The 57,509-nt window shown below is 37.0% G+C and overlaps 1 protein-coding gene and 1 long non-coding RNA gene across 3 annotated transcripts in view; both read left to right on the forward strand.

Annotated features, from left to right (window-relative positions):
• Positions 1 to 15,534: 15,534 nt before the first annotated feature.
• LOC140164684 (O-acyltransferase like protein-like) lies at positions 15,535 to 48,127 on the forward strand. Its single transcript, XM_072188037.1, has 21 exons — positions 15,535 to 15,706; positions 15,825 to 15,921; positions 16,192 to 16,284; positions 16,563 to 16,728; positions 17,089 to 17,168; positions 17,599 to 17,700; positions 18,479 to 18,626; positions 22,575 to 22,686; positions 35,818 to 35,969; positions 36,425 to 36,506; positions 36,697 to 36,811; positions 36,947 to 37,188; positions 38,415 to 38,588; positions 39,502 to 39,595; positions 39,860 to 39,952; positions 41,931 to 42,096; positions 43,272 to 43,351; positions 44,002 to 44,103; positions 45,488 to 45,638; positions 45,878 to 46,076; positions 47,994 to 48,127. The coding sequence occupies exons 1-21, from the start codon at positions 15,535 to 15,537 to the stop codon at positions 48,125 to 48,127; spliced, it is 2,754 nt and encodes a 917-aa protein (XP_072044138.1).
• A 5,499-nt stretch (positions 48,128 to 53,626) lies between these two features.
• The window catches only part of LOC140158837 (uncharacterized), a 17,693-nt gene continuing 13,810 nt past the window's right edge, over positions 53,627 to 57,509 (forward strand). Inside the window, exon 1 of one of the 2 annotated variants that reach the window (XR_011859828.1) lies at positions 53,627 to 53,908. This is a non-coding gene — a long non-coding RNA (uncharacterized lncRNA). Of the gene's footprint in view, positions 53,909 to 57,368; positions 57,451 to 57,509 lie in introns of those variants that run through there. The other variant, XR_011859829.1, reaches the window with a different exon arrangement.

A 57,509-nucleotide genomic window follows, 5' to 3' on the forward strand; every position in this document is an offset into this window, starting at 1 on the left:
GAGATGCTTTCTACCAAAGATAGCAATTAATGTGATGCTATCTACCGAAGATAGCAATTAATGAGATGTTATCTTCCAAAGATAGCAATTAATGTGATGTTATCTTCCAAAGATAGCAATTAATGTGATGCTATCTACTAAATATAGCAATTAATGTGATGCTATCTACGAAAGATAGCAATTAATGTGATGCTATCTACCAAAGATAGCAATTAATGTGATGCTATCTACCAAAGATAGCAATTAATGATATGCTATCTACTAAAGATAGCAATTAATGTGATGTTATCTTCCAAAATAGCACTTAATGTGATGCTCTCCACCAAAGATAGCAATTAATGTGGTGCTATCTACTAAATATAGCAATTAATGTGATGCTCTCCACCAAAGATAGCAATTAATGTGGTGCTACAACAACAACAGGGACCTTGCAACTTCAAGAGCGCACACCCTAGACATTCCACACATTCGCAACAGGATCAGCTCCCCGAGGTTCGTGCGGGTTGCAAGGAGACAATTTTATAGTAGCAGTAAGTTCCTTACCAGGAGAATTTCAACCTAACTCAATTTTTCCATGAGAGTGTACTAATCTACTGCCAGGGTTCGGACCCGCAACCTCTCGCACAATATTATAGTCGAGTCGAACGCATTCTCGATTGTGCTAACTAAGATAGGATTTGAAGTGATGATATACTAACTTGACTAAAGATAGCTAGCTGGACATCTGGAATTTCTAGCTCATTATAGCTGTTGAAAAGGCATCGTTACATTTGGTACCGTACCCTGCTTTGCTAGCAACCCCCGTTTTCTGGTTCTTTTTGGCTGCCTAGCCCAATGACTACAAAGCATAATATGAACCATGACCAATTAATGTGATGTTATCTTCCAAAAATAGCAATTAATGTGATGCTATCTATCAAAGATAGCAATTAATGTGATGCCATCTACCAAAGATAGCAATTAATGTGATGCTATCTACCCAAGATAGCAATTGATTAATGTTATCTACCAAAGATAGCAATGAATGTGATGCCATCTACCATCTACCAAAGATAGCAATTAATGTGATGCTATCTACTAAAGATATCAATTAATGTGATACATTTGGTACCGTACCCTGCTTTGCTAGCAACCCCCGTTTTCTGGTTTTCTGGTTCTTTTTGGCTGCCTAGCCCAATGACTACAAAGCATAATATGAACCATGACCTAGTTGCACATTTTGTTAACCGTGATAATCAGAGCAAATGTAATATTCTGTAGAGCGACGCGACGCTGCGCTAAGGTCATGACTCTGTCTCCAGGCTCTGTCTGCAGTCTGTTAATGTCATACCAGACTGTTGGTTGAATATTATAATTTATATCAATTCCTGGGGCACTCCTAAAATATTGCAAGCATTTGCTTGAATTGAATTTCAAAATGGCGCTTAATTAGTGAGGATTTAAAAATATCAGTATAATTAAAGTGGTCATTAACCAGTATTTTACACAAAAACACCCTTTGCGAGGACTTACCAGTGCAGCTTGTATTTAGGTCTCATCAATATGTTTTCAGATTTCCTAACAATACATAAAAAGTAGGAGTCACTGAGCCACTTTAATACAAAAGTCACGTTACGAATACTTTCCGACTTTCGGAAAAGTAACATCTCTGCATCAGTTTATTACCAGCTACTACCTTTTAATAGTGAGGATTGTATGAAAAAACTACACGTTTCCTATGAAATCGAGTTACAACACTTATACACAAGAGTGGCCCCCGGGACGGTGAACTTAAGGATACCCAGGAATGATTTCCGCCAAAGCGTGTCAGTGCTAAAAACCAGAAGTTAAAAATTCCGATTTTCTACTAAACCTGCGTAAAATGGACACCATGGATTGTAACGAAGCTATTATTTATCTTCTTCAGAATGATACCGCAACGTCTGTGCAAGGTAGACGTACTATAATAAAACTTAATGCAAATAAAAAATAATGCAAATGTATAATTGTACTGCATACCACTGCATACAGTACACGTATTGTGTACATTGGTGTAACATACATAGCTATACATGCATGTAGCCTGTGGCATGTCATGAAAGAAGATAGCAATAAATGAGATGCTATCCTCCGAAGATAGCAATTAATGCAATGCTATCTACCAAAGAGAGCAATTAATGTGATGCTATCTACCAAAGATAGCAATTAATGTGATGTTATCGTCCAAAATAGCAATTAATGTGATGTTGTCTACCAAAGATATCAATTAATGTGATGCTATCTACCAAAGATAGCAATTAATGTGATGCTATGTATCAAAGATAGCAATTAATGTGATGCTAAATTGCTAACTACCAAAGATAGCAATTAATGTAATGCTATGAACCAAAGATAGCAATTAATGTGATGCTCTCTACCAAAGATAGCAATGAATGTGATGATATCTACTAAATGTAGCAATTAATGTGATGCTATCTACCCAAGATAGCAATTAATGTGATGCTATCTACCAAAGATAGCAATTAATGTGGTGCTATCTACCCAAGATAGCAATTGATCAATACTATCTACCAAAGATAGGATTTAATGTGATGCTATCTACCAAAGTCAGCAATTAATGTAATGCTATCTACCAAAGATAGCAATTAATGTGATGCTATCTACCAAAAATAGCAAATTTAGCAATTAATGTTATGATATTTGCTAAAGATAGCAATAAATGTGTTGCTATCTACCGAAGATAGCAATTAATGAGATATTATCTACCAAAGATGGCAATTAATGAATGTGGTGCTATCTACTAAATAAAGCAATTAATGTGATGTTATTTTCCAAAAATGAGCAATTAATGAGATGCTATCTACCAAAGATAGCAATTAAAGTAATGCTATCTACCAAAGATAGCAATTAATGTTATGATATCTACCAAAGATAGCAATTAAAGTAATGCTATGAACCAAAGATAGCAATTAATGTGATGCTCTCTACCAAAGATAGCAATGAATGTGATGCTATCTACCCAAGATAGCAATGAATGTGATGCTATCTACCAAAGATAGGATTTAATGTGATGCTATCTACCAAAGTTAGCAATTAATGTAATGCTATCTACCAAAGATAGCAATTAATGTGATGCTATTTACCAAAGATAGCAATTAATGTGATGTTATCTACCAAAAATAGCAAATATAGCAATTAATGTTATGATATTTGCTAAAGATAGCAATTAATGTTATGATATCTACCAATGAAAACAATTAATGTGATGCTATCTACCATAGATAGCAATTTTGAGATGCTATCTACCGAAGATAGCAATTAATGAGATATTATCTACCAAAGATGGCAATTAATGTGGTGCTATCTACTAAATAAAGCAATTAATGTGATGTTATTTTCCACAAATGAGCAATTAATGAGATGTTATCTACCAAAGATAGCAATTAAAGTAATGCTATCTACTAAAGATAGCAATTAATATTATGATATTTGCTAAAGATAGCAATAAATGTGTTGCTATCTACCAAAGATAGCAATTAATGTGGTGCTATCTACCCAAGATAGCAATTGATTAATACTATCTACCAAAGATAGCAATGAATGTGATGCTATCTACTAAAGATAGGATTTAATATGATGCTATCTATCAAAGTTAGCAATTAATGTGATGCTATCTATCAAAGATAGCAATTAATGTGATGTTATCTAACAAAAATAGCAAATAATAGCAATTAATGTTATGATATTTGCTAAAGATAGCAATTAATGTTATGATATCTACCAAAGATAACAATTAATGTTTTGCTATCTACCAAAGATAGCAATTAATGCTATGATATCTATGACTAACAAATACAATGAATAATAACGGTCCCAAGATTGAACCTTGAGGAACACTAATACCAATTTCCTTTTAAGGAAATTGGAAGAGTAGAGTTTATATTTACTGCCTGAGATCTACCACTAAGGTAGGAGTGAAACCAATTAATTGCATTACCTTTAATACCATATAATTTAAGTTTAGAAATAGGAAGGTCATGGTTCACCGTGTCAAATGCCTTCTTTAAATCTAAGAAAATTGAACCTGTAACTTTACCATTGTTTATGTTATTGAGAATATGATCTGTTACATCTAAAAGAGCAGTGTTAGTACTGTGATTTTTCCTGAAACCTGATTGACATGGATTCAAAATATTGTTACATGTGAGATAATTATACAATTAATCATGTACAGCACGTTCCAAAATCTTTGAAATACAGGGAAGAACTGAAATGGGCCTAAAGTTACTGACATCACTTTTATTACCACCCTTGAATATAGGAGTAACCTTTGCTTTCTTCCATTCACTTGGGAAGGTAGATGTGAACATGGAAAGGTTACAAATATATGCAAGGTGGTGACAAATTACTGGTGCAGCTATCTTCAAGAGTTTAATACTGAAGTTATCAATACCTGAAGACTTATTGTTTGCAAAGTTACAAATTTGATCAAAGATGAAATCTGGAGTTATGATATCAAATTGAAAATCTTCATACATGTAATCCCCAGTATTAGACAAAACATTATTACAATCATCATTATTAAACTTATCAGCCAACGTATTACCAATAGATGTAAAATAACTATTAAACTGATTGGCTGTTTCAGCATCATTACAAGTAAAACCATCTTTAGTTTGAACATTAGTAGCAGAACATTTGAACATTATTAATTAATTAATGCTATCTACCAAAGATAGCAATTAATGTGATGCTATCTACCAAATATAGCAATTAATGTGATGCTATCTACCAAAGATAGCAATTAATGAGATGTTATCTACCAAAGATAGCAATTAATGTGATGTTATCTTCCAAAAATAGCAATTAATGTGATGCTATATACCAAAAATAGTAATAAATGTGATGCTATCTACCAAAGATAGCAATTAATGTGATGCTATCAACCAAAGATAGCAATTAATGTGATGTTATCTTCCAAAAATAGCAATTAATGTGATGCTATCTACCAAATATAGCAATTAATGTGATGCTATCTACCAAAGATAGCAATGAATGTGATGTTATCTACCAAAGATAGCAATTAATGTGATGCTATCTACCGAAGATAACAATTAATGAGATGTTATCTACCAAAGATAGCAATTAATGTGATGTTATCTTCCAAAAATAGCAATTAATGTGATGCTATATACCAAAGATAGCAATTAATGTGGTGCTATCTACCAAAGATAGCAATTGATTAATGCTATCTACCAAAGATAGCAATGAATGTGATGCTATCTACCAAAGATAGCAATGAATGTGATGCTATCTAACAAAGATAGCAATTAATGTGATGATATCTACCAAAGATAGCAATTAAAGTGATGCTATCTACCAAAGATAGCAATTGATCAATGCTATCTACCAAAGATAGCAATGAATGTGATGCTATCTATCAAAGAGAGCAATTAAAGTGATGCTATCTACCAAATATAGCAATGAATGTAATGCTATGAACCATAGATAGCAATTAGTGCGATGCTCTCTACCAAAGATAGCAATGAATGTGATGCTATCTACCAAAGATAGCAATTGATTAATGCTATCTACCAAAGATAGCAATGAATATGATGCTATCTAACAAAGATAGCAATTAATGTGATGCTATCTACCAAAGATAGCAATTAATGTGATGCTATCTACCAAAGATAGCAATTAATGTAATGCTATGAACCATGGATAGCAATTAGTGCGATGCTCTCTACCAAAGATAGCAATGAATGTGATGCTATCTACCAAAGATAGCAATTGATTAATGCTATCTACCAATGTGATGTTATCTACCAAAGATAGCAATTAATGTGATGCTATCTATCAAAGATAGCAATTAATGCGATACTATCTACCAAAGATAGCAATTAATGTGATGCTATTTACCAAAGATAGCAATGAATGTGATGCTATCTAACAAAGATAGCAATTAATGTGATGCTATCTATCAAAGATAGCAATTAATGCGATACTATCTACCAAAGATAGCAATTAATGTGATGCTATTTACCAAAGATAGCAATGAATGTGATGCTATCAAAGGTAGCAATTAATGTGATGCTATCTATCAAAGATAACAATTAATGCGATACTATCTACCAAAGATAGCAATTAATGTGATACTATCTACCAACGATAGCAATTAATGTGATGCTATCTATCAAAGGTAGCAATTAATGTGATGCTATCTATCAAAGATAGCAATTAATGTGATGCTATGTACAAAAGATGTACTGGATGTGGTGTTAGATCTACTAAAGATAGCAATTAATATAGCAATAAATATAGCAATTAATGTGATGTTATCTTCCAAAAATGAGCAATTAATGTGATGCTATCTACCAAAGATAACAATTAATGTGATGCTATCTACAAAAGAGAGCAATAAATGTGATGCTATCTACCAAAGATAACAATAAATGTGATGATATTTACCAAAGATAGCAATTAATGTGATGCTATCTACCGAAGATAGCAGTTAATGAGATGTTATCTACCAAAGATAGCAATTAATGTGGTGCTTTCTGCTAAATATAGCAATTAATGCCGTAAACATTCTTTTAATGGCGCTATGGGCACCCTTGACATAACTGGAATTTTAGACACAAACTATAAGTGCCCTCCCATAAATTTTTAGAGAAGGGAGCTCTCTATCTGTGCATGAAATTTACCCCAAGGAAAAGGAGCTCAGGTGCGCCATTAGGTGAACGTTTACGGTGTTATGATATTTGCTAAAGATAGCAATAAATGCGATGCTATCTACCAATTAAGATAGCAATTAATGTTATGATACTACCAAAGATAGCAATTAATGTGGTGCTATCTACTATAGCAATTAATGTGATGTTATCTTCCAAAAATGAGCAATTAATGTGATGCTATCTACCAAAGATAGCAATTGGTTAATGCTATCTACCAAAACTAGCAATTAATGTGATGCTATCTACCAAAAATAGTAATTAATAAAATGCTACCTACCAAAGAGAGCAATTAATGTGATTCTATCTACCAAAGAGAGCAATTAATGTGATGCTATCTACCAAAGATAGCAATTAATGTGATGTTATCTACCCAAAGATAGCAATTAATGTGATGCTATCTACCAAAGATAGCAATTAATGTGATGCTATCTACCAAAGATAGCAATTAATGTGATGCTATCTACCAAAGATAGCAATTAATGATATGCTATCTACTAAAGATAGCAATTAATGTGATGTTATCTTCCAAAATAGCACTTAATGTGATGCTCTCCACCAAAGATAGCAATTAATGTGGTGCTACAACAACAACAGGGACTTTGCAACTTCAAGAGCGCACACCCTAGACATCCCATGACCTTCGCAACAGGATCAGCTCCCCGAGGTTCGTGCGGGTTGCAAGGAGACATTTTATAGTAGCAGTAAGTTCCTTACCAGGGGAATTTCAACCTAACTCAATTTTTCCATGAGAGTGTACTAATCTACAGCCAGGGTTCGGACCCGCAACCTCTCGCACCATTATATTGTCGCGTCGAACGCATTCTCGATTGTGCAAAGATAGGATTTGAAGTGATGATATACTAACTTGACTAAAGATAGCTAGCTGGACATCTGGAATTTCTAGCTCATTATAGCTGTTGAAAAGGCATCGTTACATTTGGTACCCTGCTTTGCTAGTAACCCCCGTTTTCTGGTTCTTTTTGGCTGCCTAGCCCAATGACTACAAAGCATAATATGAACCATGACCTAGTTGCAGATTTTGTTAACCGTGATAATCAGAGCAAATGTAATATTCTGTAGAGCGACGCGACGCTGCGCTAAGGTCATGACTCTGTCTCCAGGCTCTGTCTACAGTATGTTAATGTCATATCAGACTGTTGAATATTATAATTTATATCCATTCCTGGGGCACACCTAAAATATTGCAAGCATTCGCGTGAATTGAATTTCAAAATGGCGCTTAATTAGTAAGGATTTAAAAATATCAGTATAATTAAAGTGGTCATTAACCAGTATTTTACACAAAAACACCCTTTGCGAGGACGTACCAGTGCAGCTTGTATTTAACGACTCATCAATATGTTTTCAGATTTCCTAACGACTTATCAATATGTTTTCAGATTTCCTAACAATACATAAAAAGTAGGAGTCACTGAGCCACTTTAATTCAAAAGTCCCGTTACGAATACTTTAAGACTCTGGGAAAAGTAACATCTCTGCATCAGTTTGTTCCCAGCTATTACCTTTTAATAGCGAGGATTGTATGAAAAAACTACACGTTTACGCGTTTCCTTTGAAATCGAGTTACAACACTTATACACAAGAGTGGCCCCCGGGACGGTGAACTTGAGGATACTCAGGAATGATTTCCGCCAAAGCGTGTCAGTGCTAAAAACCAGAAGTTAAAAATTCCGATTTTCTACTATTACCTGCGTAAAATGGACACCATGGATTGCAACGAAGCTATTATTTATCTTCTTCAGAATGATACGGCAATGTCTGTGCAAGGTAGACGTACTATAACCGGGACTATAACAAAACTTAATGCAAATAAAAAATAATGCAAATGTATAAATTTTACTGCATACAGTACACGTATTGTGTGCATTGGTGTAACATACATGCATGTAGCCTGTGGCATGTCATGAAAGAAGTTGGGCATATTCAGCGGCGTAGCTGGGATTTTTTCAAGGGGGAAAGCCTGTATGGGGCGGGGGCCCAAATCCACCAAATTTCCCTGCACTTGGGGGGGAGGGGCCGGGACCCAAATAGACAATTTTGCCAGGCTTATTGATAACCATCGTATGGTCTTGCATATCGTATGGATTCTCCATCTCTCTGCCTCTCTCCCCCCTCTCTCTCCTCTCCTTTTTCCTCTTTTTCCTTGCACTAGGGGGCGGGGGCGGGGGGCCCAAATAGGCAAATCTGCCCCCCGGTAGCTACGCCACTGGGCATATTGGAAGTCAAGTCAGAGGAGCCGGTTCAGGTCGAGTCTGTAAGTTTACGCCGAGTAAAAATAACATCGCGACAGGTTTTTCGAAAAACAGAAGGAGGAGGAGTAGTACATGTCTATACGATGATTTTTGGGGGTGCTAGAAAGGATAAAATTCAAATTGAGAAAAAAAATCCACCAATACGATACCGAATGGTACCTTACCCCATTGCAAATATGTATGTTATAATTTCACTGCTCAATATTGGAGTTTATTTGGTATTTGAGCTGCGGGAGATGCTTGAGACCAACACTACCTTGATGTGGCGGCCAACTTTGAGGAATTATACTTATTTATTACCAAATATTTAAAAGTCTTTGCTGAGAATTAGGAGAAATTGAGAGATAATAATCTTTCATTTACCATAAAAAAAGAACGCTTTTTACAAGCCTGATAGCAGAAAACCATGATGAAATCATGCAATTTAGCCAACTAGGGCCTATTTAGTATGGTGTCCCACTTACCCCACCCACTTGGGGTAGGTGGGACAGTGGTTCTTGAAATTATTTTTTGATACAAAAATGTATGCATATAATGCCACCAACAAGCTCAAAAATTAAAATAATACTGAAAACGTCTATTGACTATTATGACTTCTAAATTATTGGGGGGTTTTGTCACCAAAAACCAAGAAAAAAATCTGCCTCATGTATTCAGATGAAATTAATAAACATGATATTATAGTCTTACTATATTTTTGGTATAATTATGTTAATAATGCCCAAATGCTCTAATATAAATATGTATTGCTGGAAAATATGTTCTTTTAATGTAATAATATCATAAATATATGTGTCAAATTTACCCCTACCCCTTATGTGTCCCACGTACCCAAAAATGTTGGGGGTAAGTGGGACAGTTGAGTCATTACATAATTGGCCCGCCATTCTGTACTGAATTGGATATACGATTCATATAAGGGACTGTGCAATAATTATGCGCAGTAGCGTAGCTGGGAGTTTTGCCATTGGAAAAATGTACTATACATGTACATTTGCAGACTCCACTTACCATGCTTACAACCTTTTTGACCAGATTTACGCTGCAGGGTTTTGTCCAAGTTTGCGCAACTTTGCACGACTTTGTTGAACCTTCAAAACGTCATATAACTTTACAAAACGTTTGTGCAACTTAGTCAGTGTTACTCTACTTTTGTGCAACTTTGATAATGGTTTTTTTAAACAGGGTTTCATAGGTTTTTTACCCACATTTTCTTATTTTTAGTTTTTGGAGTATTTTGGACAGCTTTTACGTATATTTTCCTGTTTTTTCGCATTATTGTCCTGTAAAGTAAGCTGAGGCTTGTGGATCAATGTCTAGGCGTTGTGCCTGTGCGTAGTGCACTATAAATCACTGCGCTTTTTTTAAAATTCCTTGCATTCTCTTGCCTGGATGATGTGCCAAAAGGGTCCTTTATGAAATGAAAGGGAGCCCGTTTGCCCTATGTTTCCTCTAGAACGAACCACAACTTGTTCTTTTAAAAAGATGGAACGAATAACGATTCTTCAAAAATTCAGTATGACATACTGTTCTTTCATTGGTTCTCCGTGGTTCAGACAACAAGTTACAAATTTTCTTTAAAAATCTGAACTTCAACATTTTTATGACAAAATTAGTACAGTATATTGGTTCAGTGGTTATTGAGATAGCTTTTGATATTTCGATAAATATACGTATATATCAAATAACATGGAATTTGAAGCCTATCCTGCAAACATTTTATAGTCGAGCAGAGTGTAGCATGGGCGTTTGATTGACTTTACTGAATACTTTAATAAAAATGATTCATTTTCATTTTAGCTCTAGATGCATTTGGTAAAGTGCCAGCTGGTGTTTTGGCTGGAAATTTTGAATGGTTGGGCGACTATGACGAATGTACGTCTCTTCAAGATTTGCAATACTGCCTCATCAACTACGGACTAAAACAGCCTCAAACCAATGTATCGGTAAGCATGGTAAGAGTGAATTCATTTTCTTCGGAGAGGGTCCCAAATTTGTCAGCGATGCATTTTTATGATCCCCCGCCCCTATCTCGAGTCAATGAAATATGTGATGACCCCGACTCAGGACCGGATGCCTATAAGTTGCGCTGAAAAAAGGGGCTGTCGTGCATCCTCGGAAATCAACTTCTAATCGCTGTCTATAAGATAAGAAACAATGGGTAGAAAACAATAAGCTATGTTTAAAATGAAAAAGAAAGTCCCAAGGGGTCAACAGGGGTTAAATTTCATATCAAATTTTAAAGCTGCTCAGATTTAAGTTGTCAAAAACTACACCTATGTATTCTCGTAGTCATCTTCTTCTTCTTCGGCCGCCGTCACTACTGATGATCGGCTACCATCTGGCTGCATCTCCCTATCTCCTTCTTCCAAGCTGTTCTGTACCGAGCTAGACCTTTCCTTCTATTATTGAGTGTTAATGCACTGACACTTCCTCTGAGGATGTGACCAAGGTAAGTTAACTTTCTTGTCACCAACTCTGTCTCTTCACACCAAGTTCTTCAAGGATGCTCCTGTTTGTTCTTCCAACTGATGTTTAGCCTTCTTCTCCAGAACCATATTTCAGCCCCCGGCTTTTTGGTGGGTATGTTGCCCTGGAATTTTGAGGTGGTGGGTCTTTGGGAGCTGACGGTGTAGCGGTAAAAGCGGGTCTTTCGGAGCTTTGAACAAGTAAAATGGGGGACTTTTGGAGCTGCGAACAGTCAAATCTTTCTGGTTGAAAATCGCCTGAGTAAACCAGAAATATGAGGAATGAGCAATTTTTTTTATAGCTTTAGAGCTGAAAATATCAAAATAAATGGTCTTTCGGAGCTCTATTTTGGTCAAATATAGAGGGTCTTTCGGAGCTGCTAAATCCATAAAGGGGGTCTTTCGGGGGAGCATACCCGTATGGTCATTTGTGTTAAGTGCCGCCCCGGGATTTCAGCAGCAAGCACCCGGTTCTCATCTGCTTTGGTCACAGTCCAGCCCGTCAAGCCATATAGGAGTACACTCCACACCAGTATCTTGATCTGACAGTTTCATCTTGTTGCAAGGTTCCGATCATTCCACAGATCCTGAAGTTCAATCATCCTTCCTTTGGCCATTCCAATCCTGACTTTGATGTCTGCCGTGTAATTTGCATTGGATGTTTTCTTCAAATTAAGTTTGAGAATCATGTCTTTGCCATATCAGCCTCTTAACATTCAGTTTGCCTGATCTTCTCTTTGGTTTGGTACATGTTGGCTTCACTCGCATCTTTGCTGCTATGTGATTTGTATCACATTCAGCCACAGGGTATGTCTTTGCACATTCGATTTCCATCTTCTTTTCATCACGGTGTAGTCGATCTGATTTCTTTGACGTTCGCCAGGTAATTTCCATGTGTACAGGTTTCTTTGGTGTTTGAAACAAGTATTCATGATGTCTAGGTTGTTGGCGCAGCAGATTTTGGGCTTAGCAAGAAGTCTTCGGATATGAGATTGTTGCAAATGCCTTCCATGCCGCTTGTTTCAAGATTACAGCAACTCCATTTTCTTTCTTCCCACTCGGTCTTCCAGAGAACAAGATTTTGGTGTTTTTATCCGGTTGAAAAGATCCTTCTCTATTCCATTTAGTGTAACTGAGGCCAAGAACATATTCTATCTGCCTCTTCAAGTAGCAGCACATGAGACCGATTGGTAATGCTGCCGTCAAGCGCTATCCTTTCCGTATGGGGTAACGCCGTCATCATTGGCACTCCTCTAAGGTTCAGCAACCTCTTCTGCAGTAACATCTCGGATGGGTGCCAACACTTGTCGCACTTTTATTCAAGAAACACTTTGTTGTATTCCGACATTGTTATGGGTCTAAAATTGCCTAAGTCTCACCGAATAACGCATATGGGGACGTCTCACCTAATTACCTCCTTTTTGGTGTCAAATATCTCAACAAAAGAACCCTATAATAGTTCTGAATCCAGTTCTGAATCTCTGACCGCACCCCTCACTTCGAAAGGCGAGTGCCCCATGGGGCACGCCACACTGAGAGGGAGGCCTGATATGGGTGATAATCACCCGCCATAGATAATGTCACTAAAAGTTGTTGCTATAATTATGTTTTGGCCAACGGCGACGCCAGGAATTTTTTTCGGGGGGTGGGGTCAAAGTGAATTTCAGGGGGAATTGCCGCAAAAGGGGAAATTTACGTGATTTTGGGGGTTTGCCTCAAAAGTGGGGGGCAAATTGGGGGGGTGCAAGAAAAATATTTGGGGGGGCATTTCCCCGTAGCGCCGCCACTGGTTTTGGCAGGGCGGGTTCGAGCTAAAATCTCTAATGTTTAACTCGTAATTCGTATAATTCTACTGTCGATTCGTTTGTTATCGATGTAATTATTGAACTTCAATCGTAATATATTATAATGGTTGTCTCTTTTCCATCAATAAACAGCTCAAGTATGGCGTGTGCGTTCCTGACGTGTGTTCAGAGGATCAAATTATACAAAATGTAGACAATCTTACAAAATGTAAGTAGCCTATGTTCCTAGCTCAACTCTCAAAAGATCACGTAGGTGTGACAGGGGTCAAAAACGTGATTTCAACTCAAAATGCTACTTCTCCCACAAATGTCGTAGAACAGTAACGTCACTTGCACACATACATTTTTATTACCCAGTTTCTGTAAATCATACACAAATTTGAGGTCAAAGGTCATTAAGGGGTTACTTCCGGTGTAAAACCAAATATCTTCAAAAGTTTTTATTCCCATAGGGGAGTGATGGTATGTGCACACATGAATTATGTTTACCTAATGTATATGTGGTATTTTTTTAATTTGGGGTCAAAGGTCATGAAGGGGTCACTTCCGGTATAAAACGAAATACCTTCAAAATGCTACTTCTCCCACAAATTACGTATGACGGTGACGCAACTTGCACACATGTATTGCTATTACTCATTGTCTATAAATCATACACAGATTTGAGGTCAAAGGTCATTAAGTAGTCGCTTCCGGTATAAAACCAAATACCTTCAAAAAATTTATCAGCCAAGAAAAACATAGCACAGTGACGATATATTCACACATGAATTGATGTTCATGTGTGAATTGATATTCATTACTATCATGAATTGATAGTAATGTAGGGGTGTTCTTTGTTTGTTCAGCAAGTTAATGTAATTAAAATGTCATTTAACAAAGTGTCAAATAAAAATCAAGCAATTAGATATTTTGCAATTCTCAATTTTGGATGCGGGAGGAAAACAATAAACTCAAAATCAATTATAAGATTGTTTCACTATTTCGTCATTCTCCCTATACAGCAATACCCGAGTTACAATTTCTCAGTTTAGTGACACCCATGTATGCCGATTCACCAGTAAATTGTCAGCATTTTCCGCAACGACCTTATGATGCCGGATTTATATGTTTTACGTAAGTATGTTTTTACCTACATTACCCGCCTGGAGCCAGGACACAAGGACATAATAATGAGGATGAGGATGATGATATGTTGATGATGACAATAATAATAATAATAATAATAATAATAATAATAATAATAATAATAATAATAATATTAATAATGATAATAATAATAATAATAATAATAATAATAATAATAATAATAATAATAATAACAGATGATGATGGTGATGATGGTGAAGATGCGGAATTTGAACCATCCGATCACCTGTATATCATACATGTCTTTATTTTCAGTGCTTTCTGCCTGATTTTAGCCATACTGATGTTGTCAGGTGCAGCTCTTGACGTCTTCCAGAAATACAAGAAAAGAAAGGCGATCGACGATAGTAAATTACGGTTACCATCCCACCAATCGTATGGCAGTACAGGAGAAACAAAGGGCGTAACCATGATAACTGATTCTTCACTTGAAGGAAAGGAACCTTTGATGGATCATGAAGTCAAAAATGTTGAGCGTAGCTCTTCAACAATAACTGGTTCTAAAACAAGTACGTTAATTAATTAGTTAATTAAATATATATTTACATTATTTGTACGATTTTATTTGATTGATTGATTAATGTCAATCGATCGATCGGTCGATCGATTGATTGATTTATGACTAATTGAATAGCTAATGTGAGTTGATTGACGTGACGTGACTCAAATGACACTTGTCAGAATGGTCGACTGCAGATCCGTCGGATAACGCTTTTTCAATGGGAAATGAACTTTGCTGCTTGGATGATGTCACGATGAGGTTAGCATTTATTCCGTATTGAAAAGCGTGTTCCGGCGGATATGCACTCGACCGGCCTCTTGTACAATGGTTTGAACTCAATTTGGTGCTTAGATTAACATGATTAACATAGTATGAAGGAATCGCAACTTCTCATGTGCTTGTGAGAGAAATAGTGATCGTGTACCTGGATATACATGTATTATAGAACTTAAATGACACTTGTTTAATCGTTTAAACTCAATTTGGTGCTTAATGGATCAGAGAAGGAACCACATCTTTTCGTATGCTTCAGAAATGGCGATCGTGTACCTTTATCTATACATGTGATTATAGAACTTCAATGGTGATCCACTCTATTATAATGTATTCTTATTTGCAGGTATGCTTCAAGAAATTGTTCTGTGTTTTGCTTTCAATCGAAACATATCCAAACTTCTGGATACCACCATTGGTCAGTCTCAATCAATTGGATGTCTGCATGGTATACGTGTTATCAGCTTAACATGGGTAGCTCTTGGACATACGTTTATGTTCAATTTTCTGATTGGAATAGGTTTGTATACAAGAAGATACAATGTTTTATTTTGTATTTATTTACCCATATTTACATGAAATGGAAACGCTTGTCACAGGTTAAATTACTATACTATTTTCTATATTTACCCGCCTAGAAAACATGCCTGAGGCACTTGTGAATATACTTCCCAGTTTCTTCTTTCAAGCTGTTGGCAATGCATATTCGTCAGTGGACACGTTCTTCTTCATGAGGTATGTTTTTATTCAAAGAAAATATAAATGACGTTTAAGAACTTAATTAACTTTGACCCGTCGGACTTTTTCCGGAGGGAGACATCGAATGAGCTTTGATTTGGGGTCAAAGGTCATGTAAAATTATTATTATTATCATTATTATTATTATTATTAGTGTTATTATTATTATTATTACTATTATTATTATTATTATTATTATTATTATTATTATTATTATTATTATTATTATTATTATTATTATTATTATTATTATTATTATTATTATAGTGGATTCCTACTTTGCTATTTGACATTTACCCGGATGGCGAAATCCGACGGGAAAATTTCATGGCTTCTTTTCTACTTTCATCGAATATGGAGGTTTGTTATTTTTTTCATAATGCTACAGAATATACGCTCTTTGCGCTTTGTAAGATATGTTTGCACGGATGCGGCTTCAGACAATCTATATACCGATAAGAGGCGTAATTCTCCCCCCCCCCTCTCTCTCTCTCCCCCTCTCTGTCCCTCTCTCACTCCCTAACTCTATCTCCCCTCTTCCCCCCATTCCCTCGTTCTCTATTAAAATGATTTCATTATCAGCATGTTTCTTCTGAGTACACAGGTCACGGATTTTTGTTTGATTGTTTCATTTTCAGAATCACTCCATTGTACGCATTTGTTATCCTTTTCATTATCTACCATCATCCATACTTCGGAGATGGACCCAAGTGGTATCAAGTTCTTTACGTGGATTCTCTATGCGAAAAGTATTGGTGGCGAAATCTTCTTTACATCAACAATTACTTCCCATTTACAGATATGGTAACTTTATCATTCGATTTCCTAATAGTCATATATTATATGAATATTAGTGTGCTTTCATAATCCATTAGGCTTAGATCATAGCGCGGATATCAGAATCAGCTCACTTCCCCAGGACAGTTCTTGGATTGTGAAGTGACTGCGAATTACAGGCATATATAACTATGTTAACCGACGGCGTCCCCTCCACAGGACGGAGAACTCTCAAAGCTCATTTTATACAACTCTAAATGTTGTATACATGTTCGTTAGGCGGGGCTTTCAGTTAATTTAAACACAATTTCAGGCACGTCAAAAATGGAATCCGCAAGATATTACGCGAACGTCATGATTATGTTGATTCCTTTTGTTTCTTTTCAGTGTATAGGGTGGTCATGGTATTTGTCATGTGACATGCAATTTTTCATCATATCTCCGTTGATCCTACTGCCTTTATTCAGGTATGAATTAATTTATAATGAATATAATATAATATGCACATTATGATGACTACGACTACGACGACGACTACAAGACGACGACGATAAATGATGATGATGATGATGACGCCCTAGGGTAACGCTTGTGGTGCTTAGGGACCGTTCACAAAAACTTGTTAGGGGGGCTTGATGCATACAATTTTCGGGGCCCCTCGTTTCAGATCTCAAAAATTTCAGGGCCCCCTTTTTGACATGAAAATTATGGGTCAACCTCATAGAAAAGCATATTTTTCCCGGGAAAATTTGTGGTCATTTTTTCAGGGGCTACCTTAGAAGGGTCAAAACTTTTAAGGGCTCCCCTTTTTGCATCAGTCCTCCGTGTTTGTGAACGGTCCCTTAAGTTGATAATATTATAATGGCGATAGTTTAATGTTTTACTTCTTACACACAGGTCTCAAACCGCTGGTATACTTGTTTCCTCCGTCTTGTTCTTCGCTAGCTTGGTGGTAACAGGTTCTTTGATTGGCAAGAATCACCTGGCAACAAGTGTCATGTAAGTGTGCTAACACTATTTTGAGGTTTTTTGACAAATAATCGCATAATTAATAGTAGAGCTGTGTTTTTAAATCATAACGTAACGAAATTCTGACTTAAATAGAGCTAAATAAACCTGAGGTTTGATTTATTAACATGATTAAACACATAACACGTAAGAGGAGAAGGGTTGATTTTTAAAACCATAACATCCCTAAATTTCCTAGCAAACACAAACCGTTTTTAACGCTTTTAAACATGTTGGGTTTTGGTAAAAACGTTTAATAACATTGTCTAGTCTTATAAAGGTCATGGAAACGTTTTGAAACTTTTTGTATGAAAACACTATACAGCAACATTTTTGAAAATGTCAAAATGATATTGCAAAATATTTTTGCAAACATTCTTTTGCCAAATATTTCGTCAACACTTAAATAACATTTTGTTAGAATATTTTGCAGTAACTTTTCAATAACGTTTTTGAATGTTATAAAAACGCGTTATGCCCTTTATACACTCTTTATATATTGAACCAGACATTTGAACGTTTTCTGGCAACCTTTCCTAACCTGTTGCGAATAATGTCGAAAATGTTTTATGTTTGCTGGGTTAATCAAAATTGATAGTTCGGAACATAATTACGCAAACGTTACTGCGAAAATTTAACAAAAAGGACCTCATACAGGAAAGATTGAAAGATGGTTATAAAAACGCTGAGCGTAAGTACAGTATTTGCCACATATGTCACATCCCAAAATGTATTGCTGATGTTGATCCTTCATCTCTTTAAAACACAGATCCGCGGATCCTTTTTCTCCAAAGAACTACTTGGAACTGGTATACCTCCAACCATACTCACGAATTCCTGCTTACTTAATAGGAATAATCATGGGTTACATTATGTACAGGCAAATAAGTGAACATCACCGCATACGCCTTTCTTCCGTAAGTGAAATATCGACTTATTCTAGTTACTATTCTAGTCTTAACACGGTCAACGAACATTCTCCGTTGACAAACCTTTTCATATTGTAGCCTCAATTGATTCATTCAGCAATAAAATAGTTGAACCAACGTTGGTAAAGGTTGGCACAAAAATAGTGATATACCGTGACATATCCATGCTCCTGAATATTTTATTTTTTATTTCCCACCTTCTTTAGAATATTGTGTCTGTTGATGGGCTTTAGCATTTGCAGTAGGTGTAAGCGTCGTATATGGAACATATACTAGATATGGCGATGTAATGTTACAAAGTGAATGGAGCAACGCAGCAAATGTCTTGTATGGGACTTTCGGCAGTGTTGGGTGGTCACTGGCTTTGTCGTGGGTCGTATTCGCTTGCTATTACGGATATGGAGGTAAGATACGTAAGGTTCACACCTTGGTTTCATTATCATGAGGTATAGGACTTTTTATTTTTTCGGAGAAGAGCAGGTAGGGCAACTACTTGATTATATTTCTACATGTTCATACTACATGCTCTGAAAATTTTAGAAAATTCGCACGAGTCCGTTTTTTTAAAATCACATATTTGTTCCTAAAATGGGGGTTATAGCGCCCTCAACGGGCACTCTCTCCATAGGGCTACATGTAAAGACCAGTTATAGACAAATGGCCCTAAAATAAAACGGACTCGTGCGAATTTCCTCAAATTTTGCATATGATGTAGATTTAACATCTGGAATGTAATGCAAGTGATGTCGTTGCTGCTCTTCTATATTCATTTTTAAAATGTCCGCCCCAGACTAATTCACCTGTCATGTTGTTTTTCTTTAATGAAATTATATTTGGGAGCCTCCGCCAAAGAAACAAAGCTCAACTAAATTTTTTAGAAGTTGCCCGAATTAGCATAAATTAGCACCAAAGTTCCTTGAAACACCGCTCATAATGATGATAGATTTCTGGAGACCAGATCTGATTCAAGAGACCAGCGATAAGAGATACAAAACTAGAGAAGGAACACTACCCAGTCCGAAACTGATTTGATTGGTGCCCATCAGTAGATTGCCACATCCCAATGCAACTTAAAGAGCCACTTTATGGACATTCAATGATATAATGTTACATCATTTTTGAAGAAGCAATAATCATTTTGATTGAGATTCACAACAAAGCGAGACAGGCCCCTCTATAACATGCATGCAGAATCATTTGTTCAAATCAGTCTGGTCCAAGGTATTATGGCCACTGAACAAGCTTTCAACATCTGAAATGTGTTTTGATGGAAATTTGAAGTATATGCATTTATTTTAAGTTGGATTAATGACTTTCTGTGTTGGTCACTCTGGATGTCATTGAGTAAGTTTAGCACTAAACCTATTACCAATCATATCCACAAAATCGAGTAGGTTGACTTTATCAGCGTATCCCGTACATGGGCTGGTTATAAAAACCTATTACCAATCTATCCATCATCATATCGTGTATCTATTTCATTTCTTTCAGGTTGGATTAATGACTTTCTGTGTTGGTCATTCTGCACACCATTGAGTAGGTTGACCTTCTCAGTGTAACTCATACATGGTGTGGTTATACAAACCTATTTCGAAGCATATCCATTATCATATCGTGTATCTAATATTTCATTTATTTCAGGTTGGATTAATGACTTTTTGTGTTGGTCATTCTGGATACCATTGAGTAGGTTGACTTACTCAGCGTATCTCATATATGGTCTGGTTATACAAACCTTTAACCTATTTCGAAGCATATCCATCATCATATCGTGTATCTATTTCATTTATTTCAGGATGGATTAATGACTTTCTGTGTTGGTCATTCTGGATACCATTGAGTAGGTTGACCTACTCAGCGTATCTCATACATGATCTGGTTATACAAACCTATTTTGAAGCATATCCATTTAATATCATATCGTGTATCTATTTCATTTATTTCAGGTTGGATTAATGACTTTCTGTGTTGGTCATTCTGGATACCATTGAGTAGGTTGACTTTCTCAGCGTATCTCATACATGGGCTGGTTATACAAACCTATTATCAAGCATATCCATTATCATATCGTGTATCTATTTCATTTATTTCAGGTTGGATTAATGACTTTCTGTGTTGGTCATTCTGGATACCATTGAGTAGGTTGACCTTCTCAGCGTATCTCATACATGGTGTGGTTATACAAACCTATTTCGAAGCATATCCATCATCAAGCCATATGTCGATGATGTCATCCGTAAGTTGTTTGATTTGCACTATAATTTGCCTTCTTTCTTGCTGTTGCATATACACATTATGATACATACACACATTATGATACATGCAACAGGCTATACATCAAAGCACCCCACCTACTACACCCGTATTTCCATGCCCACCCCAGCCCACCCCCACACACCCTCCAAGCAAAAAGCATCATTGACCCCTCTTGCCCATGATTGATACTAGTATTACATCCGGTAAAGGCCATTTACTAATCTGCTGATTAATGATCCACCATAGACTTGCAACAACATAGCTTGCAACAAGATGTATGGCAATTTCTACATGATCTACATATTTGACAGCATCACTTTTTCATGTACTATCATTATGATGTTAGTTAATGTGACGTATCATTAATTGTCGCACTTCCCCTTGCACTTCGCAACACTATAAGTATAATTATATAAATGGAACCACTTAGAATCTCATTTCTATGGAGATCTATAATACCTATGACCATAATGACTCCAGCCAACCTAAACGTCTTTTATGAGGAAAAGTCAGACCGCTGTCTCGCATGTGTTGGAAAGGGTAACTTGCAGCACATTCTGAGCGCTTGAGATGGAAGCATTAGCGTATCATTTTGAGGAAAACCCAAGAAACGGTCACTATACTCGGGTTTCGCCAAATCGGGTAGCAATTCTGGGGTTTTGCAGTCCATTCCTAAGAATGGGCAGCAACATTGTATAACCTCCGAATCTTGGGTTTAGTCAAGCAAAACTCGAATTCGGGTAGCGATTCTAGGGTTTTGAAGCCCATTCCTAGGAATACCCCGCTAAACCAGGGTATAACCTCGGAATCTTATGTTTAGCCCGGCAAAACTCAAATAGGGGAGCAATTCTAGAGTTTTGAAGCCCATTCCTAGGAATAGCCCGCAAATCCAGGGTTTAGCTTCTGAATCGTAGGTTTAGTCTGTCAAACTCAAATCGGGAGTTTTGAAGCCAATTCCTAGAAATAGCAGCAATACCATAGTATACATTTGAGTTTTGCTGAGGCATTCCTTAGTTTACGGTGCAAAACCCAGGAATGGGCTGGTAAAACCCGGGTATAGCAGCAACCGATTCTTGGGTTTTGTTCAAAATGATAGCGATACTGATACACTTGGCACCAGTCAGTGACGTAAATAACGATTAACTTTTGCAGCACTACGGTATAAGTATTATAGAGTACCGAAGTGTGACGTCATAAAATTTTCTTTTTTGTATTTCAGCATTTTCATGATCATATTTCAGTAGAACATGATGAAAAACATCCACAGTCCAAATTTGGTGGGAATCGGATCATGAGGCCCCGAGATATGCCCGCATGAATACCTAATTAGCCCCTTTGAAATCAGTGTAAATTGGCCTGGTTCATAACTGTTTGGAACCAGGCCAATTTACACTGATTTCAATGGGGCTAATTAGGTATTCATGCGGCCATATCTCGGGCCCTCATGATCCAATTCCCACCAAATTTGGACTGTGGATGTTTTTCATCATGCTCCACCTTCAAAACGCTGAAATGCAAAAAAAGTTTTTTGTGACGTCATCACTTCGGTACTCTATAATGTACTCCAGTCTAACAGGCAATTCTTGAAAATACTATTAATTTACTCTGAGGTTGGTTTATCTGGACAAAGACCACCATCAAAATAATCCAAAATAACCTGTTTTTTGTTTGTTATTCCAGTGTTATATCTTTTGTGGCAGTGTGATGATTTCTTACGCATCTGCAGGTTTACTCTCCATAGCTGTTGAATATCCATGCGCAGGATTGGAAAAACTGATGTTAAGAAAAGAAAGTCAGTGTTCCAAAGACATAGATGAAGAAAAGTCATGTCACCAGAAAAATGTAACAAAAAGTTAAATTTTACATCAGTAAAGATACCTTCACGTATAATTAACTTGTCCTAACTAGTCGAGGTCATTCTGTGATGAAACTTACTTGGGTTAGGATCAGACAAATTGCCTTCATCCCAGCATTTTATTTTTCAGACGACTTGACCTTTTAAGGTCATTTAGTAGACTTGCTTACCAGTCGTTTTTGTTATTCTAACTACAGTTCGCACATTGAAAAGTGAACTTCGACGTACGTACGTGGTGCCAAAATTCTTGTGGTACCATTTTGGATTCATTTGCATGCATGTTTTCAGCCGTTTGCGGCCACACATCGGTATAGGCCTACATATGGCCAGTTGTAGCTGTATATAGAATATCTTTGCTTGCGTATGAAATGGAGCCCAGTGTTATGCAATTGACTTGCATCACATATTCATATTTATGTAAAATAATGCTAAGCCGTGCTGTAAATTCTATTAAGAGCCAGTCTCCCTTCCTAAATATTATGTACCTCTATTGAATTAGTGCGCCCACATGATCCCATTATTTTCTTGCTATCAGTTATACATAAGCCCTTTAGCCTATCATTCCAAATGCAAGATGCGGTATGCGTGTTTTTTTTTATAAATTGTACAACGATATTTTGTAATATCAAAATATGTAAATACAATTCTATATAATGGCTATGTTTAGCTGGAATATATGCTACACTTGGCGTTACGATTTCGGAGTTGCGGTGCAAATAGAAACTAGAGGCAAATGGTGGTCATAGACCACAAACCTAGCTGGGGCATGTTGGTGTTGTGGAGGTATCTGACCCCTGCAAAATGTTCCAAAAATGTTCCCCTGTCATGAGGTTTGTTGTCACCGAGTTTTGAGTCCTGTACTCCTCACAGATGTCCAGAAAATGCAATTCTAAGATTTGACCCAGATGACCTTTGACCAGACCCCTGCAAGATGTTCCATAATTCACTCCTGGTCATGAGTTGTCACCGAGTTTGAGCCCTGTACCTCTTACTTAAATACTTCCCACATTGCCTCTGTCACATATTTCCTTCATATTATTGCCAGCAAGTCCTAATTTTGACTTTGCAAATTGCAAAATGTCATTTCATATCAAATTAGTAGACTTTCTTTGAAAAAACATATCACTGGTGCCTGATGGGAATACCCGTCCGCCATTTCATTAAACTGGATCGTTTTCGCCTGGTTTGTGCCCAGATGTATTGGGGGCGCGCTATACTCTCATTGAACAGGCAAAGTTCGCAAAACTAACAACGTTGTTATTTGCGAAACTCAATTAACATGATCCAAGGGGTCGAACATGAATTATTCATAACGAGCTATAACGGATCGATAACTGGCCTCACTTTCTAGCTAGTAAACCAGCTGAATTTTTCATAGATTTTGCGTTGCTAATAGAACAACCGTGAATTTAGTGTCACCCCCTTGATTTGCATTTTGTCGGCGAATTTGGCTGACTAGCAAATGTGTTAACTAAGGTTTGCCTGGGATGAGTACATCATCAGGTTGTAGCACGCTACAAATTTCAAATGTTTGAGGACTTGTTCTCATTGCTTACCTGTGTTTTCACATCATATTTTGTGGTCAAAATGATTACAAATGTGTAATTTGCCCGGGGTAATTTGCAATCATTTCCGACGGCTAAGTAAGATGGCCTTGAACAGGGATCTCTGATTTGAATGCACACTAACCAGGGCCGTGACACTCGTATTCAATCCCTGTATATCAGTAAGCTTAAAGACGAAATACCTAGGGGAAACTGGGGAAAAGTGGAAAAAAAAATTTTGTCCAGCCCAAACAGGATTACGAAGCAAGGCAAGGCAAAACTTATTAAGGTTTACAAGATACATATTTGGTGCATACGCACCGATATGAACCTCGCGCCAATCAGGCCGTCTTCACGTATTAGAGGTAAAGTTTGACATATCAGATATCGCACGACTCTGTGGTATATTTGGTTAACAAGATAGAGGGTTAAATGCACAAAGTGCTATATCTCATTAACCAATGATCCTACAGAGATGTGAGCACTGACTTTTTTGTTCTTTATGACCAGAGGAAAAGTTTGACATATGGCACGACTCTGTGGGATATTTGGTTAAAAAGATAGATTGTTAAGTACACAAAGTACAAAAAAGTGACTATATCTCATTTACCAATGATCCTACAGAGATGTGACCACTAACTTTTTTGTTCTTTATGACCAGAGGAAAAGTTTGACATATCGCACGACTCTGTGGGATATTTGGTTAAAAAGATAGAGGGTTTGGTGCATAAAGTACAAAAAGTGACTATATCTCATTAACCAATGATCCTACAGAGATGTGACCACTGACTTTTTCGTTCTTTATGACCAGAGGAAAAGTTTGACATATCGCACGACTCTGTGGGATATTTGGATAAAAAGATAGAGGGTTTGGTGCATAAAGTACAAAAAAGTGACTATATCTCATTAACCAATGATCCTACAGAGATGTGACCACTGACTTTTTTGTTCCTTATGACCAGAGGAAAAGTTTGACATATCGCACAACTCTGTGGGATATTTGGTTAAAAAGATAGAGGGTTAAGTACACAAAGTACAAAAAGTCACTATATCTCATTAACCAATGATCCTACAGAGATGTGACCACTAACTTTTCGTTCTTTATGACCAGAGGAAAAGTTTGACATATCGCACGACTCTGTGGGATATTTGGTTAAAAAGATAAAGGGGTAAGTACACAAAGTACAAAAAAGTGACTATATCTCATTAACCAATGATCCTACAGAGATGTGACCACTGACTTTTTGTTCCTTATGACCAGAGGAAAAGTTTGACATATCGCACAACTCTGTGGGATATTTGGTTAAAAAGATAGAGTGTTAAGTACACAAAATACAAAAAAGTGACTATATCTCATTAACCAATGATCCTACAGCGATGTGACCACTGACTATTTCGTAATTTAAGACCAGAGGAAAAGTTTGACATATCGCACGACTCTGTGGGATATTTGGTTAAAAAGATAGAGGGTTTGGTGCATAAAGTCCAAAAAAGTGACTATATCTCATTAACCAATGATCCTACAGAGATGTGACCACTGACTTTTTTGTTCCTTATGACCAGAGGAAAAGTTTGACATATCGCACAACTCTGTGGGATATTTGGTTAAAAAGATAGAGGGTTTGGTGCATAAAGTACAAAAACATGTGCAATTTCACTTAGTTGCCAGCGGAAGAAAACGGGAAGATTACAGTGGTTTGTTGCCAGCGGAAGAACCCGAACGATTACAATACCTAGCTGGGGGTGTAAACCCCCAGCTAAATACCAACTAGGTAACTAGCTGGGGAGAATAACAAAATTTAAATTGAACATTGATTTGTACAGCTGATTTTCAGCCAAATTTCGTTAAAATGTAAAAAAGAAGATACAAAGTAAAATTCAACTTCTGCAATTTTGCTCGAGCAAACTCGTAGCATAAATCAAATGAGCGTGGGGAACATGAGACAAAACTATTATTTTGCAAATAATTATGCAAATATTTAGGGGATGTGAACCCACAACACCAGCCCCGCAACCCACGCCCACCCCCGCTTCCGTCGCCTATGGTAAAATGCTAAACGTAACAGACTGCGTGTATATTTCAACGCATAGGCACAAACAGTAGGCTTAGGTGATTAAAATTAATCGATTACAAATGATGGCACGTGACCCATGGGTGCCGCCATAACAATACCACCAAGTAACTATGATTATTCAGGTGAAGTATTACTATACACTAACGGATAGGAATGTTTCAGACAAATATCATCGAACTTTAAACTGATAATTTATTTAGTCCTGAAAATTGGGCGCGTTGCATGAACTTCGACATGAGGTAAAATTATCATATTTCAACGTAGCACCTGCGTTTTATTCCACGTTTGAATCCAAAATGTGAAATCGCAATGTCCTTTTTTATACGAATATTATCACAACACATTTCAATGTGCAATCTCTGCATATGGATATCGCGTATAAATTTTTTAATACATCGCTGCACCTTTATTATAATGATTTTTTACAAATAAAAAGGATCATAATAATAATTAGACTTTCCTTCGTATGTTCATTATCTTTGACTGTCTTAAGTCTTTCACATATGAATGGAAATGAAATGGACACATTGTGTGCATTTTCAAAGATGTATCTACGTTGATTTCGCACGTGGAAAATCTTCAAAACTTGCTAAATACGTGACCTCGCTTCGATATAGGAGAGTGGTTTGAATAGATCAACGTACGTCCGATACCTACGCTTGGAAATCGCAATCTCTCTATTATGTTATCAAGAACTTTAATGTGAGTATATATGTGATTTGTCTGTACATTTATTTCTTTGTACTCGTAAAAATGGAAAGAATTCAAATATAGGCCTAAGCACCTAGTTTTGCTTAGTTAAAAATAAGAATTTGCGATAATTTTCCAGAATAACACAATTTATTGTGACGTGTCATGTCAAAAGGAGACACTTTTGGGCAGGATCGTAAATTGGAGAAATAGCCAAAAATATGGCCGGGGTAGATTTTGCACAATTTGTGTTTGTAGCGAATTTGTGATGTTATTAATGTTTAAGATGTTCAGACCGAAATATAACTGGCATCTTATATTTTTGAGACATTTTTCTAGGTAATTCCTACTCTCAACTCTCAAAGGCCGATATCTCAATTTCCAATTTTATAATACCATAACTTACGAACTCAATATCTTCGCTTAGGAATGTCCGATTTCATTGGGGAAAACGGCATTGTCGAGCAAAATATCTTTATATTGAAGATATGTAAAAACCTCAAAATTGATAACCTGCCTAAAAGTGTCTCTTTTTGACATGACACGTCACAATTGTGTCACATGAATAAGAAATCACTGATCAGTATGAACGGTGACCCTTTATGGTGAGAGTACGTGCAGGCATTTTGTACTCACACTGTATTTGCATAATAGCATGATCACTGAATAGCTTAACATCGGAAACCAAATCCAAACTCATGAAATTTAACCCCCAAAAAACTGGGTGCTGTTGTTGAACCTGATTTAGGGACGTACCATTAGATATCAAGGTGGGGGGAGGCAGGGGCGTAGTCAGCTTTCTTGGTCAGGGGGGGCAAAATAAAATTTTGGGGGCACAGACGAAAAAAATTGCAGTTGCATCATACAATAGACTGTATGTCTTCGAGCTTCCCGAAAAGGGCCTTATTGGGATGATGTGCGCGCGTAGCGCGAAAAAATGGTATTTTACACTATTTTCGCCCATTATCCGGCTAAAAAGGGGCTTTATTGTTACAATGTGCGCGCGTAGCGCGAAAAAAAATTGTATTTTACACTATTTTGGCCCTGAATTTTGCTAGAAAAGGGCTCCTTGCCCTTTTCTTTTCCTTTGCCCTCCTGATTTTCTCTTTCATTTTTTTTTGTCAGAGGGCACTTTTTCTTTCATTTTTTTTGTCAGGGGAACTCTGCCCCCTGCCCCCATGGCTACGCTACTGGGGGAGGGTTGGGTAGCTGGATGAAGCAAAAAACCCAAAAAACACCTCAGCGAGGTAATTTAGTTCTATCTATTTTCCACGATTTGTTTTCAGAATTTATGAAACCCATTTTAACGTGTTTAGCACCTAAATTTTGTGTGATGCGAAAAATATTATTTTTAGGTTAAAATGAATGGTGAATTTTTCGTGCGTAGCGGGGGAACTTGAAAATTTTCAAAGGAGATCTATGTCTTGTGATCATTTTCATCAAAACATAGACTCATGTGTAAGGTTTTCTCATGAAAAAACATACCCACATACATCCCCACGTATGGCTCCCATCCGTGTGGCATAAATTTCTTTTTGACATTGGGTGCAATTTGCGAAAAAATGCACACACAATATAATCAATAGCACTAGAAAGCTAAAATAGTCAAACATGCGGTTAATTTTTCTTCACTATAACCTGTGACAATTCTTTTTTACCCTTGGTATCAAATCTTTTTTTCTTTTTTGGTTTGAGGTGGAGCAAATTATTCTTTTTTGCTCAGATGACGAAGCATTTCTTTTTTCTTTTAAAAACTATCCAGCCCCCTTGATAGCTCTTGATATCAAATGGTGCGTCCCTTATGATACCGGAAAGGCAATGTGGTGTCGAAAGGCAATGTACGTGACTTCAATTGTCTCGGTCCCAGCCGGTTTGTGTTCCTCCGTCACTAAACGAACCGTCTGACGATCAATGATTGGTTAATGAATTTCCAAATAAATTGGTTAAAGGACGTGACTTGTGCAAGTGACACTAGACGTCATAGGCCCCCACTATTTGTAGATACCGCAAACGTTGTGTGGATTTATGTAACCGCAATACCGCATAGCCGGGCCGCAGCTGTCCATCAACCGCTGCATGCGCTGAAACCCAGCGCTGATTGACAGTCAATTCTCAATCCAGACGGCGGATGACATGATCGAGCCGGCAACTCGTGAAACCGCCCGGCCGTATGGCATTTTCCATATACTCGGTTAGTTTTGTGGGGTTCATTATCGAACCCCAACGGTTTTAGCTTGTATTTATATTATTTATCAACATAGGCCTATTTGTTTGTGATATTTCAAGCGTTTTAAAATGTCAAAATAATCCCATTCAATTACACGGTTGACGATGAAAATTTACTGAATTTAGGGACTGCACGTCATACACCACCTGTCTCAATCATAACATTTTCTTATGACGATGATTGGCCAATCAGAAAAGACGTACTATGAGGTTGTCGCCAGACGGTTTGTTAAGTGACGATGGAGCACAAATCGGCTGGGACCGAGACTAGACTTACATTTGCTTACATTATGGTCCCCGGATAATGGTCTCTATGGTTAACGGTAGTTTTAAGCAGACTGACTATCAAAACATGACAGTTTATTTATAGGATTAGTGTTCTCGTTATATGTATATAAATAAGCAAGTAAATTTTGATCACAAAATAGACGGCATGGATTGCAAAGAAGCCATTATCCAACTCCTACGGAATGATACGACCACATCTATTCAAGGTAATGTATAGAAATAGTAATAAATTTTTACTTGACGAGACAGATAGAAAGTCATTTTCAGATAGATTATTCGTTTTGATGAAATATATTGTTCATTTTGATTAGGTATAGGCCCCTATCAAACCCTCGTAATTTTGACAAGACAAAACTACTATTTGAAATGTTGGGTTATTTTTGACAAGAATCTATTCATTTTTTTTAAATGACAAGGCAATGTTATCAAATTTGATGAGTTGCTTGTAATTTTGATGAGAATATCCGATACATAACATAAATATAATTTTTCATGCAGGTAGATAAAGTGATCCCGCCCGGGAATCGAACCTCAGGTTTACGAGACTGTACCTTAACCACTCAACTCACTGACCTCTATGTATAGAGGTCAGTGACTCGACCACGGGAGCTTAATGATCAAGCTGGCTGAAATTCGAACCCATAAGCGGTCACTTAATCCCTTCTCCGCAAATCCGGGCCGCAAATATCCCATAGTAGTTAAGGCCGTAAATGCAAGAAATTAAAATTGTCACTCTCCCTGTAGAGGAAATATAACATGGAAAAAAAGTGCAATGATCGACGGGAAATATATCAACACAATATATATATCACCAGGTTAGCCCGTAAGTTTAAGTAATCGCTTATGGGTTCGAATTTCAGCCAGCCTAATCATGAAGCTCTCGTGGCCGAGTGGTTAAGGCACGGGTCTCATCATCATCCAGTTATTGTTAACTACATGTATGCACACAACACAGGGGCACTCACATAGGTAATTGACCCGTACTGGTAGCGCTGTGCTGTGGGTATATGAGATGAACTAGTTAGCGTCATATATCAAAAAGTATAAAAGCTCTGATTTTAGTACTTGCTCTATGTTTCAATTACTTATTCTTTTCAAAATATCTGAATTTGTAATCCGGTACAAGCTTTAAAAACGGGGGAGCATGCATTTGTATGAGAAAGGAAATCTACCATCTTATCCAAACTCCCGTGTTAATCCAATGCACATTTTGCTTCACCGGGCCGCCCTGACTTGGTCGCGTTTGGGAGAGGGGTACCACCAAACCGTAATAGGTACAAATTTAGTACTTTCTTTCAATCAAGTATGGTTTATTTTCTACATGTCAATCTTTAAATTATTAGCATAGTCCTTATAATAATAGTGGAGCGCCTTGATGAGTAAATGATAGCAAACCAGTGAAAAATCCCCAAAACTCAGTCAATCGAGCTCCGCCCGTGCATGTCAATAGCGTCATTATCGATTGGATTAGTCGACCGTAGCGGACAATTCGATCGCTCATTGGATTACTATTATCACGTGGTAAGAAATGTGCATTGGACAATCGATTACTATAATGGTTTAGTACTGCATATTTCGGTTTAATCTTCACCCAGCGGGTTTATGTCTGAAAAGGTCGCGGTGAATTTGCCGAACTATGTGAAGGTACGTGAGGTCCCGGGTTCGATTCCTGGGTGGGATCAGTTTTCTTTTACATGTTATCCGATTCATTTTGATTCAAATATTTGAATACATTGGCCTTGTCATTTTGACAAGATTCTGTTATGTCCTCCTTATACTTGTAAAATTGGAATAGATTCTATTCATTTGTGACAAGTTAAGAGTGTAAGGTTCCCAGTGTAAAGAATTATTTTGTTACCACACAGCCGTATGTGCACAAAAGCTATTTTGAGATACAGGTATTTATGTACTTAGGGCCCTCTGCCTCTAACACATTTCACGCATTAGTGATACAGGACATGTACACTTTCGCTGGCTTTTCTGTGGCTATAAATTGATTATGACTATACAATCATAAGGTGCCCAGTTTCTGTGGCTGTAAATTGATTGTGACTATACAATCATAGGGTGCCCAGTTTCTGTGGCTATACCTTGATTATGACTATACAATCATAAGGTGCCCAGTTTCTGTGGCTATACCTTGATTTATGGCTATACAATCATAAGGTGCCCAGTGTTGTAATGATTTTTTTGTACAAAAATCTAAATTTGGCCAAAAATGCACTTAGGACCTTCTGGCTCTCACCCCACGATTTGTACTTAATTAATTCCTATCCAAATTAATTATTTTTTTATCCGAAAAAGTGCCGAAGGAAAAAAAAGGCAATACAAGTTGTCCCATAAAAGGTTACATGTAGAAAATATACCAAGTTGTGAACTTGACATTCACAGGGTTACTAGTAGAGTGTACATAGATTATGCCATGAAAATGACATTTAAATTTGTTAACATTAACTTAGATTATTTTCAAAAATCTACATGTAACCTTTTTTGGGGACACCCGGTACAATAATGGCTGTACGTTCCAAACATTTTGGCCGAGATTGTATATAGCTCTGATTCCATTACTACAAACAAACATCTCTGCATTAAGGGCACAGCTCATAGGAAGAAAGAAAAACGAACATATTCTTGTTTATGCCATAATATTATACAACCCTTTCACAACTTCAGCTGTGTAACTTACAAAGAAAAAGTTGTCAGGGGCGTAGCAAGCGGGTGGACAGGTAGACTTCTCCGTAGTCCACTTGTCCATTGTGCATATTCTGGCTGTTGCATTTAAGCTTAAAACTCTGATTTAATTAATTTGTGCACAATTGATAGATTTTCACATCTGATCTTTAGTTCAGTCACCGTACTCCCTCTGTTTGTTAGCTTCCCAAGTGAATATTTAATCTGGCCTTCGCGAATAAACTGGTAGATTCCAAAATCAGAATTGTTCAGTATTAAAGTGAGCCATTATTCAAGATATGTTGCATTCAATAACATAAGTATACTTACTTTTACTGTCACTAATTATATAAACTCTTTATGACCATTTTACTATTAATTATAATACACATTAGTATAATTTTGAGCTCCAACAGGATGCGTTCATCATGATTAATAATAACATATTTTTATTTAAATCAAATTTCGACTATGGCATAGTCTAGTGGACAGGGTGAACGAAGTCCATGCGCCCCGGAGGTTCAGAGGCCCCGAGCACGAAGGAAAGAAAGAAACACAAATGAAAATATTCTGAAGTGCAAGGTCGAAAACAATTCAAACTTATATTTAAGCCATAATGTACGATCTTTTAAAATGAGTTTGGTCAATTTTTTTCAAACCTGATTTTTTGGCATTTTGTAATATTAGTGTGATTTTAGGACAACAGAGCACGTTTGAATTAACATGATTAAAGGATTCAGTAATAAGGAACACTAACTATTAATTAAAACGCAAAAGTGCATGGTAAAAGGAGCCCTGTACACAGGAGTGTACGTTAAAATTTCAATGTCAAATATTTCTATAGAAATATAATGGGCCAGAACAGGCAAACATCTGAATTTCACAGCAATTCATTGACAGGGAATGATTCATATCCCCGGGATTTATGTATACCTTTTTTTCAAAGGTGTCCATGAAAAGAAGCTTGAATAATTTCTTTGTATTTTTGCAATGATTCAATGACCCGTGAATTCTGCATAGCTAACAATTAAATTCGTTACAGGTAGCTATGAGACTATTAAAGTGACGATGAAAAAAAAGTGCTATTACCGCACCACAGCTGAACCATGGGACTTTGGCCCTGTCACCGGGGGGGGGGGGTCATACATTCTTGGGATATCTAAATATGAAAAGGACCCACAATAAGAATGTTGACCGGAGTCTTATGAAGTGGTGGCGCTTGAAGGGGGGGGGGGCAAGGGGTATTTTTGCCTCCCCAATATTTTTATTGCCCCCCTTCCGACTTTTGAGGCAAAAACCCCAACAATTACGTAAATTTCTACTTTTTGCTGTAATTTTGTGCAAAATGTGTCGATTTTGCCCCCTGAAATTCACCCCCACCCCACATGCCCCGAAAAAGGATTCCTGGTACAGCCACTGGTCTTATGAGGAGTGTCTCTCCCGGATATTATTTTTTTTATCATATTCTTTACTTTTTTCTCTTTCATTTGACAACACTCAGAGGGTCATACCTTCTTGGCATTTTGAGATATTGACCCGGGTCTTATGAGGAGTGGGAAAATATTTTTATTATATTCTTTACTTTGTTCTCCACTTGACACCACTTGGGGGGTTCATACCTTTGTGGCATTTCGAGATATGAAAAGGACACAAAATAGGAATATTGACCTGGGTTTCATGAGGAGTGTCACCCCGGAGGGGAATATAATTTCAAAAAATTCTTAACTTCTTTCCCTTTCATTTGACACCACTCGGGAGCTCATACCTTCTTGGCATTTCGAGATATGAAAAGGACCCAAAATATGAATACTGACGCAGGTTCTATGAGGAGTGTTACCCCCGGGTGGGAAAATTATTTTTATTATTTACTTTGTTCTCTTTCATTTGACACCACTCGGGGGTTCATACCTTCTTGGCATTTGAGATATGTAAATCACCCATATGACTATTGACCCGGGTCTTATGAGGAGTGCCACCCCGGGTTGGGAAATATTTTTATTATATTCATTACTTTTTTCTCTTTAATTTGACACCACTTGGGGGTTTATATCCTTGTGGCATTTCGAGATATGTCCATTTCAGACCAAATGGTTAGTCAGTAAGTAAGTAAGTAAGTAAGATACACTAATGTAGGCTGATACCATTACTTCTTCCTCAGTCATCAAAGTTTCAAAGATTTGGGCCAAGGATGATAGACATAAGCAAACATACAAACAATAAATTAATTTGCATAGTTTACCAAATTAATTCAGACAAAATAGGTAGAAAATTAAGTTATTTTTACTTCAAAATCGTCCGGAAATGGTTTGTAATTGTGCGCACTGAAAATAAAAATGTGCAGCTTGTGCAGTTTTTTATTGGTTATTTCTAGCCCGGCGAGTTAGGTTGCCTACCCCTGTACTATATTGATGAGCATGACACTCTCATCATGAATGATATTAAATTCACAATATGTTGACATAGAAAGAGGAATGGTTTATTTACGCACGTTTTTATACCCCATTCGCAAGATTCGGCAATGTCGTTCAGTAAATTTTTTCAAGAAAATGGTTTAATTTAAAAGTTGCAGTTTACAGCGATCATTAATATCTTACGCAAGCATAGATACATATAAAACCCGCCATTATATTCGCGCTTAATTCAAATGAAAGCCATAATTTGTGATTTGCTCCGCAGCAACGCCCTCAATTTCTTTTTCGAATTTCTACTTTTTGCACCATTGTAATGGCCATTGGTGCACATAAATGCCCTGTGAATGACTAAGCCTACAGTAATTACAGTAAAATTTAACATTTATAATAACACAACATAACGCTATGAGGCTTTGTATTCCACTCATTTATACCATTTTACTGATCAAGTAACATTTTCACTGCGCAAACTTGGCAGGACGTTAAAGGATATCGAATTGCATTCTGAATACGAAGAATGTCCTTCTGATATCAAATAATTTTGATCTTTTGAAATTCGCAATGTAATACACATTTTATGGCAAATCATTAAAAATTGATATTTTTGATATTTAACAGTACTCGAAGTAAACTTTATAAATTTGATGGTTTATACTTAAAGTGTATGTAGGTGGGATGAAAAGCCGACGATCAATTGAAAATTTTGACCTTTCGTATTGAAGATATGGATTTCCCAAAACACCAAACAAAATTAGGTCTTTTTGGGAAAAAAATCCATATTTTCAATATGAAAACAAAATTTTCAATTGATCGTCGGCTTTTCCTCCCACCTACACACACTTTATGAATATATCCTTAGATTTATAAAATTTACTTCGAGGACTGTTATATCAAAAATGTGAAAAATATCAAATTTTAATAAAATTTGTATTATATCGTGAATTTCAAAAATGAAAATTATTTGATATCAGAAAGACATTCTTCGTATTCAGAATGCAATTCGATATGTCTGATGTGCTCTCATGTCCCACAAAAATACTGTCGAAACGCTCTAAACGCTCATTCCGATCCCTTCATGATTTCGAATGTTTGGGCGGCTTTTAAATAATAAAAATGCTTAAAATGTTTCAAAATACTTATCATTTCAACCATATTTCATTTCAGCACTAGATGCATTTGGTAAAGTGCCTGCTGGTGTTTTGGTCGGAAATTCCGAATGGTTGGGAGACTATCATGAATGTACATCTCTTCAAGGCTTACACTACTGCTCCATCAACTTTGGAGTTAATTCATCTAGCCTTGGTCTACGTGTACCGGTAAACAAAAAAATGGGAGGGAACTTTTTAGGAACTTGGAGCGTGAGATTTTTAGCAGTTTAGGGAAAGTTGTTCTTTTCTTTTTGAGATAAAAAAGGGCTATTTGGGTTGGGGTGTTTTTGCATATTATTACGCAATATGGTGTAGAAAGTAAATACATTGAAGTGTTTAAAACACATTAAAATTATATTTGGAATCTTAGATTTAACTATTTAGGCCCTACATGGTTCGATGTGAACAATTCCAGTGAAAAATTATGTTGACCACTAGTGTAGTGGTGAAACGTCACTAAAATGTGAGTAGTCAACATCATTTTTCACTGGAATTGTTCACAACGAACCATGTCATGCATGTTAACAGTTAAATCTAACATTCCAAATGAACCTGTTCAAAGATTAGGTCTACTAGTATTAACCATTGTTTTAAGCCCCCGTTTTAATACGTTTAATACACAGTTGCAGCTCAAGTATGGCGTGTGTGTTCCCAACGTGTGTTCAGAGGATGAAATTATACGGAATATAGACAACCTTACACAGTGTATGTACACTTTTTATACGATCAGGGAATTTAAATAAGGGAAAGGAATGTAGAATGACATCACCATTCAATTCATTGTTCAATAAAGTAGAAAAGCTTCTTTTGTAGAATTGAATCTAAAAAAGAACCTTTTCTACTTTATAATTATGTTGATCGTGTACTTTTAAAACTGTTTGCTATTGTCTTACAGTTATACCGACCGAGTACCGCTTTCTGGACTTAGTGACGCCCATAAATGCAGATACACCAGTTAATTGTCAGGATTTCCCACAGAGGTCTTATGATGCTGGATTTATATGTTTCACGTAAGTATAATACTATATAGAATAGTAAACGGACATCTAGGCTTTATAGTAGGCATACTATATCCACTAAATCTTGAGAATACTTGTACAAAAATTATGATTCCGAATTTGAATATAATGTTTCATTTTTTGCAGTGTTTTCTGCCTGATTTTAGCCATTCTGATGTTATCAGGTGCAGCTCTTGACGTCTTTCAGAAATACAAGAAAAGAAAGATGATCAACGACAGTAAATTACGGTCGTCGTCCTACCCATCGTATGGCAGTACAGGAGAAACCAATAACGCAGCTGATGCTCCACTTGGAGAAGATGAACCTTTAATGGACCGAGCTAAAAATGTAGAAAGTAGCCGTTCAGAAACAGGTGGTTCTCAACCAGGTACGTTTAGAAATCCTGCTGGGCTGCTCACAATGTCATCGGAATGCAATAATCTTGAAATCATGAGGAGGCCCTATGTCACTTGATCGATAACGCAAAGTATCCTTAAAAACAAATTATTTTAGAATATCTCCTGAAATTCAGTGTTACCTTGCGTTTTTCCGGAAAATTTTCCTTTGCGAAAAAAAATTTAAAATCTTTCTCGTTTTGATTTTTAGAATCGTAGATAGCATATTACTTTTGGGCTTGGAGATAAAAAAAAAGATAAAAATTCAAATCGACGCGAGTTCCTCAAGTGCGTGTGGTCGGTCCGTCAATATGTGTATGTATCAGGTACACAGCAAATTACTCCCACCCTGCCTGCCAGGTGATTTTACGTGGAAATTCACTCGCGCAGCTCAAGCAAGAGGCCCTATGTCACTTGATCGATAACGCAAAGTATCCTTAAAACAACAAATTATTTTAGAATATCTCCTGAAATTCAGTGTTACCTTAGAATATCTACTGATATTTTCCGTTATTTTAGAGAATGTTGTGAATTTTTGTGTTTTTTTACAATATTCTTGTCTTTTCTTAGGTTTTATTAAAATGTTTCGTTATTTTGCGTTATCGATCATGTGACATAGGGCCTATGAGGGAGACTGTCTCTTAGTCTCACTAGTCTCATATCCCTGGTCTTACTTGATTAATACTTATTAGATTACTTATTAGTTTTGATTGATTGATTATTAGTTTTGATTGATTGATTATTAGTTTTGATTGATTGATTAATAGTTTTGATTGATTGATTATTTGATTGATTGATTGATTGATTAGGTTAGTGACGTTGCTTACAAGTACACTTGGTCAAACGTTAATTACTCAATGTAGTGCTTGAAATAGGGCAGTGTAATTCTCAAACATATCGATAAATTATTGATACTCAAATTGGAACCCTATGGATATGATCAGCGAAGGAACCACAATTTACTTCTCGTATGCTTGTGTCAGAGACAGTGGTCGTGTACCTAGCTAGACTGCTCTGCATTCCCTTTTTAAATAATTCATACCATTCCATGCATAAAAGACAACATATCCCCAGTGACTGCCCTGCCCAGAGATAGCTGGCTGTAGGATCAGAACAGTGTTAGAGGGATGCTAAATTAAAATGGTCTACTACAGTAGGCTAGTACCTAGCTGGATCTAATTTATAAACTTCAATAGTCTATTGCTTTTTTTCTTTTCAGGTATGCTTCAAGAAGTTCTCCTGTGTTTTGCTTTCAATCGAAACATATCCAAACTTCTGGATACCACCGTTGGTCAGTCTCAATCCATTGGATGTCTGCATGGTATACGTGTTATCAGCATAACATGGGTTGCTCTTGGACACACATTTGGGTTCAGTGTGATGTCTGGAATAGGTTTGTACACAGGAAGATATTATAAAAAAAAGTAATTTGTAACTTTGCTTTTTTGACATTTTAGATTTACCTATTTAATTATGTAATTTATTTTGTTTATTTTAATAATGTTATTTATTTTATTTATTTTATTTATTCTATAACATTTTTTTTTTCTTATTTATTTTATTTTTTTAGATTACTCTGTCTTATTTATATAGTTGTTTGAGTGTGAGATAGAGAGATATAAAATTATTGCAAAAGCTCTCTCAAGAGATTATAAGCCTACATTACTTTAACCAGAGAAGATACTGAGCACTACCTGCCGATCTAACATTGCCGCTGATTGGTCAATTACATGATATCTTCACTTTAATCACCAATCAGAATGGAGCTTTGCAAATAATTCACCCCAATTTTTGGTATGGTGAAATTATTCTAACAATGTTGCTGATTGGTTCAATTTATAATGAAAACTTCTTTTTGGCCAATCGGCAGGTAGTTCTCATGGGGTTAATGAGTTAAATCATGATATTCTACCTTCCATAAGGATTGGTCGCATCATTAAACGGCCTATTAACAACATAAACATAAATGTTAAAAACTGTTTAATATGTTCAACAATTAACATCCAACATTTCGGTGATAAAAGACAGAACAACCGACGTTTCGATTCATAAAACACTACCCCTTTTAGTATTGGTAAAAACAACAAGTAGCACCATTAGTAACTAGTACTGCAAATGATTACAATTACGGAGAAAAAATGACATGCATGGAATGAAAAGAACTTAGAATAACAATAATAACAACATACAAGGGAAAAATCAATTAGGTGAGAAAAATATGTATTTTATTTATCTTTATAAATAAACATAATAGAAAGTGTTGTCATATAATTATTGGATCTCTATTTTAATATTTACCCGTCCAGAAAACCCAGACCTAATTGTAAATACACTTCCCAGTTTCTTCTTTCAAGCGGTTGGCAATGCATACTCAGCAGTGGACACTTTCTTCTTCATGAGGTATGGGTTTGCTATAGAAAATAAGAACTTGAAAGACAACATAGGCCTTTGCCCTCGCCAAATGGATATATTGGGGTCATATGTCATGTAAAAGTCATTTTGCTGCTCCTGATGATGAAAATGAAGATTATTATTATTATTATTATTATTATTATTATTATTATTATTATTATTATTATTATTATTATTATTGTTGTTGTTTGTTATTAGTGTTATTATTATTATTATTATTATTATTATTATTATTATTATTATTATTATCAGTGGATTCCTACTTTGCTATTTGACATTTACCCGGATGACGAAATCCGACGGGAAAATTTCATGGCTTCTTTTCTACTTTCATCGGATATGGAGGTTTGTTATTTTCAGAATCTTAAAGAATAAAGGGAATTGTTAAGGCTTTTGTAAGATATGTTTGTGTGGATGCGACTTTTAATCCAAGAAAGCCATTGTTTTCTCTCAACATAGATAACATTATAAAAAAGGTTACGGTCAATAGATCCAGTGGGCTTTAACCAACCTTTTTGCCTTTTGAAAAAAAATACCATTTTGCCCTACTACCCAGGTAACTAACCACCTGAGGTATGCCAAACTATTCTTTGCTTAAAATGTTTCTGCAAGCGGAACAATTTGAGTCCATTTTGACCAAAATCGGAGCATTTTAAATTTTGGACATCTGTGGAGCCCTTAACGTAACATTGATCATGGTCAGGCCCGGCTTTTGATTATTGCAGTGCTCGACTTGGACCAAAGCCCGTGGAAAATCACTGTGGGCCTGCCGATACACTATGCGGCCATATACAGCCTGTCTCAAAAAAAATTGTGCAAGTGAAAAGCGCCCTCTTTGGAAATTAGAAAATACCGTTGTGACATGGTGCTTACATCAGCGTCAAGGACGTAGTCTTAGCTCCCACATGTCGTTTATTCTGTTCAATTAGCTTGCTTTAATCTCGAAATATGTTTAGTTAACAGCACAAGGGTAAAATCACAATTGTGCCACTTTTACTAGGGAAGAGGGCTGTACATGTAACTCAATGATAGCTGATGCCCGGGGGGCACTCCAACTATGGAGGTGACGCGTATGTAGGGCTGTTAAGACCCCCCTTTTCAGCATCGCTGTCACCCAAAGACCCCATATTTTTTTACGAACACGTGCTCTGTCACCCAAAGACCCCTTATTTTTCCATTTGATCTATCACCCAAAGACCCTTACAAGTTCATTTTGTTACTTATTTTGAAAAAACAAAGAAATTTGAAGCCATTTAGAGCTAGAAATTCGATTTACGAGGTTTCTGTGGCGCTGTTTCGGTTCTCACCCAAAGATTCCAATAAAAAAGGTCATGTTCTCACCCAATGACCCCATATTTTTTACATTTTGCTCTCACCGAATGCCAAAAATCATGCTCTCACCCAATGACCCCATATTTTTTACATTTCGCTCTCACCGAATGCCCCTTGGTGCGAAAGTGCCAGCCCTACACCTATATCCATTTCAAATTGAAGTGCCCCCCCTGGAGCTGATGTTGATGCATCTAATGCACTCCCCCTTCGGGGCTTGCGCATTAGATGTATCAACATCAGCGTGTGTGCATTATTTTGTCTAATTTCTCTCCCAACAAGTAATACGCGTTCATTAACCTATAAGTGTGCAATATTTGTTTGTCTTTTCTTGATTGACAAAGAGAACAGTATTTACCATGATAATATCATTGACATGCACATGTATTTAATTTTACTGCAGAATGTGAAATATTTATTTATCTTTTAATCTGTTTTAAGTAAAAAAGAGAATCATTATACCTGTATCATGATAAAACAGTAAAAAGAGTAAAAGATATTTTGTATTGTTGTGTAATTGATGCATTCTTTGATTTCACGAAGGAACTCTTGATAAACTTGACGCTACCATTGATTTACATGTACAGCCCTCTTCCCTAGTAAAAGTGGCACAATTGTGATTTTACCCTTTCGTTGTTAACTAAACATATCTCGAGATTAAAACAAGCAAATTCAACAGAACAAACGGCATTTAAGAGATGAGACTACGCCCTTGACGTTGATGTAAGCATCATGTCATAACGGTATTTTCTAATTGCCAAAGAGGGCGCTTTTGACTTGCACAATTTTTTTTGAGACAGGCTGTATATGCTTTTATACATCTGGTGATCCATATCGAGTCAGCCTCCATTCCAGCCTCCCTTCTAGCTGGTCTAGATCCGGCCCCTCTCCTCTCCTCTCTTCCACTCTATCTAACTCGGCATGGCTTCTCTGAGTATACAGTAAGTTCACGTTTCTTTTGTTTTGCTTGATAGTTTGTTTGTTTCATTTCCAGAATCACTCCATTGTACGCATTTATTATCCTCTTCATGATCTACCATCATCCATACTTCGGAGATGGACCAAAGTGGTATCAAGCTATCCACTTCGATTCACTTTGCGAAAAGTATTGGTGGCGAAATCTTCTTTACATCAACACTTACTTCCCACAGGCAGATATGGTAACGTTATCATTCGACTTCCTAAAAGTCACATGTTTACAAACATAAATATTATTGCAGTGGCGTAGCGTGGGTCATCACATTGGGGGGGGGGGCACCGAGTCTGATTTGGGGGGGGCACCGAGTCTGATTGGGGGGGGAGCACAGGCCATTTTTCGGCAATTTTCAGATTGATTGGGGGCACGTGCCCCCCGTGCCCCTATGACGCTACGCCACTGTATTATTGTGCTTGTATATCCCATTTGGTACACAGTGCTGCTGCACTTGGAACAGCAAATTTTAAAGGGTGTCCCTGAAAGAACTGTATGTATATAATATATAGTATGTCGTCTGAAACTTTAATTTGCGGGCAATTTACTACCCAAATCAAACCAAACTTGGTGAGAAAAGGTAATCGAACTTTACACAGGGTCAAACTTCAAACTTGCTCATTTTATTTTAAATCCCATACCAATGTATCAGTAGCCATGCTAACTGGGGGGGGGGCTGGGGCAGCCCCCTCAATAGTGTTTGTGATGGAGCCCAAGTACCCTAGAGCCACCCCCAATAATCTGAGGTAAAATTCACAATTTTAGGATCAGATGCATAATTTTAAGGTAACATTAATAATTTTAGGGTATAAGTCAAAATGTAAGGTACAATTCATGTGAAAATATATGCATTTCAAAAGCTTACCCCTTCCCGCACCCACCCCTTCAGCGTTTCGCGCCTCTGAGCAGGCCAAACATTTTGGGACCACCATATTCAAATTCGTCAGGCGTCTCTAGTCATAAGGATTCAGAAAATGTGGTACCTTGGAGGTACCACATTTTCTGCACAAATTAACCTCACAACCTCCCAGGCTCGTAGCTAGGGGTTGTGGCGCCCGGGGCTAATGATACATAATGGCGCCTTTCACCCCCCCCCATTCTTAAAACAATTGCGCGTGGAGCGCGAGAAAATTTGCACAAATACCATAAATTAATTTTGGTTATAATGAAGTTGAATTTCGGTCTTAAATTGATCTAAATAGATATTTGCTGAATTGGTCAATTCGGCGCCCGTCTAAAGTGGCGCCCAGGGCACGTGCCTCCCGTCGCCACGCCACTGGGCTCGCCCACTATAAGATCGATCTAAACACGTCAATACGTGGAATCTATAAGAATGATATGTTCACTTCTGTTGTTTCTTTCCAGTGTATACAATGGTCATGGTATTTGTCATGTGACATGCAATTTTTCATCATATCTCCTTTGATCCTACTGCCTTTATCCAGGTATTTATCATTATTAATAATGATATGCACATTGTAAATATGATGATGATTACGATGAGGACGACGATGATGATGATAGAATGTCTTTTAGAGCCATTTGGACAACCAGTCTAGAAGTTTTAAGCTCTGAAAAGAGCCGTTCAGACAACCAACCTATAGACGTTATGGTAGCACTGAAATGAGCCAATCAGAGCATAGCTCAATTTACCATTAAGAGAGTAGCTTAATTAGCCAATCATATTACATCTTCAGAGGAAAGTGAACGAGAGCACAGAAATGTCATTGCCTCACAACTAGAGTATATCGCTGCTTCCTCTTCCTACTTCAGGCCTGAAGAAGTTATCGTCACACCAAACGAAACCTGTCGCCTGTTGCGCTGAAACCTTATCGCCCGTCGTTGATGATGATGATAATGATGATGATGATGATGATGATGATGATGATGATGATGATGATGATGATGATGATGATGATGACGATGATGATGATGATGACATGATGATGAAGATGGTAATGAGGAGGAGGAGCAGGAGCAGGAAGATGAGGAGGGGAGGAGGATTATGATTATGATGACGCTTATAATTATCTTCATGATATTGAAACTGAATATTATAACGGTCAAATTTTAGAGTTTTACTTTTTACACACAGGTCTCAAAACGCTGGTATACTTGTTGCCTCCGTCATGTTCTTATCTAGCTTGGTGGTAACAGGTTCTTTGATTGGCAAGAATCACCTGGCAACAAATTCCGTGTAAGTGTGCTGGTGCATATTCAACGCCAAAAGTAATGTCAAAACTATCAGAGTGACCATGAATGTGCTAGTAAACTGCACAAATGGCAAACGTGAAAGTGTGTACAATTTTACAGGGCCTCAACTTTCTGTGGAGTTGATTCGTCGTTTCGCGAAGAAAAAACGTTGGTTTGTAGGTTTTACAAAGGCACACCACGAGCTGTGCTTTATTTCTTGATATGCACCGCTCTCAAGATTACTCTTTAAAATTTTCCGATTTGATATTCAATCAAAAAGATTGATTTTTCATTCTTTTGCCGATTGCAGTTATTAGGGACAAATCGTTTCGACCGAATATTCAGTCGAATGATTTGAATTGTCAATCTTTTTAATCAACCAACATGACTGATTCTCAATATTCTAACAATTTAGGTTAAGGGAACTGGAATGTGCGTTTTGAGCGTTTCGACAGCATTTTTGGTGGGACATGAGAGCACATCAGACCTATCGAATTGCATTCTGAATACGAAAGATGTCTTTCTGATATCAAATAATTTTCATTTTATGAAATTCACGATATAATACAAATTTTATGACAAATTATTAAAATTTGATATTTTTCACATTTTGAGATATAACAGTCCTCGAAGTAAATTTTATAAATTTAATGATATAGTCTTAAAGTGTATGTAGCTGGGAGGAAAACCCGACGATCAATTGAAAATGTTGACCCTTCATATTGAAGATATGGATTGTTTTCCCAAAAAGACCCAATTTTTTTTGGTGTTTTGGGAAAAAATCCATATCTTCAATACGAAAGGTCAAAATTTTCAATTGATCGTCGGCTTTTCATCCCACCTACATACACTTTAGGTAGAAATCATCAGATTTATAAAGTTTACTTCGAGTACTGTTAAATATCAAAATATCAATTTTAATGATTTGCCATAAAATGTGTATTACATTGCGAATTTCAAAAAATCAAAATTATTTGATATCAGAATTCCATTCTTCGTATTCAGAATGCAATTCGATATGTCTGATGTGCTCTAATGTCCCACAATAAATACTGTCCAAACGTTCATACCCCTTCCCTTAAGGGAAAAATTGCGATTTAATATTCAGCCGAACAGAATGGTTGAAAATAGCCATTATAAAAAGTCTTAAATCTCATTCTAACCGTAATGCATGGCATTTGGCAGTATAATACATTGGGAGTAACACTTGATTTGATGGCGAAATCAGAGTCCATTTAAAAATCTATTTGAATCTATTTTTCAATTTTTTAGATTGAAATATTTTAATCAGTCAATTTAAGAGGACAGGATTTATGTACTAGACACTCAAATTGCCGTAGCCTGACTTCCAACACTAACCGTTGGCCCATCGTCTCTTTGAAACACAGATCTCTACAAAACGGCTTTTCTGCTACGAACTATCTGGAACTGGTATACATCCAACCATACTCACGAATTCCTACTTACTTAATAGGAATGATCATGGGTTATATTATGTATAGGCAAATAAGTGAACATCGGCGGATACGCCTTTCTTCCGTAAGTCAAATATCTAATATAAAACTTTCTGTTCAATATGACACTATCACTCATGACGAAAGTTCTTGCAGACATTCTCACCAAGTCCATGTGCCGATATAGGTGGATACCACCAATTTCCTCCACCCGCTCCGCTCTTTTTTCTTAAAAAAATAAATATCATAAACCTTTCTTGAGATCTTTATTAATTCCCTTCATTTCCTTATGGATGTTTGCTTTTAATTTCTCACCTTCTTCAGATTATTGTGTCTGTTGGATGGGCTTTAGCATTTGCAGCAGGTATTAGCGTCATATATAGCACATACACCAGCTATGGCAATGTGACATTACAAAGTGAATGGAGCAATGCCGTCAATGTTCTGTATGGGACTTTCAGCAGATTGGGATGGTCACTGGCCTTGTGTTGGGTCGTATTCGCTTGCTATTACGGCTATGGAGGTAAGATACTTGGCGTTTGCTTTTCCTGATGTATTTCTTTAATATATAGATTTATTTTTGAGTAGGTTGATTTACTCATCGTATGTCATACATGGTCTGGTTACTTAGTATATAAAACTATTACCAAACATATTCATCATCATATCGTGTATCTATTTCATTTATTTCAAGTTGGATTAATGACTTCCTGTGTTGGTCATTCTGGATACCATTGAGTAGGTTGACTTTCTCAACGTATCTCATACATGGTCTGGTTATACAAACCTATTATCAAGCATATCCATCTTCATATCGTGTATCTATTTCATTTATTTCAGGTTGGATTAATGACTTTCTGTGTTGGTCATTCTGGATACCATTGAGTAGGTTGACTTACTCAGCGTATCTCATACATGGTCTGGTTATACAAACCTATTATCAAGCATATCCATCGTCAAATCATATTTCGATAATATCACTCGTAAGTGGGTTTGTTAATCATTCACCTTCACTCAATAGCCTCATGATATACGCAATCACATCTGAACTGGACCCAGCTCTTACATTGACTAGGCTCTTCCAAACCCGAGGTTTTTGAATATTTTAGTAATTTTAACTGTCATGAATGGTAAGTCGAAAGCAATGTATTAAATGACTTTACTATAAAAGCATAATTTAAAATTCACCGTGCATCAGGATACATCTACATTAAACGCAACTACACCAGTAGGTCTGCCCTTACTCACACGACATTATTCGACATCCACACACCCACTCAACTACTGTATATGCTACGCCGCGCGTACGCACCAACCCCAGACACCCACCCACTTGAACCACTCACAGAACAAAACGCGTAAATGAAAATTTAGAGAATAAGGGTATCGGTTTTAGCTACTGGAGTGCATCTATCGTCTCATATATAACACAGGCGACATCATTATTTTAAGTAAAACAACGAGGCGAAGCCGAGTTGTTTCACGCCAAAAATAATGATGTCGCCCGTGTTATATGAGACGATAGATGCACGACAGCGGCTAAAAACAATACCTTTATTCTCATTCTTAAACACTTCAATTCAAAGAGAAATATCATAAGTATTACAAATTTTAAGCAATAAAATCCGACATTTTACAAGGAACTACCTAGGGCTTAATACCGATCAGTCCCGTTGTTGCTATGCGCCTTCGATTGGTTCAAATAGCGAGTACGCGTACCACGTTGGTGCACACGCGCTGACCCGTGTCATACCGTGTCATATCACAAGGGTAAGAACCAATAAGATTGCAGGAACGTTCTCAAGTGTTTAAGAATAACATATATCAATTCTACATCTGAATTCCCGCCGTAACGTTATTATTTTGAAAGCTCTTTCTTATACGTGTATGTTAAACTCATTATGTGTCACTTAATGTACCGGGGGGGTACTTAGTACAAATGACCATACGGGGACGTGCCGCAAATATGGGTAGCATTTTCGGCCTTTTGGTAAGCCAATTATGAATGGGTCCTTTTTTCAAAATTGTTTCAATTGTCTCGAAAAATAGCTCAATTTTGCCTCAATCTAGCCCAAATTTCAAAATTGTCCAAAACTAAGACAATATGGGTTGAATTTGGCCGAAAATTTTGAATTTTGGTATATTTATGGGTCCACTTTCAAATTCTCAGCGGCACTCCGCTACCAAAATCAAACCCCTCCCGGCAATAGTAGTTTCGCACAAGCTGCTTTAATTGATACCTCCTCAGAAACACATGTCATTCAAATCAAAAACATGCAGACAAGGCAAGTAGACAGCACATGCAACACTAAATGTCGGAAATGTGAGTTGCACCCGGCCCAATTGCCAATTATGGATAGACGAAGAATAACTTACATTTCTTTCTTATTCCAGTCTTACATCTTTTGTGGCAGTGTGATGATTTCTTACGCATCTGCAGGTTTACTCTCCATAGCCATTGAATATCCATGCGCAGGATTGGAGAAACTGATATTAGGACATGAAAGTCAAAGTTCCGAAGCTAAATGCGACGAAGAAGTGTCACGCCGGAAGGAAGTAACAACGGTTACATAAATGTGTTTGGAGTTGATGAAAAACAAATATTGATTATGCTTTTTAAAATTTTATTTAAGGGTGACTTATACTGACTAAAGTAAAGATTGATGTAACGATGCAAACCCGTTATATCATCTTATTGAAATTTAATCCTCTATTATAGAGGAGTGTAGCACTCCCCGATAATATGGGGTGTGCAGTTATTTTCTGGAATAGTCCATCCGCAATTATGGATATATTTAATGTTCATATCAATTTGTTGGATGATTTGATTTGATTTGATTTGTTCGGGTTTTAACAACACTGGATAACCCACGAAAGCCTCTATTGAAGCTTATTTCCATTAGGCTCCAGTTGAACACCGGGATGGGTTGGGAACAGTCAGGGGTTAACACCCAACTCTTTTGGAAACTGGCTACGAGATACATGTACAGGTATGGCTCTCTGCACACGGGACCGACGGCTTAACGTCCCCTCCGAAGAACGGAGTACTTTTATGATTCATTTACCCATACTAAATGAACCATGTGGAGAGCGGAAGTCTTAAATTTAATCTACAGAAGTTGCCAATTAATTTCAGACTTTTGTTTCCAATTTTGTTGCCGGGAATTGAACCGGGACCTCATGCACTAAAGGCAAGTACCCTATCCATTTTGCCACACTCTCATTGAATAAGTTCATCGGGACTGTTAGGTATCAAACTATTGGTAAATTTTCTTTTACAAGTCCAGTAATTTACTCACGTTTTAGACGTTTCATCATCCGATCGGAAGACTTCATCGGTAATGCGCCGATATAGCTACAATCCCACTCTCATCACGATGAAGGGACATATTCACTAAATTATGATACGATAAAGCTACTGCAAAGAACATAACATTCTGGAGGTGCGAGTGTTGCTAAATCAGCGCATTACGAGGGGCAGTCACTCAGTATGTAATGAGAGTTGACTGCAAAACTCCATAATATGAACTATTTTCATGGCCTTTCTTTGTGATCACATAAACACGGTACCTTTGTCTTTCAAACAATATAAATTATGTAAAAATTATATCACACACTTGATTATGTAACGGCATTAGCATAAAATCAATGGTCTGCAGTCACTGGCTGAAAATGAGTCGTTTTTTGTTAAGGGAAATAAGAGGCTGAAATGAGGTATTTTCGTATATTTTCGATTTTCTGGGGAATTAAAAGTATGGAGTGCTGCCTTTTGGAATAGTAGTAGAACACAATCTTCCAGCTCATGAAATTATCTTTGTTGGGCTCGAATGGTTTTAGTTTATTTATAATGTATGGTCAAACTGTGACCAGCTCCAACAAAAGCCGGAACAAGTCGCCAGGCATGTTTTTGAGTAATAGGCGTTTAGAGATGACATTCCCATAAAAAAAAAATCAAATTTTGGAATTCTTAAGTTCATGGTATTTGACCTTGGGACTGAGTGGACTTTCAAATCCTTGAAAGTGCTTATTAAAAAGAGGTTTATTTAATCAATAATTGACAGTTGAACTATGATAATCCCTATTCAACCCTGTTTAAAGCAGGAAACTAATTAGCTGATTTTTCAGAATAGCAGTTCGGTAAAAAATATCAAGGTATCATTTAAAATTATCTATATCTTGAAAAGTATTGATGCTATGTACATAATTTTAGTATCATTTTGAAGCTTATTGTCCCGTGCTTACATTTATTCAAATCATGAAATGTCAGAAATGTGACTTGTTCCTGGTTTTGTAAGAACGGGTCACATATGTGTTGTTTTTGACAAAAATAATACTTTTCTTTCTATAAACATTTTGTTATTGCCAACAATAGCAAACGTGGATTTTTGTGTCAGTTCTGCTGACTAATCTTCAAACAATAAAACGGAAGTCTCCCTAGAAAATATGTTAAACCGTGATTGAAATATAAGCGTTATTCTACTCTTGTTACATTTTTACAAAACAATAGCGATATAGAAAGAGCGGTCATCGTTTGAGTGAGAAATTTATTTTTTTAAATTGTCTGTTCATTTGAGGTTGAGATCATCCATAAAAATCACATCAATTATTAAATTTACATAGTATTTTGTATAAATTACATGAAATTTTGCAATTTGCATACCTTTGCTTTTGTTCTGAGATCTTTGACGATATGCATGAGTGTTCATTTTACGCGGTACGAACTTGATAAAAAGTGGCCCAACTCGGGCGATTAAGTAAAATCGGGCATAGCGTTTGAACCCCAACTAGGAAAGACACCAATTAAAGTTTTTCTATTAGCCAAGATATTACTAATTCTACTGCATATCACATTTACACCATGGGACCATGACCCCTTTTTATTTGCTTTTTAAAGCAAAAATGCAATTGCTAATCATGAAAGTCGATTCTACGCAATGCCAGCTTGATATTCGCGGAAATATCACAAGTGCCCCAACTCGTTTTCTGGACGATTTAGTTTATTGAGCATAGCGTTTGAGCCCGAACTAGTAAAGAAACCAAGTAAAGTTTTTATGTTAAAGAGTACAAGGTCCTGGTATTAACATTTAGTAATTGTTGGTATTTAGTAAACCCGCCAGTTGACCAGGCCAACGATGTTAGACCTTTAACCAAGATGTTACCGATTCCACTACATTGTTCCCATGATCTCTTTTATTTTTTGATGAACCATGAGTGTATCTTACTTACTTACTTTGGTCTAAAATGGGCATATCTCAAAATGCCACTAAGGTATGACCCCGTGAGTGGTGTCAAATTAAAGAGAAAAAATAAAGAACATAATAGGCTATAATATAAAATATTTTCCCACCGGGGATGGCACTCATAATAAGCCCTGGGTCAATATTCATATGGTTCTTTTTATATCTGAAAATGCCAAGCAGGTATGTACCCCTGAGTGGTGTCAAATGAAAGAGAACAAAGTAAAAAATATAATATAAATAATTTCCCCACCGGGGTTCACACTCCTCATAAGACCCGGGTCAATATTCCTATTTTGGTTCCTTTTCATATCTTGAAATGCCAAGAAAGTGTGGTCTCCTGAGTGGTGTCAAATGAAAGACAAAAAAGTAAAGATTATAATTAAAATAATTTATTTCCCAATTGGGGGTAACACTCCTCAAAAGACCTGGGTCAATATTCATAATTGTGGGTCCTTTTTAAACCTTGAACTGCCAAGAAAGTATGACCCTCTGAGTGGTGTCAAATCAAAGAGAAAACGCCCACCTCATGGACCGAAAGTTACTTCGGTTGAACTTTGACATTGGTCTACCTCTGACCTCTTGACCTTTTTTGAATTATCATTTTATTATTTTCAATATTTTTGTTTTCTTGAAATTTGTTTGGTCAAAATTCGACTTTTTAAAAAATCTTTTGACATAGTATGTCAGGCAAAATGCCTTTTATTCACATTAAATACACTATAAATATTATAACAACAAAAGTTATTGCACTGCACATAATCCATATATAATAGTAGATGTTATAAAACAAATTTACATACATGTATATAATAAGAAAATTGGTCTCGTGACCTTTGACCTCGGTTGACCTTTGACCTCGTGACCTGGAAGTAAACGTCCTGGTAGTTCATCTTACTACTAAAACCCTAAACATATCCCCAAACCCTACCCTAACTCTGAATCCTAACCCTAATTCATATCCCTAAATCCTACCTCTAACGCCACTAAACCCTACCCCTATGCCACAAGCCTAACTCTAAACCCTAACCCTAACTCACACCACCAACCCTAATCATAGTTCCTAACCCTAACTCAAAACACAAACATATTTTATATATTAGATCATCAAAAATAATTGTAATTTCTTTATTATTATTATTATTATGATTATTATTATTATTATTATAAATAGCGAGTTAGGGCATTCAAAAATGCCCTAACTCGCGATTTGTAAGTTGACTAGCAGTTAAGGCATATGCCCTAATTTTCACTTCCGTGTATCTCACGTAATCTCTATTATTTTTCATTCATGTTACTTCTGCCAACTAATGTCATTATCTTCGAAGATTTTATCTTGTATTTGTAAGGTTTTTCCAAGAAATTAGGAAGAAAGAATGTTTTATTAGAAAATGCGTATTAAATACTATTTACGTTCAAAGTATAGACGGCGACTTAGGGCATTCATATGAAATTCGATGATATCATTAAAAGTGGCCTTTATTATTGAGAAACTACGATACAATATATTAACTTGAGCGACTGTAGGGTAGGACTACCAATTATCGGACAATGCCAGTTATCGGACGATTACATGGTTTGGACCATGTGGAGTTGTTTCTTCAAGTCAACGTGAATTTATATCGCATCAAATGAAAGAACGGATACTTACTGCATTTAAATGGCTGCCTTGCAGCTGGTTCCATTTATTATTATTTCGCAAATACGAGCGTGAATGGACCGAGTATGCCTCTTTATTATTAAAAACATGTTACTTATGAGGTAGCGTAATTTGGCATGACCAATTTGTGTGGGTCTTGAGCTTTTCATAATTTACTAAAACTGATATATTTTTATTATTATGTTTGTAAAACTGTGTAGTTTCTGCAGCAACATCTGACATGACCGGTTGCTAACAACGCTTCCGGCTGAATGAAGTGTCCGATAATTGGCTTGTAAAATCTGTGCATGCCCAATTACCGGACACCCTCTCTGGCCTTCATATAAACAGTGCCAGCCAGCCGGCGCTGTATGTCAATTAACATGTTGCACTATGTTAGGTGTATTTTAGCTTATTTGAGCGAAGTTGAGAACGCAAATAGGGTTTGATGTTAAGTTTAAGTTATATTATAATGTTATGATTAAAATAGTTGATGCGCCTACAATGTATAGGCCTACATTGTACCTAAATGTGGTTTGCGGTGGGGAAAATGCCACTGTGAAGTATCAGACAATGTCCAAATATAACCCAAAATCATGAAGGAATATATCAAACTTAACTGCATTTGGTTGAGTTGAAAAAATAGATGTGTGCCGTTATTTTTGCGGGTGTCCGGTAACTGGCTGCGTAGTGTCCGATAACTGGCATAGGCGTCCGATAACTGGCAAGATGCCTCAATGTGGTTTTCATCCATATATCTATAATGGCTTGTCTCATCAATTCAAATTTTATGTTACATTTAGGGCTGTCTTTGGTCATTACGTGGATGTTCTATAGTTGGGAAAATATTCTTCAGTTTTTTAAATATTGAGCATATTGCTTAAGTGTCCGATAATTGGTAGTCCTACCCTAAATACTAATTGTGTGTAAAAATGTCACAAAAAAATCAAATTTGATTATAAAAAGGTTTTATTTGTCTGTCTTTGGGATGATGTTGTTATCAATAACTCCCGATATTTTGTGTCGCCAAATTGATGATTTCGAAATTCCCCGTACTGCCGTAATATTTTCATGGGGCCTAATTTTTATGTTTTTGCATAAACATTTTTTTTTTTTTTTCAATCATTTATAAAATTTATTTTTTGTAAACATTTTTGTAGAATTTTAAACATATGCAATGGCTGTAAAAGCATCTAGAATTCATTTCAAATTAAACAGCGAAATCCTCAATCAATTAAGAACGTATACAATAGTCAACCCGCACCCGCCATGTTATTTGGATAGATCCGTTCGACGTCACGTTCTGAATCAGAAGCACTGATCTCTACACACCTCAGAAGTCGCTGCTCAGTGGCATAAATATCTCCAGGATACATCATGCATACGTACATGTGTATGTACGGACATGGCGACTTCAAATCTGTAACCATGTACAGTGTACTGACAGTCGATGCACAAAACAGATTTGATTTAAGCAAAGTAAGTATACACCTTGTATATTTTAGCTTAACAAATAACAGCAACACACACTGCACATGAACTGCACCAGTGTGTACAGTATGCATGGTATGGGTTGATCCTTCATGTAATTATTTCGTGTAATCTAATCCTAACTCTAACCCTAATCCTAACCCTAACCCTAAGCCTAATCCTAATCATAACCCTAATCCTAACCCTAACCCTAATCCTAACCCTAATCCTAACCCTAAGTTTAACCCTAACTCTAACCCTAACCCTAACCCTAATTCCGTGTAAAATTACATGAAGGAATAACCACAGTATGGCTTTACTTATAATTGTTTTCATCATTCATGGTTTTAGTTTCACCGGCATGCATGCGTCATAGTCTATCTACCTCGAGACACTGGCACTAGCTTTGAAGTTTAGCGTGTTCCGCGTCAGAGCGTTACTTGCGTGTACATAGGGCCTACTTTTATGCGGGCATCAATGTGCCGCATAAAATTATGTGCACACAACTTAACCACGCTAAAGCTGGTTTCATACTACCCTGCCGCTTGCCGCAGAGAGGCGTGGCGCACGCGGATTGCAAACAAACGGACACAATCAAGGCTTGTCAATGGTTGAAACGCCCTGCCGCTTGCCGCAGTGGCAAGCGGCAGAAAACTAGTGCCGTCGTCTCGATGCAGTTGGCAATTAAGCTATTTGTTTGAGGGAGTTGAGATTTAAAAGCATATCTCAAATTATTCCACTTGTTCATGTTATTGGTCATTGGGAATTAAGGCCGTCAGCCTTTCGCCATCTTGTGGGTACAAATGATACGCGTGTTCATGCGTCGGACACTACGCCGCCGGGCGCAGCTTGCCATGAAACTGTTATCATGCATCATCACGCATGGAGATCGAAGGACCATCGCAGCATGTACCCACAATATGGCGGCATATGAGTATGACGTCACGCTGACAGCCTCTATTGAATGAATGCAGCTTTCAACAGCTGTACACAATCCAACTGCGATCCTATATCGCGTATTTCAAACTACAACACGAGCGGTCGAGCGCACAATGGATACCAAAATTACCATACAATACCAACCAATCATGAGTGCATTGGCATGGATGGGTCTGCGTTAGGCATGAACAGTCGGACATGGTGGCGTATATCGCGCAGTGTACGCACAAATTTGTCACGCTATGCCTATGTCAGGCTGTGTTCATTCAATTGGAATAATTATTCCATCTGTAAAGCACATGAAGGCTAATAGGCCCGAGCATCACAAATACCGTTAGGCATGAGCGGCTGACGCTAAGCCCAGCCCCAGCAGTAGTACATGTACATAGTTTCATAGTTTCATAGTTTTATTTCATCTCAAGCAAAATGTACAATACAAAATATATAATAACAAAAATGATTATAATAATACAAATATAAAAATAATTAGGAAAAGCTATTCAAATAATATGCAAATGAGACGTGGACGTCACTAAACGCAGAGCGTGATGAGTGTGACGCCCAGTAGAAAAAAGTTGCAAAAAAAAAAACCCAAAACATTAAACAATGAACATTAATGAACCTAACATTTGAAGAGTCATGATGTTTGAAGCATCTCTCTTATGTCATGTTCTCTAGACCTAGTATATAATAGGCCTATTTTGCAGTAAACATTTGACGAGCACGTACTACCAACCATGATGTTGCAGAGTCAGAGCCAAAAACGTGTACGGTGCAAAGTTCATTCATAAATTTCCACTCTGCAACAGCAGATTGCCTCAGCAGCAAACAGGGCAAGTGCATTTCAATGCAGTAATTACGCCATCGCCATGTAGGCCTACGGTTAAAATATGTGCTCGTCAAAGGTTCACTGCAAAAATATTATAGGGACTACTTTTCACCTTAGGGAGATAATTGGAAATATATTATATCAATCATGCATTTAAACAAAGTTTGCTGACTCAAGCTTGCCTTGTGCGTATGCATGTATGTAGGCCTGGCCTAGAGTGGGGTTTTGAGTACGGTACTAGTCTAATGTGCATCATGTTCAACACTGTTCATGTCACGTCCGTCCGATAGTGATGTCAGTTACAGTGCGCTGTAAGCGCTGAGAAACCACCCCTTGATGTGTGCATGTACGCTCTGTGCGATTAACATGTGTGCGAAGTGTAAAATTCACCAAAGTATGCGCATTTACACAACACGCAATTAAGCACAATTCGCGACAGGTGCTGTGCCTACAGCCTACTTGATACATTTATGGCGTGCAGAGAACGCGCATTAAAAGGGCATTTTGTGATCCACAGCCTCATCCACCCACTATTCTCAAAAAAAGTTGTGATTTTTATACCACTCACTGTACCTTTGGCTACATAATGTTTGGGGCTGTGCAATAATTATGAGCCCTGGGGAGGGTAAAATTGGGGGAGGCAAGAAATTTTGGTGAGTCGAAGGGGGGGAAGCAATTTTTGGCAAAGCTGAGAGGGGCAAGAGATTTTTGGCACGCTGCTTTTAGGGCGCCTTTTAAATAAAACGCTCTAAAAGGCGTGGGAAACTGTAGGGAAACGCTTAAATATGCAAATTTTCATGCTCGCTACGCTCGCAACATGTACATAGACCATTTAAAGTTTGTAAATTGGCATGTGCAAGTGGGGGGGGGGCAAAGATTTTTTGGCAGGCTGAGAGGGGGGGGCAAGCAATTTTTGGCAGGCCGAGAGAGGGGGCAAGCGATTTTTGGCGAGCCATTTGGAAATTTTACCCCGGCCTCATAATTATTGTACACCGGGATTGCACAGCCCTTATGTACCAAAAATTTCTTGCAGATTAATTTGTTTAGCCAAAATATCACCAAATTTGAATTTCCTTCAACTGGTATGTACCAGAACGAAATTACAACAGTGGCCTATGGAGCAGTGCAGTGTAATACACTAAATCATGCATATAAACTCGCAAACGCAAAATTGGAATCAACTGAAATTTTGGGAATAAGCTTTTTTCGTAGATATCTATTGAAAAATGTCATAAAAAGAGGATGCTAGGATCACAAAATCCTCCTTTAATGTAAGTTGACACGCACAGTGACAATTAAAAAAGACAAATATTTTTTTGCTAATTATTTAAAGCTCTCAAATTTTGGAAGATTAAAAAAATTAATTAATTAAAAATGCACTCGTAAAGTTAGATATTCATAAAAAAAAAAAATGTAATGGGTTTGAGCACTCTAAATTCCAAAGTTAGTCACTTGTATAAAAGTAGGCTAAACTTGTTATAGCAATATTGTAAAATATGATGAGTTCGCCCCCCCCCCATTTTATTTTTCAAAATTCCGCTTTTTACACAATTTACATAATAGCAAGTTGGTGGTGCGCGCCCTTAGACATTTGGCTACGGGCTGCGGATAGCAAGGACAATTTTCAGAAAAAAAAACAACACCATGTTGTCATCAAAGTTTCACCAGTTTTCTATAACATGGCTAGAAAGAAATTGCCCCATTTTGCACTACAGAAGAAGAGCTGAACCACTGCCCTTGTGAAGTAATTTTGTGAGCTAAGATTTGATTAATACCCAGTTATGTGAGTAAAGAACAAGAAAGACACGAGAATTCATCTGGTTTAGCTCTGACAATTCAACT

The sequence above is a fragment of the Amphiura filiformis genome, chromosome 1 (assembly GCF_039555335.1).
Source record: "Amphiura filiformis chromosome 1, Afil_fr2py, whole genome shotgun sequence".
In the NCBI taxonomy this organism is placed as follows: Eukaryota; Metazoa; Echinodermata; class Ophiuroidea; order Amphilepidida; family Amphiuridae; genus Amphiura; species Amphiura filiformis.

Coding starts and splice junctions, on each gene's coding strand:
- LOC140164684 (XM_072188037.1), top strand. CDS start 15,535: ATGCTTCAAGAAATTGTTCTGTGTTTTGCTTTCAATCGAAACATATCC. Junction 17,701..18,478: donor CACCTGGCAACAAGTGTCAT/GTAAGTGTGCTA, acceptor TTTAAAACACAG/ATCCGCGGATCCTTTTTCTC. Junction 39,953..41,930: donor TACTTTCATCGGATATGGAG/GTTTGTTATTTT, acceptor TTTCATTTCCAG/AATCACTCCATTGTACGCAT.